At 29.3% G+C, this 60,948-nt stretch overlaps 4 protein-coding genes and 1 long non-coding RNA gene across 6 annotated transcripts; 3 read left to right on the top strand and 2 right to left on the bottom strand.

Annotated features, from left to right (window-relative positions):
• Positions 1-2,483: 2,483 nt before the first annotated feature.
• LOC137819762 (uncharacterized) lies at positions 2,484-3,733 on the bottom strand. The gene is made up of 3 exons (XR_011082388.1): positions 3,611-3,733; positions 3,428-3,499; positions 2,484-2,619 (listed from the first exon to the last, which is right to left on the bottom strand). It is a non-coding gene; the product is annotated as an uncharacterized lncRNA (long non-coding RNA).
• A 147-nt stretch (positions 3,734-3,880) lies between these two features.
• Positions 3,881-11,809, bottom strand: LOC137819761 (uncharacterized). 2 transcript variants are annotated; one of them, XM_068623741.1, is made up of 8 exons: positions 11,648-11,809; positions 9,100-10,646; positions 7,774-7,962; positions 7,361-7,456; positions 7,112-7,274; positions 6,872-7,001; positions 5,033-6,799; positions 3,881-4,920 (listed from the first exon to the last, which is right to left on the bottom strand). In XM_068623741.1, the coding sequence occupies exons 2-8, from the start codon at positions 10,526-10,528 to the stop codon at positions 4,495-4,497; spliced, it is 4,200 nt and encodes a 1,399-aa protein (XP_068479842.1). In that variant the 5' UTR covers positions 10,529-10,646; positions 11,648-11,809; the 3' UTR covers positions 3,881-4,494. The 2 variants fall into 2 exon arrangements, with proteins under 2 accessions (XP_068479842.1, XP_068479841.1); XM_068623740.1 differs by having other exon boundaries at positions 7,112-7,277; positions 11,648-11,807.
• Positions 11,810-27,655: 15,846 nt separating this feature from the next.
• Positions 27,656-37,501, top strand: LOC137818244 (transcription initiation factor TFIID subunit 12b). Its single transcript, XM_068621545.1, has 9 exons — positions 27,656-28,414; positions 30,291-30,509; positions 33,334-33,900; positions 33,975-34,049; positions 34,837-34,915; positions 35,681-35,745; positions 35,847-35,882; positions 35,983-36,227; positions 37,120-37,501. The coding sequence occupies exons 1-8, from the start codon at positions 27,884-27,886 to the stop codon at positions 36,172-36,174; spliced, it is 1,764 nt and encodes a 587-aa protein (XP_068477646.1). The 5' UTR covers positions 27,656-27,883; the 3' UTR covers positions 36,175-36,227; positions 37,120-37,501.
• Positions 37,502-40,416: 2,915 nt separating this feature from the next.
• LOC137818764 (transcription factor MYB1-like) lies at positions 40,417-43,617 on the top strand. The gene is made up of 3 exons (XM_068622366.1): positions 40,417-41,087; positions 41,362-41,491; positions 41,698-43,617. The coding sequence occupies exons 1-3, from the start codon at positions 40,958-40,960 to the stop codon at positions 42,221-42,223; spliced, it is 786 nt and encodes a 261-aa protein (XP_068478467.1). The 5' UTR covers positions 40,417-40,957; the 3' UTR covers positions 42,224-43,617.
• Positions 43,618-55,745: 12,128 nt separating this feature from the next.
• LOC137818759 (transcription factor MYB1-like) lies at positions 55,746-57,362 on the top strand. Its single transcript, XM_068622358.1, has 3 exons — positions 55,746-56,046; positions 56,206-56,335; positions 56,577-57,362. The coding sequence occupies exons 1-3, from the start codon at positions 55,914-55,916 to the stop codon at positions 57,190-57,192; spliced, it is 879 nt and encodes a 292-aa protein (XP_068478459.1). The 5' UTR covers positions 55,746-55,913; the 3' UTR covers positions 57,193-57,362.
• Positions 57,363-60,948: the final 3,586 nt, after the last annotated feature.

Raw genomic sequence — 60,948 nt, 5'->3', positions numbered from 1 at the left:
AAATATTTTTTAACTTCAATGTCATACCCGTGCAATGCACGGGAATTTTTTTAAAATATGATATTTGCATATATTATATATATATATATATATATATTACATTAAATTTTTTTTCTCACATGTAAGATATTAAATTAAATTATAATATTAGTTATACAGACATTTATATGTTAAAATTAAATGAATTAAGAATGATGGTAAAGCTTATCATAATTATAAATCAAAATTAAATCAATTATTACTAAATAATCTAAAAATAGATAAAATTGACCAAAAGCAAAAGTATTATTATAACCAAAATTATTGATCAATTCAAGATGATGGTAGGAGAATATCAGATTTTCACGAAGACCTGTAACGTTAGAAAATTAATTAATTAAATATATTAAATATGAAAATAATAAAATATTACTCTACATAACAAAATGAACTCTTTAGATGAAGTTAAATTGATCTTTATATATTAGAACAAATAGATGAGAAATAAGAATTTTTTTTCATTAAAGAATGTTCATACTGGATATATATGGCTTTACCAATATGTTACAAACATCTTCAAATATTTCTCTCTAAATCAATAGATGAATTACTTATATTTCCATTATCATCCAAAATCAAGATTTTCAACCATTTCTTTGATTTCACTCTAGAAATCGCAACATATAACTGTCTGTGTGTAAATACTAAACATGGTAGATGTCAATTAAGCGTTTGACCTTGGATTTTATTTATTGTCATATCAAAGCACAAAGATATTGGAAATTTTCTTATCTAAAACTTATAAGGTAGGCCTGATTCAGAAGGAATCAAATTCATTCTAGGAATAAATATTTTATCACCAATATTTTTTCTAGTAATAACTTTGGCACCAATAACATTCTTCCCTAAGTCAATTACTTGTAATCTTGTTCCATTGCAAAGTCCATTGACTTTATCAATATTTCTTAGAAGCATTACCGGAACTCCAACTTTTAATTTAAGACAGTGATAGGAATTCCCGAACATTTGATATCATTAAAAAATTCTACTGTAAACCACAACTCAGCTTGAGCATTTTCTTATTCTTCATATTCGCAAGATTTGTCTGAACTTAAATAAGTAACTTCTTCTCGAGAGATTAATAAAAAGATAAATTGATTCACTTGTTCCACACATTCTGTGGTAGGACACACTATTGCACCCTCATCAAAAAAATCTATCAGAGGTCGGATTTTGCATGTAGCCTGGACAAACAAATTCAACCAATTGCAATAAAGGTTGTTCAACATGTTCAATTAAAAAGTCTTTTGGTATTTGAATAGTTGCTTCTCCAACCTCATTTAAGTTCATATATTCATCTCCAATATGAAGGATCCAATCAGCAAACTCTTTTATTTCTATTATAGTTTGCATTGATTTTTCAATGCTTAATCTTATATTCTCTGTAAGTTTCAAGACTTTACAATGTTTCCATAACTTAAAGTAATTTATTATTGTCTTCACAATGTCATATCTTGATCCTTTTTAACAATAGGAAATATCTGCCTAAAATCTCTTCCCAATACAATGACTTTACCACCAAAAGGTTTATGAGAGTTTTCTTCACTTTTAACCCTCATGAGGTCCCTTAGAGTTCTATCCAGAGCTTCAAAACAAAACCTGTTGATCACTGGAACTTCATCCCATATAATTAATTTTGTTTCAATCAACAATTCGGCACAAAGACTTTTTTCAGGTATGTTGCAGGTTGATTGTTCGTTTATTAACAAAAAAATACAAAAGGTAGAATGAGTTGTTTTTCCTACAAGAAGTAACAAAGAAGTTATACTGCTAGAAGCTACATTTAACATAATCAACCATTTTGATATAATAGGGTAGACAAAGTTTTGAAATTTGATTTATGTATGACATAAAATAAGTTAGGATTTGTGTTTATTTAGTAGGACTTTGGATATTTTAGAAATTGTATTTATTTCAAATTTCCACTTAAGTAGGATATTAAATTATTTAGAATTATTATTTAGTAATATTTTGAATAATTTTAGAATTTAATGTAATTCAAAAAATTTAATTGAGTAAAATATTAAATCATTTAGATTTTGTATTTATTTAGAATTTTGAAAATTTTAGAAATATTTAGGCTTCGCTGGCGAAAGTGAACCTCGTCTGTTTAGAGCCACATTATTATTTTTTTAATTTTTTGTCTTTTCAAAGATATTTATTAACTTCAATGTGATATATGAAAAAGGCATTACACAGTTTTCAGTTTATCTATTTTGGTTGAATCAATATCATTGATGTTCTTTTATAGAAGTCAAATTCTCTATTTTAGGTTGTATAATATTTGTTCTCACTAAATTAGAATCACACATACCTTTACAGAACATTCAACATGTTGAATGTCCACATAAGGTTTGGGTTCAACACTGTCCATTTCAAAAGAAATCTCTCAACATATGTGAACAGAGGAATTTTATATACCAACCATAGAAATGGGATCATAAAATGGAAGTAGTCAACACCCGAATGAGGATTCTGATTCATTCAAGATCTTAGATCACTGCCATGAAATTTGGAAGTACCTCCATGCCATGATTTTCTCAGTTGCTGATCATTCTGTTTGATTTTTAAATTTAGATTCTGCACGTGAGGAATACGGAATAAAAAATATGTAATCAGGGGATCTTATAAATGACAAATCAACAAATTATTTTTTATGGGGAAAATTCACAACAATATCTCTAATTATATTTAACCTAAACTGTATAAGATTCTCAATCATGCTGCTAATTTACTGAGATCTCGATCTAATTCACGTGCAATACAATACAATGTATGCAATTCACTTCAGCATATTAAGAACTTGGTTGGTTTGAAAATGATTTTTTTATTTTAAAAATAAGTATGAAAAAAAAAGTAGATATTATTTGGATAAGAATGCAAACAACAGAACTTAGTCCACAATAGCAACCAAAAAGTAGTGTATTATTATGCAGCCAACCTAATGAGATGGATAGAGAAGCATTAATATTATATTTGACACCATAGCATGTTTCAAAATCTAACGTTAAAATTCAGAAGTAGGAAGATGAAAGAGCCTATAAAATTTATAGGTTTGTGACATTGGAGTTGAAGATGGTGCACGCGCCGTGCCATGTGCCGTCACCTCGTTAACAAATAATAAGGTAGCCGCCAGATAAGGTCACTCCAAACACGTGCCCTTGTCCATATTGTACCACCAATATTTCTGTATTTCATTTACATTTTCTATCTGCTACTCTACTTAATTTATTGTATACATATACTGTAGAAATGAGAGAAAAATACTAAATATTACTGCCATTGATACCTTCTTTTTTATATCCTGACTACAAAATATAATGTATGGGTAATGGGTAATAATAATAATATAAATGTTTATTAATGTTTGTATTCAGAAACAACTAACCAATGTGTATTTACCAAGCTTCTTTAATGCGAAATTCAGTCAAGTCAACCTGGATCTGCCCAATGTCATGTCCTGCAAATAGGGAACCCATGATATAGATGATTAATAATTTATGCCACTTCAACTAGGAATTTTCTTTCATTTACCTTTACCAACATTGACTAAATTGCATCAAATGTTTACCAGCCAAGTAATAAGCAACTGCTTCTGAGTTGTCCCAAATGCTACTGGCGCAGGTCTTGCTACTACCAATTTGCAATTTTTTCCTTTCATCGGTTCAGCCCCTTTCTTCCAAGGAAAATCCATATCATTAAGGACTCCTTTGATTCAGATATAGTTGTTTAGAAAAGTCAGACATTATCAGCATGCCAAGAGTACCCATCAGCATAAATACAGTATACAAACGCTGATGTTGGTATGATGTATCTCATGTAACTTTCTCAAACCAGAAGATTTCAACAAAATAAATTAATTAATAAATAAATTATAGAAGTTTTCATACAAGCAGATTTCAGTGTATAGGAAAGTAACATAAGAACATGGGTAACCCCTATATTTCCTTTCTTCTCCTTTGGAAGTGAAACACTTGAGTTTGTCATGAAATGATGAAACACAAACAATTTGCTAAAAAAATGTTGTGAACCCATCTATGTACAAAGTCAGTAGTTGACAGCAAACTGCCTCCTTAGATCCCTAAAATCATGTTTTTTCCTGTCGTTCTGATACAAAATTGAGTATTCCCCCGCTTTCCAGCGGGTTGTCTCCAATCCATTCACTCCATATAAATAAGGGCTGGCAAATCTCTGCAGTCTCCAACCCACAAATCCCATCCCAGCTATGTGCCCAAATTTGTCAGAACCAACACAAGCATCTGTCCAACACATCCATCCATTGCATGCACCTCCCTCTTCCAAGGCTGAGAATCTTGTGGCTCATACAGCTTTGCCGAAAGCCCCAATATCACGGCCGAGACAAGCTTTTGACTCTGGGAGATCACAGTTTGAGGAAATCAAACAATCCACAAATCTCCGCGTGATGCAGAAGAAGAATCTGCAGATAAGGAATGGTTATACGTCTCTCTTTCCCATGGGTCCAGATGAGTTCTGTTTCTTCTGTATACCATACTGCCAAGAATCTCTGGATTTGTCACCCCCGTGATCAAAATCATCGAAGGAATTCTCCATTGAAAACCGTGATTGGCGATGGTTCCCGTTTCTAGAGCCAATTGGAGCACCCATATTCTCGTCATCTTCAGATGGTGCTCCCGACCTGGACTCCATATGCATATCCATTGATCTATATCTTGGTCCAGCCGATCTCATGCCCCTCATATTTGAAGAAGGCTTGGGCAATGATGTGTAAACAGGTCCCTTGGACACCAGGAAGTCTTTAGGAAGAGAGTCCATGTCCATATAGCATTTTCGAGATTTTGCATCATTAATCAATGCAGCCCAATCTTCAGATTGCACCAGAGCATTCGCATTTCCCATGACCTGTCAATGGTAACAAACTATCAATAATATTATCAATTAAAAAATGTTTTTTCTAATTAATAAATACACAAATTTATCACTGAAGAAGAATGCATTAGAATGGTATCCATACCCAGAGGGCCCTTCTTGCACGTGTAAGGGCAACATTCATCCGCCGAATATCTGCAACAAAGCCAACACCATGACTAGATGCACGCACACAAGACATTATAATGACATCCCGTTCTTGACCTTGGAAGGCATCTACGGTATTGATATATAGATCTTTCCCTTCTTCTGAATTTAACACTTCTTCAAACTCACGCTGGAGGCATTTCAACTGCAGCTTATAAGGAGTAATTATGCCAACAGTAATTTTTCCTACACCCAAAGACTTGACCGTTTTCTGAACATGCTCATACAATCTGAGACAAAATTGTGCTTCATGTATGTTTTGATAAGAGACTGATCCACCTCTGTGAGATTCACGCCCATGTCTGATATCATAGAATATATAAGGTTTAAGTAAAGGGTCCTTGTAGTATGGCTCGTCAGGCAGTTTAACGACACTTTCACTATCAGTAAGGCGCCCCTGATAGAAGTACCTAGAAGGGAAATCCCGAATATGAGGGTGCATTCTGTACTGCACAGACAACAACATTGTCGGGCAACCTGCTTGTTGGAACCTTTCGAAAAGACTCCTACTGTACATCAATGTTCCAGCAGCCTTGCTTATAACTGTAGCGGGAAGCTGTTGAGGATCTCCAACAAGGACACAACGAGCTGCACCAAGAGAGAGGGGAGGCAGAATTGCCACCTCACTGGCTTGGGCTGCCTCATCAATGACCACCATATCAAAACCATGGGAAAGGCGAGAAAACAACTTACGGCCACTGCTAGAAACTGTAGTGAAAACAATCTCTGCTTCATTTGCAAAACTGGCCTCCAAACTAGCACGGGCTTCTTCCAAATTAAATCCACTACCAGGTCGAAACCTACTTTCAAGAAGGGCTAGGCGAGACATCTCAACCAGAACCTTGTCCCGATTTTCAACAACTGCAGCAAGGTTCTGCAGCAAAGCATCTCGATTCTGATCTCGGGCCATGAGAAGGTCAGGATCAACACCAACAGATCCTTGGGAACGAACAGCAGCAGCAGCTGCATTAAGTTCTCTATGAAGACAATGCAACTGCTGAGTCAACTGCGCCTCGCGATTCTTTAACTGGTGCATCCATCCCATAATTTCTTCTCGACTCTTGATTAAAAGCTGTTCAGTTCTGCGCTCGACAGAAACTGCTTGGGCAGCACGTGTCTGAGAATCAACCCCAACTCGAGCTACATCAGGTCGATAAACTTTCATCTCCCCATCAATAAATCCACGATCAAGAACACGGGCAAGAAGCTCATCAGTGGCAGCATTAGACGGAGCACAGACTAACATTCTAGGTTTTGGGACCAGTTTAGGTAAGGTTCGCAAGAGATTCTGGTCCATGTTTTGAAGAACTTCATCAATAGATCCAGTGGGGATATGATCAGAATTAATCTCATTGACTTGCTTGTAGCTCTCAGGGGCTACATGCTTTAGCAAAGAGGTGTAGTAGTGCTGATACTGAACAAGGTGAATGACATTCAACATTCCCCACACTGTATGTGTTTTTCCTGTTCCTGGAGGTCCTTGAACGAGGGTAAATGGCCAAGGTTCTTGCCTTTTTGTTGATCCACTACTTGTGCCAGCAGCTGTATGCGTAGCTGCCCATTGGATTGCTGCTAACTGGGGTTCATTGAAGGTCCTACGCAGATACTCAACAAAGTTCTGAGTGAAGCATTCAGGCATGGCTGGGGTCTGTTGCTCATATTTAGGGAAGTGTTCAGGACTAGGCTGAAGGATTGCAGTTTGCATCTGAAAAGTAAAAGTAGTTAGAATTGAAATCCCACAACACTACTTTACATCAGAATAATTTTCAACATATACCTGCAAATTTAATCGACGAAATGCATGTAGGGCAACATACTCCCTTTGTGTGGTAGCAAGAGAACCGAGAACAGTGAGGTACCAGATGCTTCCACTTAGAAGCTTTCTTATGATATGATCATCATCAACCCTACAGGAAAGACCAATTATATTTGCGATGAATATTGGAACCAAAAAAGTACATAGCAACACATTCATTATAAAGAAAACTCAATTGGGAAAATTCTAACAAACACTTGCCTGCTGGGATCATAAGAGTCTCCAACATAGTAATGAAGAATTGCACCAGGAGGATCACGGGTATCAATAGGTATGTGACGCCTAACTGTACCAACCACTCGTCCAGTGACTTCTGATTCCCCGTCATCCTGAGCTACAGATGAACTGTTCTGCTTGGATCTAACTGCTAGCATAATGAAACTATTAACCCAACTGAACACAAAAAAAAAAAAAAACTGACTATACTGTACTAGATATTTGACAACAAACCTGATCCAGGCCTGGGGGATGAAAGAATTGCAACATCACCCTCCTTAAATGACCATTTGAACTCATGTACTGGAAGAACTTTAACATCATACCATCCTAAACAGAGATTCAAATAAATTAAACCCACAGATTAAAAAAACAAAAGCAATAAGAAGCAGGAAAGTAAGGGACAACATATTTGTTTGTTGAAGTTACAGAGAAAAAGCATGAAACACGGTTTGTAAGGATACAAACATATTTACAAGCAGGAAAAGAGAAAATTAAATTCCATGAACTTAGGAGACAGTTTCCATTATACAGATGGAGTGTTTAAAATAATGCAGCAAGTATCAGTTTACAGCAGTGAAACTGCTGAGCAAAAGATGTAAAATATATATCTACACAAAACAAGCACTGAAAGTTACAAGATGTACCTCTTTCCCTTGACTCATTCGCCTTCACACGCACCATAATATGAGTATCCCTTGACACTGTTTCAGTTGATTCTTCCCAAGTACTATAAAGTTGAGCACGGCATTCCTCAAAAAGCAAAGGCTCAAATACTCTAACATACTCTTCCACTGATTCAAACCGTCCAGGAACACACTGAAGCTCAGTCTCCTCTGAATCACAGGATCTTAAATTAGTTACCAACAAATAAATAAACAATAATTTCAAAAGGAACCAAAGGATATATCTGTATTGATGATACAGAGACAAATGAAGAATGAAGATCAATTCATTTACTAGAAGCAAATGCGTTCAAGCTTAAATCAGCAAGCACATACTACAACATAAAGCCTTAACCTACAAATAATAGGAAACATCTATATGAAACAATGATTGATACATGTTTTTTCATTTGTTTGCTCATCTGATCACAATAATTCACGTATGAGAAAATTGTCTACAAGTTTTATTACATAAAGAATAACAGAAGGTGAAAATAAAATGTTAGATTATTTAAGCTACAGTCAAATTGTTCAGTGGTACTGCCATACTTCCATCCACAATAGCCAAAGATCCTAATATCGATGAAATGACATTCTAATAAACAACCTTGTATTTGAATGGAAAGATAACAATTTCTAATTAAGAACATGTGAGGAATCCTTCTCTACAGTATGTATATTTTGTAGGATAACCCTAACAATCTAACAGTTGACCAACTTTGCTTTGAAAATGGTCAAATAACTGTCATTATCCTTTTAAAGAATCTAAAACTATGGGTGACAAAATTGAGACAACATGAATATTTTGCATTTAGAAAAACCATTCATAAAATCCAAATCACAGAAAACAAAACAAAACAATCCAACATATTGGATAAAATCAGCAATTAGTGTAGAGAAAATAGAACAATAGTGCAGATAATAGTCAAAATACTGAATTGAAGTAAAGCTCCAAGTTTCCCTTCCACCGGTTATCTTTCAATCTCTCTCAAGAAACAAGACAACTTGAGAACCATAACACAAAAGAGGCATATGATGGCAACTGGATTACATAAAGAATTCATGTAAACCAGAGGAAGCTATCAAATCAATATCAAATTTCATTCCAAAAACAACTGTCATCACCTTTGCATGTCTCTCCAGTGTTATGAATCTCACAGTGTGATAACTGGAGGAAGGGAGCAACAAGATGAAGAATCAGAAACCACTTGAGTGCAAAGAATCAAGTGAATCAAATCCAAAGAAACCATAAAGCTTAGCAATAATAGTATATATCTGCACTATGGTAATAATACAATTACTTGATACCTGGGTGATGCCAAAACTTTTCACTGGTCACCTCCCGTATAAGGCGCTCAACAGATGTGTCCTGGGACTGGCTGCTGATAGGAGCCTGCTTCTTGATAGAAAGATGTTTCTTGTTTCCTAATTTAACATCATTAGAACTTTGACTACTCAGTCCCAACTTCCTATTAGAATGGAGTGCGTTCTTCTGCTGCCTTGAATCTGTCAATTGTTTCCATGAACCCTGTCTTGGAATTGGTGGCAAATTGGCCTCTGCAGAAGGTTCTGCCTCACTGTTTAACCTCCTGGATCTAACAAGTGGTCCAGAAGTATCGCCATTACAATCAGAAGATTTAGGTTCTTGTGCTTCAGCATGGTTGCCACCTTCACCAGAAGATGTATCAGTGAGCTTCTGATCCTTAGCTATTCCAACACGCTCAACTTGTGCGGGAATAGTGCGGACTTCCTTTATTGTTCGACTAACAACAGATGATGATGAGAAAGTTTGCCTTCTAGGGGTTGAGGTTTTAATAGGACCTGCTTGCTTAACATCTTCTAAGTTAAGAAACATTGTCTGTCTATTTCGTTTCTTTCCCAACATTTCCTCTTTACGTTGGTCAATCTTCCTCTTACCTGGATTATTTGCACACCTAAGTGCATGACTTGCTTCAATACCTTTCACTTCTTTTTGCTTGGGAACTAAAGTGGGTTCCTCCAGTGCATCACTAGAGGTTTCACTTTTTATATTGCTTTCTGAATTTGGAATACTATTGTTTTTCTGCTCACTCGAATTTGATTCTAGACCTATAGAAGCATGACTACCCCTTTCATCATTTATACTATCAGAACTCTTAATATTTCTAGGTTTACTGTCAGACGCAACCAGAAGACTCACATCCACCATTCCAGATGTTGCTAGCTCTTCTGAAGCTTGACCTCGTTGTGGCAAATTATTACCTACATTTGCATTAGCATTATTACCCCCATTTGCATTAGGATTATTACCTCCATTTGCTTTAGGATTATTACCTCCATTTGCATTAGCAAAAACGTCCTCATCAGACCATTCCCCTTCTTCCCTCTCAGTAGATTGGGCATTTGTTGAACTTAGTATCCGTGAATCCATAACTTTCACATCTTCATCTTTACTTGACTTGGAGGAAACCTTTGTGTCCTGATCTCCTACTCTCTTCAATTCAGCATCTGATTCAGGCACACCAGTGGATTTAGGCCGAACAAAAGGTTGAAATCCAGAGACAGATGAGGCATGTGAAAAAGCATGATTATTTATTATTCCTTGGGCAGCAGTTGATGTTGGAAATAAATCAGAAGCATGGGGATTTGTCGATGGGTGTGTCTTTTGGGGCTGGATGCAGACAATACCATCTCTACCGTCATTATCCTCTGTAGGCGGTTCATTGAGATCAAATAATGGCCTTCCTCGAGAGCCCATCTCATATGCATAAGGATACAAACTAGACTCAGAATAAATTGTTGAACAGAAAGGATGCTTTTATTTATTTTAAGAGACAATATCCATGACATGCCCACAATGAGGACAGACAGTGCACCTGCAAATCGAAAGGTACAAACTGTAAGACTCGAGGTATGAATTATACTACCTCAAAGTGTCAGGTAACAAGCAGCAACATGGGAGTTTACACAACAAGTAAAAGCACATACAACCTGGATGCAATATAACCGAAGATAATCACAATAATCTATGTCTGACAACTACCCCAAACCCAAACAGACAATTATACAAACAGACAGAAGGAAATCTACAATTTATCAATTTTTGTAGCTAGTGACGACTTGTGTACAAGTATAGGTTGATCACTGTGCATATAATTGATGATGAAAATTAAACAAACAAAAGATCCACATAGAACAACAGAGTCAGATATCCCCAAGAGCAAATCAAAACCTAACACCACAAACAACTTAAAAACAAAACTTAGCAGTAAGAACACCCCAAAAGCCAATCTTCAAGAAACCATCCAATGCCCACCAATCCACCTATCAACAGAACTCCTTTCGAGAATCAGATGACAAGGGTCAAATTAGACCCAGCCCAGCAAAATACAAGCAGAAGAAACAGTCCTGAACTCACACCACCCCAGATCAAATGACAACTAATTTGTCGTCCCAAAACCTAAATCAAAACACTTAACGTGGAACCACAAAACTCCATCCACCGAGTGACCTAATCATCATATCTAGGGTTTCAATAACCAAAACCAAGTGAGTACCTTAACCAACGCCCCCATCCACCAAGATTCCAAATTCCCAAACACCCCTTAACCAAGATCTTATCCTCACAGACACCCCACGTTCAGAGATCAAATCAGTTGTCCTCCATTCTCCCAATCACAAACCATCAAACCAAATAATGCACAAATCAAAATAAACAGTCAACCCTGATTTCCTCATTCACTATCATAATCTTTTACTGATTCTTTACCCTCCCAGATTTCACTACTGAAATTATCAACAACCCACACCACCCCAATTTTTTAAATATTAAAAAATAGAAAATTAAATTAATTAGTCCTGGAGAGAGAGAATTTACCTCTTCTCACTCCGCACAGAAGGGGGCGATTTATAGAGAGAGAAAGAGAAAGAGAGGAACCGATGTAGAGAGAGAAAGATAGAAGAGGGTCGCTCTATAGGTGCAATTTAGAGAGAGAGAGTATAGAAAGAGAAAGACAAAGAGAATGCAATTTGATGAGGGAAAGAGAGGGTCTGGTGACGGGCTTTTATAGGAAAACATGGATCGCATCTCGCCGCCGGAGTTTCCACCGGCCACCGTTAAGTAATTTCCGTCTAAGGATATTTTCGTCATTTAAGTTTTTTTTAAAAGGTGGCAAAAACGTAAACTTGTTTCCTACTAGGGGTAACTTCGTATTTTCCTCTTTAATAGCGAGTATAAAGCATAGATATACCTAAGCGTGACCAAACGAAACGGATTCAAATTCACAACCACGGCTCTGACGGCGGCGAGTGGAACCCACGCGAAACGGAACGCGTGGGAAATTATGGTCCGTTAGTTTTTCCAATTAATTTATTAAGAGCAATTAAAATCCTAATTTCTCTCCGTACTTTTCCGGTGACACCTTCGTATGTCTCTTCGCGTAATACTGATCCCTTCGTATCTTTTTTGTCATACTTTTTTTAAAGAAAAATATAAAAAGGGAAATTCATTAAAACATTTTCATTTCTATAATTTGATGTTCTCACTTTAAATGGTCCATCATATATAAAAAAAAATGTTTTTTAGAAAAACTAAATAAATGTTTTATTAATTTATACTTTTAATATATTTCCTTTTTCTACAGTATAATAGGATAAGATTCAGAAAGCTTCTGTATAGGCACAAGTTATTTTGAGAATTTTTTTTTTTTGTTTTTGCTTTTACAGAATATTGATATATTCATTAATGATCCTTATTACACTAAGTAATCCACTTATTTCAAATGCATAACATGAAAAAATTGTATTCTTTTCTCAAAAACAACCATTTATGTTTTAATTTAATTCTCATCCGCGAATTGTATTAAAAATGTGATTAAAAATATAATTACTAGAAAATTTAATAAATTTAATATTTTCAAGATTTCTTATGATTAAATTTTATATTTAAATTTATTTTAATTAGTTAATAATGTAAAAGTCTTTGAAGTAATAAAAAATATTAAATATGGTTTGTCAAAATTCTTTATAAAGATTAATAATAAACAAAGTTGGCATGCATTGCATAATTACAGAAAACACTATAAAAGTTTTTGCACCTGTGCTTGGAAATTAAATTTCTATTAATTTATACTATTGTATAAACATGTTCAGAGAATTTAATTACAACGAAAAAATATGAATATGTCGATGTTTACTATTAATTACAACGAAAAAATAAGAATTTAATTAACTTTTGATTCTATCCATGGCTAATAACTAGTATTTTAGTATACGTATTTTATAAAATAAATATTCAAAAGTTTTTTTAACCTTTGAAAATATGATTTCGTCTATTCTTGACTATTCAATAATATTTATTGTTTTAAACTCTGACATTTTCTAACTATACTTTTTTTTAGTTCTTATTATTAATTATAATTAGTTCAATATTAAAAATGGAAAATATAATTGAGATATCATTAAAGTAAAATAATTATATGTTTACATAATTCAATTAATAATATATTCATTATTTAATACAAAAAGATAATTTTGTCATTTTTTCATTCAATAATTTACTATTAACATTATGTTTTTATTAAAAAATATTAATTTACTTAGACACGCATACAAATAATTTACTTTTATCTATATTAATTCTATTACAATTAAAATTCAAAATAAAAAGTTTATTTTTATATGAAGTTTAGACAACATCCTTATATTTATCATATATAAAACTATAAGATGATTAAATAAATATTTACATAAATATACGTATTTGTTATTTAGTATTTCAAAATATATAATTTCTCATAGCGATTTTAATATATACACATATCAAACAAAAATACTCAATAAAACCAAATATTTTTTTAGTTCACTACGGAGCACTCTCACATGTAGCATCAGATGCTCCCATGTAAATATACATCTCTCGTAGCATAACCTGCTCCTATGTAAATACACGATCATCACAGATAAACAAAACGAACAACAAAGTAAGTTAGTTATTTTTTAAATTTTAAATATAAATATAATGTAAATTAACAAGCATAATTGCATCAATCCTCATATGTTTTCACAAAAAAAAATCAAGTGTCTATAAAATTCATAATTCATCTTTCTCATGTTAAACTTCTACTAACCCACAACACATAAATACTTCTCTACTTTTGGAAGACCAGTGTATTAAAATTAACACTCAGAGACATGCAACTCATTCAACTCTCACCACCTGGTATTTTTCCTCTATATGATTCTAAGATACTAGTATAGTCAGAATCGTCTTTTTTCTTAATACATCGCTAATCAACACACTATCTTAAAAATCTTAACACGATATTTTTTTTCTTGAAAATATTATGTCTCGGTCATATTTTTACATCATTGCATACTCCATTTAACACATCAATACACCATTAAATCGCGTTAAAGTTTAAACTTCCAAAAAAATCAATATATATCACAAATTCCACATAAATGCATAAATACTTACTTTTAATCACATAATTAAATAAAAATTCTACTCAATAACAATAAAAAAATATAATAAACTAGACTTCTATAGGGAAAAAATTAAGTTTTTTTTTTAAATTTTCTTTTTTAGCTTGAGCGAAAATCAACCCGAGAACACCCCAAAATTCATTCAATTTTTGCTTGAGCGAGATTCCCTCTCGATTGAGCGAAAATAAGTATGGAACTCATTATCTCAAGTTAGCTTGAGCAATAATAATTTGCCTAAACTTAATTACCTCGTTTGAGCGAGATATGCAGATTAAAACTACATAAAGTTGTTACAATTCAAGTTCTTCAACAATTTTTTTCATAATCAAACATATTGCACCATAAATAATTAAATTTTCATGTTCATAATTGGAAAGTAATTCTAATAAAGTTAATTTATCTATGTGTAATATCATATATATATATATATATATAACATCTCTAAATCAAAATCAATAACCAATACTCACAATTTTTAAAATTTAATTATATCATAAAATAATTCAACTCATTTATATTATCATTCAAACACTTTCAATCTCAATCAAAACACATCCAATAACTATATTCACATCACAATCAACATAAATACAAATAACACTACAAGAAAAATTGAGACTCATGACCACGTCACCCCACATCCAGATCTTCTAACCTGGGGTTCTACTTGAAAATTAAACTAGATTCACTTACCTGAGTTTGAGTAGGTGCTCACTAAGAGCTCCAATCCTCAAAAGTTCAAGGGTAACTTAACCTACATCACAAAATCTTGATAAAAAAATCTAACTCTGTGACTAGGACTCTGAGCTAAAGAGACTAATATTGAAGCTAAAAGTGTCACATGCAAAGTCTAATCTAACAAACCTAACAAGTTCAACATTTGACTCAAAGAAAAATAGCAAAAATGAACTTACTCTATGAGAGATTTTGTTCGGGCAATCTTGTAGTTTTTGTTGTCAAGAGCCGAATGACAAACTCTTATTTTGATGAACGAGGAAGTCATAATTTTAGATAGAATGTAAAGGAAAATAAAAGTTTTAGAGAAAATATGATTCTTTTAAAATGAAACTTGAAAAAAATAATTTTCTATTTATATACTTTTTCACTTAAATAATAAAATATTTAATTATCATTTGAAATGTACCATTTCTATTTTAAATTATTTTCTAGATCCTTACCCACGAATTGTACACACATTATTCAAACAATTTTTTCAAAAGTAGTGATATTTATCTTTATCAAATAAATAGTTTTTCTTGGTAATAAATAAATATTTTGAATGTATAAATTATATTTTATATTTGTGAAAAATATATCCGTCGTGATGCATTGTTATTTTTAATTAATAATAATTAAAAATATTTTAACAAAACTTACTAAATTAGTTTTTTCTTCCTAATTTAAGTTGTTGCTACATTTAAGTGAGTTGAGATGTAGGTTAGGTAATTAAAGTGAAATTATGAACAATATATATCTTAAGTATTTACAAATTTATAATATCTTAGTTAACTTGTTTAATATGTTTTTTTAGTTTAATAGATATATTTATTTTAAAAATGAAATAAGAGTTAAAACTATATTTTTATGCTGAATATAAATTATAATTTTAACTATTTAGTTATTCATTTAAAAAAAATATCATTTTTTAATTTTTTAAAAAAATTGTCTTTGACTTCTTTCTAATATTTTGGATCTGGTTCTCGCCTTTTTTCGATCAAACAATATGAATAGATGACAAAGTAAGTATTACTTCTAACCGATTAAATTTGTTTACAAATTTATTTATACTTCATAACTTATTTTTTTTAGACTTTTCTAATTGTAGGTTGAAGTTTTAGATTCTCAGAAGTTGTGTGATATGATTTTTCATCAAAATCATCTGATTATGATGTTTTATTGTTTTTTGTGTTTCCTATGTGTTTGGAATTATAGAAGTAGATTTATTATCCAAGTCAAGATTTGGTAGTCAAGCATTCCTCGGATAAGTAAAGTCAATAACTATCAAAGATGTATGGTTGAGATGTGATGTAAGCATTAAGCTAAATAATTAATTGAGATATCAATGTTCTAAGCATTAAGTTAAAGAATTGATTGAGATAGCAATGTTCTAATGATACATTGTGTTAAATAAATGAAGGTATAATATGGTGAAGAGTCAATATAGGTTTTATACATTAAGTTAATGGTGAAAGTTACCAATATTCAACTACAAGTTAGAAATCACTATGTCATTTGAGGTTGTTAAATTATTTATGCCAGATAAGGATTAAATTAATGGACTCCTAGAGTGCTGGATAAGTGTTAGTCTTTATGTTCTAACTTATTGTTAGTATTTATGTCCTAACATAATGTTGGTCTTTTGGAAGCACTCCATCGTTATTTAATTGGTGAAAGTGCTTTATGTGAAGGTTTTGTGTTATTTAAGACTTTTAACTATTATGATTATTCAAAAAAAAAACTTGTATAATGTTTGATAAAATATTAACTCACATTTTTGTTTACATTATTGTTATGATTATGCTAAGATCGTGTTTTTATATTATGATTTCCTAATTTAAGTTTTTATTGTTAAGATATAGTGATTAGACCTTCACATCCACCTTTAACCAATTATATGCCTAGATAGCTAAATTCATTAAGATGATGGTTGCAACTTTACAACAATGTGTCACTATATCTCAACTACCCTAATTCATTATGCATTAGTTGAAAAATGCTTTAGTAGTAGTAAAAGGATCTTGTGTAGTTTCTTTTCCGACATCTCTAAGCCTAAATGAATTCATGAGATACAAACCTCCTAAGTTCATTGACAAAGTAAGAAGGAAAATTAGGTTAGGTTTTAAATTTGAATTTGAAAAATGTGAAGTAGAGAAGTAATAATTCAGTGTAAGTTTCATAAGTTGTTTGAGTTATCAAACATGCAACAACATCCTATGGCATAAATAAGCAGGTGGAAAGATAATATAAGGTTGTGACAATTGATTTGGAATATACCTCTAAGACTAAGAGGTTGAGTTATCTTAGAACTTAATAAAAATATCCAAGAAGCGAGGTTGAATAAACGATAATTAAATCTATGAATGATCAAAGGGAAGGAATGTGATATACATATTGAAGAAAACTCGTATAGGGTACATAACCTTTTTTTAGACATTCAATCATTAATGCTTAAGAGTTATATTAACACTAAAGATATGAACATTAAGTGCTCACACCAAATCATCAAACCATCTTTTGTAGGTCTGACAAGGGTAATACTATCTAGTAGGTTTCTTGCAACAAAAAGATTTTAAATTGAATAAAACATAAAGGACTATATAATTATAATGTTGTGGTCCATATAGTTTTATAAAAAATGTAAAAACAAATAATTTCTAAAATAGTTATAAGTACAATAAAGTTAAAAATTTGGAATTGGGTCAAAAATGATTTTAATAATATATTTTCTTTTTTTAGGGTTTAAGGTTTAAAGTTTATGGTTTACAAAATTTTCTAACCCTTTTCCAGGGGAATTTTCTTAGCAAAGTACCGAAGGAAAAGTAAAGGAAGAGGCTCTTTTGGTTTTGACGATTAAAGATTTAGTTATTCATACTTCAAAGGGACACAAATCACAACAATGTTGTCTTGTGGAGGCAAGAAAAGTTTTACTTTACCCACGATAGACATCAATGTTATGGTTCAGAGTTTAAATGAACTCGTTCAAGTTGAATTCTCTTCTTATAATAAGATATGTATTTGATAAACATGAGTTAGTTGTCTATTCTCATATCATATGAATCTTAATTAATATTATATAGTCTTTCAAGTTTGTATTCTCAAGTATCAATAATTAATTGATCATATAATAAAGTTATTACTACAAGAAAATCATGAAATAAAAACCAATTTTTAGAGACCAAAATAATTAGTTGCAATAGTAACTAAAATAAAGACCATTTTGGAAACTAAAACAAAAATTGGTTTCTAAATTAGTTTCTATAATTTTCTATTATTGTTAAATAGTTTCTAAATTAGTATCTAATTAGCAACCAAGGTTTTAGAGACTAAATTTAGAAACTAAATAATTGGTAGTTAAAATTTTGGTTGCTAATTAGATACCAATTTATAAACTATTTAACAATAATAGAAAATAATAGAAACTAATTTAGAAACCAATTTTTGTTTTAGTTTTTAAAAGGGTCTCTAATTTAGTTACTATTGCAACTAATTATTTTGATTTCTATTTGATGATTTTCTTGTAGTGTATATGTAATTTGATAAGAAAATAATATATTTAAAAAGATTAAATAAGTTGAAGAACATACTTCATATTTTATCGTTTGTTACTTCCCACAACTACAAAATTTTAACATTTGTAGACATTTTAATAATATACTTCTTACCTATTGAAAAAACTATATTAGAATTATTATAACTCGTTCTAATTTACTAATTACAGATAAATTCCAATTCATCAAATATAATGTTCTGCATTGTTTTAAAAATTAATTATTTAAAATAACTATACATCTGTTTTACAACTCCTTAATATCTATATAATTTAATATCATATTATATTTAAAATAATACTATTTGTCTTAATAAAGATTTTATTAGAGTTATATATATATATATATAATTCTAAAATTTATTTCCATACAATGTTAAGATTAATATATTTTAAATTAAATGTAATAGTATTAAAATTAATATGTTGTGATGTAAACACAAAATCTCTTATATTTTTTTATCAAGTATACAAAATTAACCTCATCAAATGTTCAATCAAATAAAACAAAAGTACAAAAACTGACAAAAACTCATAATTATGAAGTCAAAAGCTACAGAGGAATTATAGCTAGAAGTTGGTTTTAAAAAGTTGCATCCATAATTAAAAGATAGATATAGTCTTATTGAAAGTGTATTTTTGTGCAAATGTTTTTAAGTTTTTCATTAAGATTTTATAAACAAAGTTATGTGTTGGGAGTTTTGCTATTTTTGTGTTTGTTTTGTGTACACTTTTTATTCATCTCGTTTTTTCAAGATGGTGATTTGTGTGAAATTTACATAAAAAAACAATAATTTAAACCACTTTTAGTTACTTAATTAATGGTGATGATTCTCAAGAGCTTCATGGGAATCCATTATATCAGCTTTCATTTGTGACTTTTTATGAAGTTGGAAGGTTCATTGTGTCCTTTTATGAAGTTGGATGGTACAATGTTTGCAATTAAACAACAATAGTTTAAGAGCATTGGTGCTTTTGTGGTATAATAGAAAATCTCGTAAGTATTTTATCAAAATAAAACAATTATTATAATTTTTTATCTCTCTAAAACAATATATACTTAAAAAAATATGAAGGAAATATATTATAGATAGTCTCGATAAAATATAACAGGGTAAATAAATCTGAAATACAAGTTTTATGCCTAAATGAAATTATGATAAAACTTCTTCGCAAAATTAGAATAACTATTTTTTATGTCGATTAAACATATTGAATGAAAGGTTTAAAGGAATTATTCTTTTATAGGAGTTTTTCTTTTTAAATGTTTTAGGATATTTTACTTCACCAATATTGTTTTAAGGGAAAATGTTCATAATATTTTATATCTTTGGATATTATTTTTCATTTTTTAATTTAATTTTAATTTTTAAAAATTATCAAATAAAAAAATTGTGTCACAATATGTAACAGCCGTAAAAAAAATACAAGCCCCTCAATTTTTCATTTCTTATTTTCTCCATCTCTCTCTCAACTTCTCTTCTCTTTCTTCTCTCTTCATTTTCTCTCCAATATCTCATATTTGAATAATTTTTTATAGTTTTCTAAATTTTGGAGTGGTTCCCTCTTTGAGATAGAATTTCCATCAAACTAAAAAATTTCAGGTAAGGGATCAATAGTACCCTTAGCTAGAAGATATGAATGTGGAGGGAACATGGTCATAAGTTTCAATTTCTCTTGCAAGAATGTTATTTGATAAAATTGTTTGATTTTATGTTGTGTGAACATGTATAAATGTTATATTTTGATAGTTTGAAGTTAAATATTATTTTTGATGTTGGAAAAGTTATTGAATGTCATGTGTTTAAATGATATGTATTATATATGAATGATGAAAATTATATGAAATTGATATCACACACACATTTGAGATAATGTATGAGTTATTGTTTGATGGTACATTAAGTATGAAAAGTTTGTTTAATAGATAACCTTTAGTTTCACTGATAATCTAAGTATATAGACTAAGATATAAGGTGGTAAGAAGCTAATGAGAGAGTTCATATACACTGGTTCCCATTGTAGACACTTACCCTGATCATTGATGTATGAATTAGATGTTAGTATCTGGTAGGAGCATACTTAATGAGTCTTCCAGATGGATTCATGTGTAGTTAGTGTGATTGGAATGAAATCAAAGTACTATGGATTGAAATGAAATCCAATGATTGTGATTGAGAAATTGATCCATGTAATTTAGTTTGCTCTTTTGATTGAATAGTTTATATCAGAAAATTTTATTTTCATTAGCTCATCCTTGTTTTTCTTGTTGTGTTTGAATTGCGATGAGTGTACTGTGTACACGAACAAATGATCATACATGTAAAGGTGTAGGAGAGAAGATTTCATAGTTTTGTTTTGAGCTATGAATTGTACATATTTATATTTTTATAAGATTTAATCATGTATTAGAAATATTTTGAAAAATTCTAAGCTTGTATAGAAGCATACAAAACTTATATTGTAAAGTTATATGTAATTTTAGGGTGTTACATAGTATACATTACTTATTGAAAATCCTAAAATGTAATTTGTTTACGAATTGTAATTATAAGATTATTTATAAATTTAAAAATAATTCATTATGTCAACCTAAAATAGAATCAATCCACATAACTTAAAATTTCCTAATTTATAAATAAAATTAAACTAATATAAAATTCAATCTAAATTCACTCTTAAAATCTATTAATAAAATATTACTTGTAAAACCTAAAATAAGATTTAAACCCTAAACCAAAAAAAAAACTATTAAATTTATGATTTGTCTCACTTTTATAAAAAAATATTATCTCATCCATCATTATTTTACTTTCGAAATAGTTTTTTTATAAACCATTTTACCACTATACACATTAGCATTTTAGTGTATATTATGTAGTGAACTTTAAACTTAACTCAACTTCATAAAACTAGTTTATGAGGTGAGGTTTGCACCTACTTATATACTATAAAATGTTATAATCTCTAGTCGATGTGGGATTTCCAACACACCTCTCACGTCGAAAGTGACAGCTCGTACGTGGGACAACATATTATGGGTGGTCCGATAACAACCCGTTAACGGGTAACCTGATAAACTCAACAAACTCTCGTTAGGATGGACTCAAAATGACTTCGATACCATATTATGAAGTGAACTTTAAGCTAAACCAATCTCATAAAGCCAGTTTTATGAAACTGAGTTAGATTTAAAGTTCACTTCTTAATAGTGTATACATAGTATAATTTGTGATTTTATATTATAAATTTTGTTTTAATTAAAGCTTGTAATAGATAACTTGAATTGTTCTATAAATTTATTTTAATTTTGAAATGTCGATAAAGATTTTAAATTTGAAGTGTATGAAGAATGGAGAAAACAAAGTAGACAAATGAAGATAAAATAGAATAATTTAAGATGATTATTTTTTTAAACTAATAGTGTATAAATGATGTGAAATACAAATCATACAAGTATATTTTTTTTATTTAAAACAATATCTAACCAAAATAATCATCTCCTCTTTTTCTTTTTATCCTCTCTGGTTCATTTAAAACTCTTATATCTTTAAGCCAAACAAATCCTTAGTGAATAATGAAAACAAAAAAGTTTTTGCACTACAATTTTCTCACTTAAAATTTAATTAGTAAGTAATTTAAATTAAACATGTGCTTGGTAGTAGAATAATCCTTACCAAATGTTGCCTAGAATTAAGCATTTTGTTATATATTGAGTAAACATTGCATGTAAGAATATAAGTGATTTTATATGATTAGAAGGAAATGAAAAAGTTGGTAAGAGAAGAAGGTGGTAGTGGGAAGGTGCTAGAACTTTATAGTAATGTAATGTAATGCAGTAATAATTGTGTAAGTTGAAATCATGCATGTTCATTACTTAATGACTAAACATAGCATGTGAATTCTTCTGCTACTGCTATGTAGTCACATTACCCATTCTAAACCACCATTCACACCAATCAATGCAAAAGCACCATTAGAGACAACTATTTTACTTTTAATTTTTCAAAATTAAATAAAAAAAAAGAGATGCCAAATGATTTCTACAAATATATTATTATCATTATATAAAGAATATTAATTATTTCGTAACATTTTTATGTTATTTTTAATTCAACAATTTTACTTTTTAATAAATATTTTTTTTTTACTTTTAAAATAAATAAATATTTTTTCTCTAAAACTAATGATTATATAATTTTTTAATACTATTTTTATAAAATTACACACATATATATATATATTAAATTATATAATTTTGTAGTTAATTATTTATAGAACAGTAAAATTATAAAAACTTTAACATTATATATATTTTAGTGTAATAAAAATATGAATACTATGCGCGAAATTAGAATTGTTTTCAGTAGTAATAAAAGGTGAGAGAAGGTTCAGAGTTATAATTACTAATTTTGCAGTCTTTACTTGAAAATAATTTAGGATAAAATTATTAAAAAATATACTCAGAATTGGTGTCTTTATCATGATAATAATTATATTAGGTAGTAATTTTATAAAAAAAAAAGTGGTGAAAAGATAGAAAAAAAGATAAAAACATTGAAAAGAGTAGGGTAGTGGAAAGTTAGGCCTAACAAAAGGCATATAACTTTTGTAAGCCTAACGTTTATATTTCACTTTATTTATGCCTTTGTCAATGAACAATAGATACCAAATCTCTTTTTATATTTATTAATTTTTTAATTATTTCACTTTATATATATATATATATTGACAATTATTAAGTGTTTAATTGATAATTACGTCTTATAATCAACATAACTTCCTTTTGTTTTTCTATTTTTCTTTTTTTTACTACATTTCTCAATCTAAATGTTATATTTATCTTTTATATGAGTTTTACTAGTTGATTGAATACGATTTTGTCTTTCATAATACTTTATAATATGTGGAGCATTTGTCTTAACTACGGTGAAAAATCAGGTTTAAGATTGTTCACATTTTTTATTAAAAGAATGCATGTATTGATAAATTTGTTAATTTAGGCTTTATTCATAGTGAGTATTTTTATTGATATAATAAATTTTCATTTAGTTTTTTTCTTAAAAAACTAAATTACCTATATATCGTTTTTATTAATATATATATTTTGATTTAGTTTTCCATATTTTTTTTGTATTTTCTTTATTTATTTTTTTAATAATATTTTTTTTTATGTGGTGATAGATAATGTTGTTGCTTAAGTGGAATGTGAAACATGATAATCTTTATATAAATATATAAAAGAAAACATTTTATCCTCGACATACTACTTATGGAGGTTTATATACTTTAAATTAAATAATAGTTTGAAAACTGAACAATGTAATATGTAATGATTATACTGAAACTTTTAAACCTGCAATTGTTCGTATCATCTTCACGCTTGCTTTAGTCCAGCAAGTAGTAATTTTATTTGAAAATTCAAAATAAAATTCTCCAATAACATGTGAAGTCATATTTAACACTTAAATTAAGTGTATGTGTCTATCATTATTAAAACAAGTTAGGTAATTTGATAAAATAATATATTTCTTATTTAATGCAGATAACATAACTATATATATATATAATTATTTTAATCTGCTTCATACACTAACTTATTTTTTATTTTTATTAAAATATTACTTAGGCGGTAATATTTTTCTATTATTTATTGATTTCAAACGTAAATTTTTTTTATCTCTAAAGACAAAATTAATAAAATATATTTATTGTTATATAATGGGTTGTTGTAATATCATTACGAGAAAATCTTTGAATATAAATAAAAAAATAATTAATTGTTATATTAACTAAATTATATACTATTATAAATTAAAAAATTATTAATATTTTAATTAGTTTTATTATGAATAAATAATTTTTAATTAATATCTAATTAGTTATTAATGTTTTAGCTTTAAAATATTATATAATTTATAATTAATTATATTTTTTAAATTATATTTTTTAAATTATATTTTTTAAAAATAAAAACTTTCATGACATCACTATGAAATTAGTTTATTTGTAGTATATAAAAATAATTACTATTTTTTTTAATTTTACATAAATTAAAACTATTAGAAAATAATTTTGAAATAATATTTAGTAATATTTTTAATATAAAAAATCATCTTTCATAATACATACAAAAAATCACAAGATTATCTTTTTTACATTATCTAGGTTTACTATAAGAACTACAAAAAAAAAATAGTTACAAAAATCAAGAATTTAAAAGTAATAAGTATTTATGTAAAGACTAAGAATAAATGAGGTATATTTACGTAGACTAAAAATATGCTTAAACTTTATTTTTAATAAAAACACAAGGTTGAAAATAATTTATTGAATTAAAAGCAAAAAATAATTACTTTATTCATATTAAGTAATAAATATAACACTTTATTAAATTATATATCTACAAAATTTAATTATTTGATTTAAATTATTTAATTTAATTATTTATGGTTTCGTCAACCGCTTCTTCGGAGATAACTTTAAGGACTCAACTTACTTCACTTCTACAACCCCATTTTCTCAATTTCATTTTTCATGTTTCAAAGTTCAAACCATTCAATAATCAAAATGAGAAACATTTGGTAAAGTTTGTACCTCGAAGATGTGATCTGAGAAAACCTTGACACATTACTTAATCACTATCCAACACTGCACCTTCACCTTCAGAACAATGTGTGTTTGTTAAAGAAGAAGGAGATGTCATGGCCCAGGTGGATTTTTCTTTCTGCACCCCACTAATAATACAAAAAGACTAAAATACCCCACTTCCTCACTACACCAAACCATGGTTGTCGCTGTTGCAGAATAAGAAATTGAGAACACTGCAAAGGAAGAAGGAGAGAGTGAGAACGCTGCAGAGGAAGAAAAGAGAGAGAAAGAACCCATTGTGAAAAAAAAGAAGATTAGTTTTTAAAAACTTGTTATAGAAAATTAATTTTAAAAGATATTATATGCGTTTTAGAAAGCTGGTTCCATAAATTTTGAAAATTTTGTTATGAAAATATCCTTATGAAAATTCTAGAAAATTCCAAAAAAAGAGTTTTTTCAGCAATCAATCCACACACATTTGACAAAATTAAGGTTGCATAATACTCTATGTACTATTACTAAGAGTTATTGTAATAAGCATGATCAATGCTACGTTCTTTCCCACAATTTTGTTTAAAAAGTAAATTTTGGTGAATGTCCCAATTTTATTAAGATATTTATGTACCTTTTGCATTCTTGTTTTGGTTCAGATTTTTAATATTTGTGTCAAAAGATTGGTGCAGAATAAGAATGTCCTCCGACAAGAACTGAATTTCATTGAAAAAGAGAGGATAGAATTTAGAGAGACATTTTTATTTTACATCAGTGTTTTACTATTTTTATTCTACATCAGTCCGTATGGGTTAGTAATGGGGCGGAACAAACTTTGACTCGCAAAAAAAGATAAAGTTGTGTTTTGTATGTTGTAATGACTGTCACAAAAATAATATTTTGATTGAATTTCTTTATATTCAAAATATTTAATAACAAACACTTTTATTGAATTTATAAAAAAAGATAGGTCACTATACAAAATAAATTGTATCGTACAAAATAAAATATGATCATACTCTCACAATAAACCCAAAAAAAAGAAAAAAGAAATGATGGTTCATTTAGTTCCGTTCCATTTGAAAAAATATTATTTTTGTTGCTTTTACGGATCATAAAGGTTGATAAGAGATACTGTTACAAATTATATTGCTATTAATCCATAGAACACCATCTTCGGTATATTTTTACTTTTGAACTATTACTGTTTTTTCTTTCTATAATTTTCCTACAAAGATGCTAATAGGTAGGAAATACAATGATCCTTTTAAAAAAAAGATAAAATGTTGTGGTCCTTTAATTTCAGAAGAAGAACCTTCTGAATTTTGTGAATAAAGTACGTAACTAAGAACTTTTTGGACACCAGGCACTAAGATGTACACGAATTCTGCTTAACATAAACAAAGATGTTCTCAACCTCTTCACTACCATACTACCATATTAGTGCCTAGAATGTGAAAGTGGGTAAATTAAAATTAATGGTTCAACCAATATGGTCACAGTACAAAATAAATTGTCATCGTACAAAATAAAATACGTGAACCGTACAAAATAAGATATAAACAAAAGGAGAAAGAAATGGTGTTTCAAGTAGTTAAGTTTCAAAAAAAATATTTGACATAAGTATTGCATAATTAATTTATTCTCAATCATTCAATATGTATTACCAAGTCATTTTTTAAGTGGTTTAAATGTGAATGAGTCAGCCATATGATTATTTTATAAAATAAATAGATATCGTACAAAATAAATTGTCATCGTACAAAATAAAATATAATCGGGTAAAAAATTGTGGTTCAACTAGTTTAGTCCAATTTGAAAAAAAACATGTTTCTTTTTGTAAACATAAAAATGTCTGAAATGATTGCAATGGAAAAATATGATCTTACTCTCGCAATTATGAAGAGAAAGAAATGATGGTGCATCTACTTTAGTCTAATCTAAAAGACTTGTTCTTCTTTCTATATTTTGAATGTACTACAAAAAAGGACTTATTCTAATAAGATTTGAGAGAAATTTTCCAAATAATCTAGAAGTTATTTTAAAGAAAGATAAACTAAGAATTTATGGACTAAGATGTAACACAAATGAAATGTGAAATAACAAGGAGCATATAACATCTAGTCTATTAAGTAAAGGTTGAAAATTGGATTAGAGGTAGTAAATGTTAAGAAAACTAAATTAGAGAGGAGTAGTATTTCTTTAAGTTGTTAAAGGTGTTTTTGATATTATTTTGTTATATAAAATAATACTAGAATATTATTTAATTATTTTAGTCAAAATTGTAAGTCATTTTGTACCATTAATATTCTAAAGGAAATAGTGGAAAAGAATGTATTTAAGAAGCTGTGTTATTTTAGAATTACTCTAGATAATTGGTACTATTTTTTTTGAAGTGAAAAATTGATATTGATAAAAAATTTGAGTCGACCAATTAATTTAAATTATATTTTAATAGAATATTCATGCAAAAATGGGTTGAGAGAATTTGAAATATTGTAAGTTATTTAGTTAAATATTAATTATAGTATATGATATGAGAAATTTGTTAAAAGAATGTTAATAAAGATTTATAACAGGTAGCATGAAGTCTGTTATGTAGATTAAGGATGAGAAAGAAAAGTAAGAAATATGATGGGAAAAATTGGTTATTGGATAAAGGGGTTTTTGAATTTTGGAGAAAAGAAGAGATTGTGTGTGTTTGTGTCTTGACCCAGATCGATTCTTCTGCTCCCATGGCCGCAACATAGCAACGATCAATCGATCACATCAAAATCAATGGCGGAAAGCGCATCACTGTCGTCCAAACCCTCACCAATGGACCCTCAAAACCCCGCGGCATCTTCCAACCCTACAATCCCTTCCCCTTCCCACAACATGCCTTCACCCTCGCTCCCTCCGCTCCCCCAAGACCACCAACATCAACAGCAGCAGCAGAATCTTCATCAACAATTGAGTCCCCCTCAACAACAACAGCCTCTCGTGTCGTCGCAAGCCATGAACACCATCAACGGCATCAACCCTATCTCCAATTTCCAACTCCAGCAGACGCTGCAGCGATCGCCTTCCATGTCGCGCCTCAATCAAATCCAGCCTCAGCAGCAGTCGCAGCAGCAGCAGCAGTTCGGCGTCATGCGCCAGCAGGCCGGATTATACGGCGGACAGATGACCTTCGCCACCGCGGGCGGCGGAGCGGGCCAGCAGCAGCAGTTGGGCGGTTCCAATTTGTCGCGGTCCGCGTTGATAGGGCAGAGCGGGCACTTCCCCATGTTGTCTAGTGCTGCCACGCAGTTTAACTTGCTCTCCTCGGTATAATTCAACTCCGTTTTTCTCTGCTAATTGTTTTTGCATTTTGTCTTTCGTGATTGATACCGAATGGAGTATAATTGGTAAATCGCACTGTAGCGATTTGGATATAGAAAGCTCCTGCTAAGCCTGATTAATGGAAAAAAAAATTGAAAATTTTCCGTAACCTAACTTGTGCACCTGACCTTTATATAACATCTCTCGTCTTATTTCTCCATGGCTTAGGTTCATACATTGATTTTAAATTATGATAGCTACTCAGTTCATTCTCCCTTAGTTTTCCTCCCTCTTGTTGTTTATGGAAAAGTTAATCCAATAGTCCTTGATAGAATTAATTCACTTCGTTTTGTATGCTAATTGTTTTTGCATTTGATGTTTGATAATTTATAGTGATTGGAATGAAAATGCTTGATTGCCCGTTTGTGATTTAGACACACTTGTATGCTTGCTTGTTGGAAGAAAAAAGGGAACAAAAATTAAGGTACCTATGAATTAAAATTAACATGTGCACATAATTTTTTATAGGATATTTCTCATCTTACTTCTCTGTAGCTTAGGTGCATACTTTGATTTTAAGTTATGGGGATATTTATTTTATTTTACTGTAGTTTTTTTTCCCTGTGAATGTTTATGGGGATGTTGATCCAAAGAGGGTCATAGTCACGACACTGGTATAATTGCGCAAATTTTACACGATGAGAGTTTTTACTTTATAGAAGTTGTATCGGTCTATTAACCGAAGAGGATTGGAACCCATCAGAGCATCTGAGTTGCCTTACGGGTTTACCTTTTCAACCATGCTTGCTTCTGTCTAGTTCCATGGTTTGTTATTAGGTATTTGTGATAGGTTTTGTAGAAAATCTTTCCCAAGCTATAGTGTGGCTGTTTTGGAATATTACCAAGTTTTCTGTCTGGTAATACTGGGCAGTGTTATTGCTGGATGACATCACAAGTGCTGGTTATAAATGTGATTTGCGGTTTGTGTTTTTGTATGTGGATAGTTCTTACAATCTTGTGATTTGCTATACAATTAGGCGAGCCAGGAATTTGTATGTCTTCTTCTGATAATAAACTTGGAATCTTGTGGTACATGGATGGATGAGACAATCAGTACAATTTGATATACACATACCAATCATACAATCGATGGCTCTTTATTTTTACTTTTCTTTTACCATTTTCCATTGGAAGCACTGGAGAGTAGGGTAGATTGGGTGAATTTTTGGCCTTGTGAAAAGGGGCAAAGGGAAACCAAGGGTAACACTAGAGGAAATTGTTAAAAGAGATTTCAGGTGAACAGTATCCTTGATAATTTGGTCTTTATCTGAGCCTAATTACATTAAACAATTCATGTAGCCAACTTCATCTAGTGTGATACGATTTTTGTTGTTGTTGTATTTTTCTTTTACCATTTTTCATCGAAGAAAATGAAAAGTCCAATAAGACAACCTTCAAAATAAAAAGGTTTTTAAATGTGCATTACTAAACTTACCCAACTTATTTGTTCCAATGCTCGGTTTTCATTCCTCTGAAATGATAGCTGTTTCAAAACATCTCATAGTCTCTCTATTGTATTCAGTTCTTCTATTTAGTTGTTCTGTTATTCTTTTATGAGACTCTTAATAATTTGTTTGATACTGTTACTGATGATTTTGTTGTGTGAAACTCAATAATTTTTTATTTTATAATTGTTATGTTGAGAACTGTTTTATTTGGAACTATGAATCTTCTGCTTTATGATTAAAAAATTAGCTTGACAATTTGTGATGTGAATTTGTTTGACAACCTTTAATTTTGCTACTGCATTAATTATTGAAGTATCATGCCTTCTGTGTAAAGAATGCTATTTTTTTCTAAAATAATTTTCAATTTGGTATAGCCAAGGCAAAAAGGTGGGCTAGTTCAGCAGTCTCAATTCTCAGGTAATTCTGCTGGACAATCACTGCAAGGAATGCAAGCAATGGGCATGATTGGATCACAAAATCTCACCTCACAACTGCGAGCTAATGGAGCTGTGGCTTATGCACAGCAGCTGCGAATGAGTCAGGGTCAAATCAGGCAGCAAATGTCACAGCAGAGTTCACTTAACACTGGACAGGTATATTCTGTTCTTTATATATTCTGTTCTTTATATATTTACCCATGTTCTGTATCATTGTATAACCAGTTTGTCAATATTGTTCTCTTACATGGTTTAGATTTTAAATGTACGCGCAGTCAAGGTTGCTGTGTTTTTCATATTTTAAGATGTTCATATTTTAAAGTTCATGCTTCTGGACTTCCAAATATCTTCTCACTTTTAACACCATTTATATACCCCAATTTGATTTTTTAGTTGTGAATTGTTCTTGCATGCATTGTGGATTTGTGTAGACCATTTTTTTAAGAGGTGGTATCTGAGTAGAATGTTTATCCTACTTTGACTACCTCGGTTCTTCATTTTGCCTCATAATTCGGGGTTGGCAGGAGCCCCTGAGGGTAGATATTCTTATTAGTTGTTCCGTAGAATGTTAAATTTGATCTCTATGGCAGGATTTGTCTGCAAATCGTTTTCATTGTCACAGGAACACATGCCATAAAAGTTTCTGATACCTTCTATTTTATCAAAATGTTCCATAAAACTGAAACTGTATTCCACCAATTGTTTTGCCACCTTCCTTTTTATCTCGTTCTTGTCCTGTTGTTTGCAGCTTTTTTTATGAATAACCAATTTTATTTAAAGAAAAAATACTAAATTCTTTTTAGAATTTTGTTTAAGCCTTTTATAAGAAAAAAAACCAAAAAATATTTTTTTATTGTTTTTAGAATCTATTTTTGAATAGTTTCTGGGAAAAGCTGTCGTTATACATAACTTTCAAAATAAGTACTTTTTATAATCATAACTGAACAAAAAGTATCTTCTTTTTATAAAATTTCTAAAAAAATAAATTTATTTTTTATATTTCCTTAAAATCACTTTTTTTTTTCAAGTTTAAACAAACAGGTTATTGGCTTTACTCATCCATGCTATCTTTCATTAATTGAATGTCCTTTTCAATTCTTACCATACTCGCTTACAATATCTTCAAAATGTCTTGTGCCCGCTCTCTGGTTCATTTCAAATAGTTATCCTGTCTTGTTCATTGAATCACTTCAAATTAGCCCTAAACAAATTGGCTGTCTCATTTGTCCCACATATTAGCGCCCATTGTTTATACTCAATGGGTGGATTATTACCATACACCCCAAACAAGGGGTTGGGCCATGGATTAGGGGGGGTCAGCTACCTGTAGATGCAATGCGACACTCTGTTTATTCAATTTTTAAAGCTGATGCTGACACTGTTATTGACTGCAGCAGGAAACCCTGCTCCTTCACTCTTGATTTCTACCATTCTTTCTATTTTAATGACATTTTTCATTATTCAGCAATCAACACATTTTATCATAATAATACTAGTTTGGTTTTATCATAATATCATATCCAGTTTTTCTATTTGGTACCCTAGGCAATGAAGTTTATGCTGACATTGTTTGATAAAGATAATTGTCCTATCACGGTGTTGTACATGAATGGTGCCATGTCCTCCACTTTAGGAAACCAGAATCAATTGACGGTATGGTTATAATATAAAACATTTAAACTAAAATATGAAATGATGAAGGATAGAATAAGTGTGGACTGAAGTGAGAATAATACCCAGAAGAGAATGCATTCTACAATCCCCTTGCTTTCATAAGATTTAATATATATATATATATATATATTGTTTTTTTCTTTGTCACTAGGTAATTAGGGATACTCACACCTTTGCTACTTTTATGTTAGTTATTTTTTGGATTTTATGGAAAAAATTTAGCTTAAATAATTGAAGAGTATTGAGAATAAAATGAGAAATTAAAAAGATTAAAATGACATATAAGGAAAAATATATTAACTAAAAAATATATGAACTAAAAGTACAAGTGAGATAAATTCAATAAAATTTTAAAATACTTGTTGAAATATTATTGATTGGGAATGACAAAGTTGATTTGGAATTTTGAAATAGTTCACTAATACTTAGCGGGTTGCTCATGGAACGAGCTAGGCCCCGTGGTTGTTAAATTGCTACTTAACTCATAAGTTGCACAATTCTACAATTAGATAAAGAGCTCCGTTGCTGACTTGAATTGAAGATTGGATCAATTAAAGTAGAATCACAATCTTGTAAAAGCATATGATTGTTGTTTAAAAGCATATTTGTGATAAAGAGCTCCGTTGCTGACTTGAAGATTGGATCAATTAAATTAGAATCACAATCTTGTAAAAGCATATGATTGTTGTTTAAAAGCATATTTGTGGGGTAAAACAAACCCTAAACCTTTTCTTCCCCAATTTGAAAAACACTAATATTCTGCTGTGCAAACCTATCTCCTCACCCATTTGTGAGTCCTTTGCTGTTTGCAACCGCCAAACTCTACATCACACTGCCACCCCCAATCTGTGCCACCCTGGACCATAGGGTTTGCTTGCAACTTGTTTCAAACTCAGTTTTGTACCCTAAATCATTGCAAACTGTGATTGTGCCACCACCACCACCACCCAGGTTTCTCTGATGTTTTTGCTTATAAGGTTTATCTGATGTATTTTTGCCTGTCTGATTTATTTCTCCTCTGATTTGTGAATGAAACTTTTTTTGTTCATATAAGTTGTTTTTGGAATGGGCCAAGTGTATTTTTTGTTAAAAGTGGGCTTTATGTATAACATATAATTCGAAATTTTCAGAGAATGGCTTTTTAGATGATTATAATATAGAATTATTTTCTGTTGAAATGGACATCTGTATTTATCTTCATGCTCGAGATGTCAAGAATAACTTCAATTTACCTGTGTAAATTTGTATAGAACTTTTCAAAATGAAATGAGACGAATTAGAGCATTGATAATGCTGTTGACTACAGGTTCAAGGTTTACCAAGGTCATCATCCCTTGCTTTTATGAATTCTCAGTTGTCTGGGTTGTCTCAGAATGGGCAACCAGCGATGGTTCATAACTCCTTAACACAGCAACAGTGGCTTAAGCAAATGCCGGCAATGTCTAGCCCTGCCTCACCATTGCGTCTTCAACAGAGGCAGCAGCTGGCTTCTTCTACTCAATTGCAACAAAACTCTATAAGCCTTAACCAACAACAATTGTCCCAGCTGATTCAGCAACAGAAATCGATAGGGCAGCCTCAGCTGCATCAGCAGCAACAACAGCAGCAGCCTCAGCAGCTGCAACAGCAACTGCAACAACAGCTCATACATCAGCAGCCACAACAGCAGTCTCAGCCACAGGCTTCTGTTCATCAACAGCAACAGTCTCCAAGGATGCCTGGACCTGCAGGCCAAAAGTCATTCAGTCTAACAGGATCACAGCCAGATGCTACTGCATCTGGTGCAACTACACCAGGTGGTAGTTCTAGCCAAGGAACTGAAGCAACAAACCAAGTTCTGGGGAAGAGAAAGATACAGGATTTAGTTGCACAGGTTTTCTTTGAACTTTTGTCTTTTTTATAAAAAAATTTATTGGTTATATTTGATTCATAACTTCTATTTTACAGGTGGATCCACAAGGTACACTGGACCCCGAAGTTATAGATCTTCTTTTAGAGCTTGCTGATGACTTCATTGATTCTGTAAGGATTCTAACATGTTCTATCTTTTTTTCCACTTCATGATAAATGTGTATATAGGGCATGCCAAACAGGTGATCCTTACCCAACGGCAGGCCTTGATTTTAAATATCAGGGCGGACACCATGTGAAATAAGCTTGCCTAACATCCAGGAAATTTATTATTGGTGAAGTTGACGAGTGGATTGCTTTAATTGTTAGAACTTAGAACACACTAACAAGAATAGATAAGAATAGGGAAAGGGAACAAGGGATATTGATACTGAATCTGAAATTTTACATTTCACACACATTTATCACAATTCATCATTACTATTTATGCAACTATGATAAACAGTTAGTTAACAGCCCACTGACTAGCTAACTTATACAACACTAATTGAATTTTCTAAGACATCTATTATAATTAGACTCATATAGCATGCATGTTGATTCAAATTTGAAAGATTAATAATTTCTTAACTCTGGATTCTTGATATTATTAATGTTATGTGATCTGTCAAATCTATTCATGCCTCACTTTACAGCATTGAATTTTAGGTTGAGTGACTTTTTGACAAGATAATCTAATTGACAATTTTCCAGCTTTATTGTTAATTTGCTAAAATTTTACTGCTGCTCCTAGTGCATTACTTAGCAGTTCTTGTGCTTGTCATGGTCATGCAGGATTGTCCCCCTGAGGCAATAAATATTTTTTAAATGTTTTGTATTCTATTTCTTTGTTTTCATGTGAAAATCTACTGTTGATAATTTTGTCTTCAGAAATGTACTTATGATTTCGTATACGCAGACAACTACACACGGTTGCATTTTGGCAAAACATAGAAAATCGCCAACTTTGGAGTCCAAGGATTTATTGCTACACCTAGGTATGTTGTTTGTGTAGCTTATTTTCAGCTCCTGTTCAAAAGAAGAAGAAACTGTTGGATTTCAAAGTGATTTAGTTGAAAAAGTTGTTACTTGAACAAATTTGACCACTGGAATATTATTGGCTACTTTAATTGATTATATTTATGTTTTTGCTTTCAAGTGATAAAGAGTTGAGCTTCATGGGGCTTTCTAGGTGATTAAATATGCTCTCTTTGTATGAATATTGTTTACTCATGCAGAGAGATGTGGGGGGAGTTATTTGCTGTATGTTGAAAAACCACCGTAATTGCATTCACCCCCAACCTGCTCTAGTTGCAGCCTCTTTAAGGGCTACTTTAATAATTGCAGCCTCAAAGGATAGTAACTTACTCTCATATTGACTATTAAATAGAACTTGTAAAGCGTGTGCAAGGGTTGACTTAGGCCTTGAGTCAAAATTTTACTACTGTCTCTTTCTTGTGGATTTTTGTCTAATATATGTATTTGAACTTTGAATAGTGTTCTTTGGGTTACTGACATACTAGATAAGTTGTACGTTATGTTGGCTTTTACCAAGCCCCGCCTTAGAATTTTACTTTCAATGTAGTCCAGTCGACCTATTTGAAGCTTCTATGATCTATAAAAGATCGTGGATGTCCTTGATATCTTGAATGTGGTTTACATGTTTACATTTAATCTTGGATTGATAGTGCACTATGATTATGGTTAAAAAAGATTGACATCAAAGCTTTGCTGATTTATCTGTTTGCGGTGTTATTATGCAGAGAAAAATTGGGATTTAACAGTTCCGGGGTATTCGAGTGAAGAGAAGAAGTATCAAAGCAAACCTGTATGCAATAAAATGTTTCTCTCTCTTCCCCCGTTTTTCCAAAAATAAGAAATCAATCTCATTATAATTGGATTCTTACATGCTATTTTTCAAACTTGCAGCAATTAAATGACCTCCACAAGAGGCGCTTAGATATGGTAAGTTTGGAGGATTCGTGCATATGGTTGATCTGTATTTCTTCCATTGGACAATAATTAATTGATTTTTCCTTTAACTTTCTTTTTTTTCAATGATCAGATTCGCACATTGATGGAATCTTCGGCCTCTGAGTCAAATATTAACAGTTCTAAAGAGTTGAGTAGACAGGGCATTTCTAATCCTACCCCTGTGGCTGTGGGAGCTCACCATCTAGTAAGACCCTTGAGTTCAGAGCAGTTGGTTTCTCATGCAGCTGGTTCTCAAATGCTACAGCAGATGACAAGGTTTTAATGAACTTATAATTTTGGACTTCATGCTGCTAGGTTTGACTGCCCGTATACCTGGTAAGATGCCTTCTTTTGGTTCATATTTTTTTTGTTTGCTTGACACATTCCCTTTCTCTCTTTTGAAGTCGTTATCTGTTTATTTTGCTTACCACCCGAATAAGTCAATCTATTCCCGAAATATATAATCATTATGATCACAGTTAATCTTTTCCTGTCTTCTCATGATCACTTAGGACATCTTTATTTCAGAAGTCATAAGTTGAAGACCTGGGTCTTTTAAGACTTTTCCATTGGAGCATGCTGACATGATATAAAATTTAAGATTCTGAATTTTAAATGAGACTCTTGGTCATAAGAATAAAAAGAATACTTTTATTTATTTATTTTGGAAACATCTTTCTGTCAACAATCAAATAAAATATTAATTAGAGTGTGGATCTTGTAAGACCCTTATATTGGAGTAAAAGTTGCAAAAAGATTTTTCAAATTTGATGTGGCATAGTGGAACCCTCAAAAAGCAGATTAAGATCTTGTAGAATGACTCTTCCATGAAGAATGACCTTATAGTTAGACCTTACTTAAATACCCCTATAACTGGCCTTTTCATCAGCTCTATTAGGACCGGGTCTCATAAATGCCAACCCAATACAGCGTCTACTTTTGAGCCGAAAAGGACAGCAAGCAATACCTTTTTTGGGCTTAATCGGGTAATGCCTGATTTTACTAAAAGAAATTACTATGAAAACTTCTCGATGGAAACTGTAACAAGTATATGGATTTCTGTCAAACTCCAAGTTTTCTTTTTTATTCTTTAACTCTGTTTATCTGCTGATATTCTAAATGCCCTTATTTTTCTTTAATTTGTCTCTTTGCTGTTTTAAACTACCACTATTTGAGCGGATGGTAATTTTTCTAACCCAGTCTGTCTTATGGTTTTTTTTGGTATCAGGTCTGGGAAGAGATTGTTTGCTGAAAATGATTAGTATACAAGGGAACTGTAATTACTTAGTATTTAGACATGAAAAATAGTTGTTAAAAAGATCCCAGTAGTAACTCTTGTTATTGCCCCAACCCTCGATAGTCCTTTTGTTTTACTGTTTGATCATAATTATGGATTTTTAATGTCCATTGGTGCCTGTTTCCGAGTTTATTTGTAGTTTAAATACTAGGATACATGCTGTTTATGATTAACTAGACAAAACTGTTGTAAAGCTTTTCAATTTTGGATCGAGTGTAAAGCAACCATCAAATCGGGGCTTTGAATTTTAATGTAGTCAATTATAAAACGGAAACGGAACAGTAGTATATGCGCTAATTATAGCATTTGCTTTGGTTGTGGAGTCATGCAATTTCAGTGTTTTAGGCTCTGACTTTCTGATTTCGTTCTGTTAAAACATAGTTTTCATCACTATTCATTTTTATTTTTTTTGCTACTGTTCATTAATTTTTTCATTACACTTACCATTAACAATATTATGTGTCATGTCACCAAAATTATTAAATTGGCAAATCATGATGTCAAAAGTGGCTTACTTGTATAAACTAGAAATAAATAATACATTTGCAAAAATCAAAGCAAAAACGACATATTTATAGAGAATACAAATAAGAGAGAACATTTCTAGGAACTAAAAATAAAAAGGGAAAATAATTTTAAGTTGGTTTCAGGTAAAGTATTTACTTTGACTTTATTGAAAGGCTTTTTTTAAACTCATTTTAAGTATTAATTTTAGCTTATATTTCTGTAATAAAGTAATTTTAATTTGACTTCAACGAAGTATTTCTAACTCAATTTTAAGTAGTAATTTTGTGATTTGACTAAAGAATCTATCGGTCTGCATGACATTTTTTAATTGGTCTTGATTAAAACATCTTTTTTATTGGTTTTAAATGAAACATATTTTACTTTGTTCATTATCAAAGTTTCTTTTAACTATGGTCAGCTTAACCATTTTTTTTAATTTTTAGTCAATCTAGATTAAGTATATTTTTTGGTTAGTTTAGATTTAGGCATATCTTTCTTCGTCTTAGTTATATTGGTTTTGGTCTTATTTAAAACGTCATTAACAATCTTATTAAGGATATTTTCGTTTGACTAAGGATCTTTAGCTCAGACTTTTAGTAGAACTTCATTACAACTTTGGTTTTATTTGAAATATTTTTAGATTAATTTTGACATATTTTAGTTAAGTTTGACTAAAACTTTTTCTCAGTTGACCTCAGTCTAATTGTTTTAGCTAGCCTCAATTAACACATTTTTTTTTATAACATGAGAGTGTCCATATTTTGAAAATATTTTTAACTCGAGTTCAGTTAAAGTATCTTACACTTAGTATTGACTATAATATCTTAAAGACAGTCTTAATTTTCAAAATGACTTTGAACAAAGTATTACAAAAGTAGGTCAAACTATTAAAATTTAAGAACCATAGATATTTCTCAACCCGTAAGGGCTTTGTTGGCGGCCCCTTGCATTCTGCAACCCCATGATTTGAAGTTGCACCCCCATATGGATTGAAATTCTAATTTTACCCATCTGAAATTTGTATTCTAGTACATTTCAGAATATATTTTTTATTTCGGAATAAGTTTTTTTATTTATTTCAGTTTATATATTTCAGAATATGTATTTTTATTATTTAAAGGCACTTAATAATAAATTAATTTTTTAATGCAATTTTTTTTAACAATAACTAAAGTAAACACATAACACACTTTCATACACTATCAAAATATTTCATACATTAATGTATAAAAGTTATTGTACAATGTATTTTTTAATTTAAAAATATAAAACCTAATTATAAAACATAACTATCTAAGAGCTATCTTTTGTTGCCTCCGCTTAGAACATATGGACGTTTGGTGTAAACAATCTCTCATCTATGATGTCATGGGCTAGCTTCAGTGCACTTTGAGTCTAGCTTATGTTAGAGTACCTTTTAATACATGTCTAGAGTCAATCATGCATTGCAGGATACCTACAATCCTCCTATATATATATCATGCATTCATTGAAATGACATTAGACACTATTCGATCGATGATGTGACAATACAAATGATTGATTGTTTAGGAAGTATGTATGTGTATGACACTCATCTGAATTAGTGCATATATATTCAACTGCACATGTTGATGGATGTGAAGTCAATGTCACACCGATAAAAAGGTAGTTGACTAAGTGCAACCAACAATCATCAATAGCAACCACTACACCTCCTTAAATGGTAAGGGAGGTCGATGAATCATCTACTCATATCCAAACTATCGCAGAACACACTTTTGCAAATGCCAAGCATGTCCCGAGCCGGATGTATCCCAAGAACATGGATATTGTCTCAAATAGTCTACTAGGACAATGACATCATAAGGGGTCCAAATTACCCCAATATGGGTAACACCATTCAATTTGACGCGCACAACACCAACTATATGGCATTCGATCATAAATCTTGACGCCCAAAGAACCTCCTAATATTTGGGATTCACGTCCCCCTTCCCATTCATGAGAATTGCTTATATATTCATGTCTATTCTTTCAATAATAAAATATTATTCATAAATTCAATTGATAATAAATGTAAATTGTTCAAATTATGTATATACAAGCTTGACATAACCACCAAACTACTTTGTTTAGGCAAAACAACATTTCTAAGTTGGTCATACATGTGAGCGAGTGCGGAAATTCCCATGCATGTCCACCACACATCCTGATATTACTTAACAACACTAAATAAAACATGTCACTTTTATATGTAAATATTGTGCACCAAATAATATTCACGAAATAACCTTGAGCTACAAACTACCATTTTATTGGACGATGCATTCCTTGTACAACTCACGTAATTAATGTAATTAATTGAGTTTAACTTGTGCACCACAACACTACTAAAGGAGATACATGAATCTAATTCTTCAAAATTTATGGTGGAAAGAATAATTTGATTGTTTGTTCATGATCGAGAGATTCAAAATTAATTTTACTTATTTCACACATATCTTAAAACAGGGAGGGTTGGGTCCTTAGTTTAAAATAGTCTTTAATGAGTTTTCTACATGAGGGAGGGTTGATTTTGTCACAGGTCACAACCTCCAAAGGGTTTCTCCAATTTGCATATATGCATGGAGGGACATCTTCAGTGTAGGTTGGTAATGGTCCATCAGTTGTTGGATGGTCCCCTTTGGACACTTCCAATACCATCCAGAACAACACCACCCAATGCTCTCACCCAAAATCATATATCATTCATTCCTTCCCATTTTTCTTTTCCTGCTAACTGCATTCACATTCATCTATCACCCTTCTCTATTTAGGGCTAAATAATAATTTATTATTATGCCAACTCTCCTCACACAGTATCTTATTTAACCAAAATATTCTTAACAGTATTATTCAAGAACTGACTAATACTTTCATAATGCTTCAAAATAATAAATAGTTTAAGACAGAAACATATTTCAAAAGTAACAAATGTAGTCATGATAAATTATCTGTTAAACAAAAATATTGGAAAAAAACAATTAATAGTTAGTACTATTAGCTAGTACTTTAAATCTATAGAATTATATGAATATAGATAGTTTTGAAAAGAAAAGAGACAAGACTCATATTTGAATAGCTACGGAATATTGAAAGTACAGCATAGTTCCTAAGATAATAACCTAATCATATTTGTAATAATAATAAGACTGGTATTTTATGCGTGCCAGGTGTTAATTTGAGTGCAATATGATAGTATAGGTAGTGTGTGTAGTGAGAAGAAGCAGTGGTAAAGAAGATGGGAAGAAGACCCTGCTGTCCCAAAGAGATCAACAAAGGTGCTTGGTCTCGAGAAGAAGATGAAACTCTCTCCAAATATGTTGCCATCCATGGAGAAGGAAAATGGCAGAAGGTTGCCCAAAATGCAGGTATATATATCATTTTCTCTGTTGTACTTGATTACGTACATAAATGTGCCACGCTGGTTCATACACATTCATTGTAAATATCTGTAAGCACTTGATTTGGTGGAGTTTTATTGGTGAATGAAGTTTGAAGTTGGAAGCTGATTTTGTCTATTTTGCATGTGGTGCCTCACAAAACAATCGTGTGTTCATTGACCTTAAATCCAATTATTAATACTTTTGTTTATTATAGACATTGGCATTTTGTTGTATACACACATTACAATGATGTCTGCAGGTTTAAAGCGATGTGGAAAAAGCTGCAGACAAAGGTGGCTGAACTATCTCAAGCCTGGTATTAAAAGAGGTGACATCTCAGTGGATGAAGAAGATATGATTATCAGACTTCATCGTCTTCTTGGTAACAGGTGATTTTTATTTATCAATTGAGTATTAATTAGCACCATTTTCACTCAATTTGAATATAAAATTTGAAGTAAAGAAAGAGGTGGTGTTATTTCTGCACAACAAATGTAAAAACATGGATCAGAAATTTGTAGTGAAGGCAACATTAGTACATTACTTACTGGTATGTGTATAAACCATAGTGGTTTTTTTTATCATCTTTATGCAGATGGGCATTGATAGCAAAGAGGCTACCTGGACGAACAGACAATGAAATCAAGAACTACTGGAACACCAATCTGTCAAAGAAGTTACAGAAACACCCTACATCATCATCCTCTGTCTCTTCACTTCAACACAAACGTGGAGAAGAAGAGAAGATGAAGCAAGTGCATGTAGCACCAGAAGCTCCACGCCCTAGGAGAGTTAGTGCAGTTGAATACAGTAAAATGTGTAGTACCACTCCCAGTCCTTCAAATAAAGTGGAGGGTAGTAGTGATGAAGCTTGTTTTAGTGATTTCCTCATCGATATTGATCAAAACCAGTTGTTGATTGGTGATGATTCCAGCTCCAAGGTCCCACAAACAGATGAAGAGCAGAACAACAAACAGGTAGTCTTAACCAACAGTCCTAGCTCATCATCACCTTCTCATCATTGTCACAATCTCTTGGCAGAGAAATTCGACCCTCTGGAGACCCTCTTGGATGTGGAACTCAAGAGGATGGCTTCCTTTCTTGGACTTGAAAATGATTGATCAAGGGATTTTATTTATTTCACTGAGATGAAAAAGGTGAAGTACTTAGGGATCAAGTGTCATAGATAAATATGCTATCTATATATGGAACACCTAACTAAGCATCTAGCTCTAGCTAGATGTACACACAAATCCAAGGTCTCTTCTCTTTTTCCTTTTCCTTTTCCTTTCCCCCCTCTACTTACTTGGATTGTGAACCCTTGTGTTCCTCCAAAATCAATAACATTATTCCAACTAGACAGTACAATCTATTTTTTAGAATATGTTGGATTCTTTGCTACAATTTCCTTACTTTTGCTCAACTTTGATGTGTCACTCTCACGCACTACGCCAAAAGTTGCTTTAGATAAGAAGAAAAATATTTATATGCCCATGTGAGGTATCTAGCTTTCACAGCTTTTAGAAACAATGACTGAGAGGGTTTCACATTATTCAACTCATGCATCCACAACTAAGTACATATCTAAGTAAGTTCTATTCTCAACGTGAATATGGCGGCAAAAATAGGCTAAAGTTTATTAGTTCACTAACTAGTTAAGCATAACCTGTTAGCAACAATTGTTAGTTTGTCATTCTTTCATTTGAGATTTGGTTTGAAAATCTGTTGAGACGGTATGATCAGTGCTGAATAGGTTGGTTTTGGCCATTTTATTTATAAGAGTTAGGACATCTCTAAAGTGTTTGTAGAAAGGTTTGAACACTTTGAACTCTGAAGTGTCTCATTTTTATTTTATTTATTCTTTACTTATTAGAATAACAATTGTTAGTTTGCACATGAGGATCTTCTCTTCTATCCATGGCCTACAAGGTAAAAATCTGCTACATATATATGAAAAGTGTTTGTTTTTTTTTAATAGATATCAGATCAATATATAAGAGTTTAAACAAATTACTTTCAATTAAAGAGTAGAATTAGTCACACATGATGACGGTTACAAACAGAGAGAGCATGAAAAGAAGATCTAAAATGTTTTTCTTTAACTATAGTCTCTTCTAATGTTTCTCACACCTCCTATTCTCACAATTGAGTTACAAATCTAGAGTAATTTTCTCATTCATTTACCACTTTGCTACACTTTCTCCCAACATTCTTATAGAATTTGACAGCTTGTTGGTGAAGTACCTAGTTTGAAGCTAGACATTTCTTGGTACCAGGTTCTATGATCTTATAAATTGTGGCATAGGATGTGTAGAAAATGCAGAAATATGAGCTATGAGGTCACAGTTTTACCCTCCATTTTACCACGACGTCGCTACCAAAGTAATTTTGTGAAGTGATGATTGGTGTGATGGGTGAGGTGAGTAACAATCTATGTGAAAGGAAATTTATCCAAAAGAGAAGATAGTTTTAATAGTGTATGGTGTTCATTAATAAAAAATGTCCCTACCACTGCCTATGCAATTAAGTAGTTCTTTTGTTCTGTAATGCCATACCAGTTCACTTTCCAATTGATCTACTCTACGTGCCTTTCCAATTCAGTTCCATTTGCATATAAATCTCTTACAATAAGGAAACATTTCTTTCTCTCCTAATTACTCTTTCACCAACCAATTTAACTATTTCAATGGAGAATTCATCCTTAAATAAATTCAATGACACCTTTAGATTGGAGTATTTAATACTCATTTTTAAAACCCCTCTGTTTAAGTGTGCTTTTGAAAAACAATTAATAGAGAATTTAAGCTCTTTTACATCAACCGATCCAGTTTTCCTATTACATGACATCAGTTCATATTATTTTAATTAAAAAGGAACAAAAAAAGGTTCTAAATATTTATGAAAAAAAAACTCTAATGTTTTGTTTGGATTAAAGAGTGAATTTGGGATGGTTTGAAGAGAAAATGTGAAGAAAGTGATATTCTTGAATTAAGGTAAATAGAGTGAGAAGTGAGAAGTGAGAGAAAAGTTTATGAAAGTTTGTAAGTGATGTGATTAAAATTATATTTTTTTAAAATTGATTAAAATGTAAATTTACAAATTTATCCTTGTATTTTAAAATTATTAAAAAATTAATTTGATTGATTTTTTTAAGACTATAATTATTTTTAATTAAAATATTATTTCCAGTGATTGAATATAATATACAATCTATTATATTTATAATATGATTAATTGTATTTTTTTTAATAATAATTATTTCTATACTTTTGTTTATATTTTTTGTGTTTAGATTGTAATTTTAGATTACATAAAAATTTACAATAATTTGAGTTTAAAATGAAAAAAAGGTAATAGAGTTAATTATAAATAATTATATATATATATAAATAAAAGTTTCCTTGCAAATCTCTTTTAAGATGAGAAGAAAATTTGAAAGTAAAACTTGTTCTCATTTTCCGTGATTTTGACATTTTATTCTCTTGATTTTATGTTTTCTTCATAAATACTCTCCTTTCTTCATGCATAGTAAATATTGTGTTGTTTGCATTAATGTAAATAGAGTGAAGAAAAATTTGTGAGTATTATAATAAGTGTGATTGAAACTTTTTTAATTGATAAGAAAAATAAGTAATTTTTTTAATTAAAATAAAATTATTATTATTTAATTTATTTATTTATTTAATTATAATTAGCTTTTTTTAATTTATATTTATTATTATTATTTAAAAAAATATTTTAATTAATATTATTAGTCATAATTGTATTACTATTTTAAAAATTAATTTTATATATTATTCTTATTTTATAATTTTAATATTTATATTATTAATATTAATATTAATATTATATTATATAAATATATTATTATTATTATTATTATAATTAATTATATATATATATTATATAAATAATTATAATTTAAAACTTATATATGTTATAAATTATAGAATTATATACACAATCGATTAATCGATTATATGTTATAGATAATCCATTACGTGAATAAATTTTATAAAATGATTAATTATTTTATTTTTCTTTTTATTAATATATGTAATATTTTTATTTTTATTATAGATACATATAATATTTTATTTTTATTATAAATATATTTAATATTTTTATTTTATAATGTAATTAATTATTTTATATGTGTATAAAGAAAAAACTGAGGATAAATTTAACTTTTTAATATGTATTACATGGTTTTTGTTTTTTTTATTGGCTTTGTATCATGCATAGAGTCGTTTTTGTTTCTCTCCCACAAATCAGCATTTTTCAAATCTTCGCACATTAACAAAAACAAACACATTTGGCACTTTCTTTTTTGACACATTAAATTATATTCATTCATGTAAAGAAAGAATAAATAAATTAGTAAACAAAATAAATGAAAAGATATATTGATATTTATATTTATATTTTATTTCTTATCCATTTCTATTTTTTATTTTTTTTATTTCCTTTCTCTCCATTAACGGGTATTAATAATTTTTAAGTAGATCAATATATTATAAATAAACACTATTATGATAATTAACTTTTTAGGTAACAGCACTGATTCTCAGGTACGAAATGGGCCTTTAGTGGATTCAAATTTTGAAATAGTTGTACTTGGTTTGGACTTTACGAACTAGGCTAAATAAGGTTATTTCTTTCTTCACCCTACAAATTTATTTAAGTAACGTCTCTATTTTTTGGAATCAACTCCGATTTTTTATTTTATTTTTATATTCCACTTTTATTAATTTCGAACAAAAAGAGGATTATGTCTTTTCCCACCAATTAATTTTATGTTAAAAGAACTAATTTAAACAAGAGGCCTTATTAATCTTATAACTTGATTTAAGAAATTAATCTGAACGGAATTTTGTTAATTGTTAAGGCTATTTAATTAATTAACTCTGTTCCAAATATAATTGCGTTTTTTTCTTCATTCCTGTCATATTTTCAATAGAGACAAATATTAAAAGCATTTTAAACATTTTATATAAATTCATATTCTTCTATCTCATTTTGCTATATCAACTACTGAAGAAAAAAAAAGAACAAAAGTTGGTGTTATTAGTGAGGAATAAACTTATATGTCATTTATAGGGCCACTAGAGAAACAAAGAACATACTATATATAAACTTAAAAGGAGAATTTGTTGACCATAAAAAAAATAAAGAAATATTTGAAGATCCAAAAATGGAGGACAGAGACTCATGTGTGAGAAAAGGTAACAATATCACAAGGACAATTGATTCACCAGAATGAATGTGTCTATTTGTAACATAACATATTAGCATCTCTTATTTGTCTAAATAAATTTAAAAAATATACTATTTTAATATAAAAATAGGCTAAGAAAACTTCTACCTACTACTTTCCGTAACTTTGTTCTTTCCACTCAGATCAACAATTTCACTTCACACTTTCACTTTAGTCGAACTTTCCTTTTTTTAGCCTATAAAAGGTGTTCTGACGATCAAACAAATATTCAATATTTGAGACTTTGTATAATTAATGTCCGATGATGATGTATCTTTTTCTCAAAACTTGTAACTATTTATATGATTATCATGAATCCATTATTATTGAATCAAATTAACATTTAGATCTTGATGAAAAATATATTATCTAATATTTGTTTAATATTTAAATTCGTTATTATCCTTCTAATATGTAATACGTTTAAAAAATGTTGGTTGACATTCGAACACCGAAATTTCTAGAATTCGTCCCATTCCTACCAAATACAAATACTAAAAAATATTAGCATTATTTATTTAAAATTGATTTATTTAAAATAGCAACATTGTTTTACTTCAAAATATATTAAAACGAGGTTCTGATGTGACTGAAATGAAATAGAAGAATAAAGAAAAATAAATAAACTCTGGACAAATTTATCAATTTTTCTCTTTCTTAAAGAGTCTATAAATAAACTAACTTCAATTCTATAAACTACGTGATCAGATTAAAAGTTTCCAATCTTTATTCATCTTAAAATCGCGAAGAAGATACCTACTCATTGCAACGGTTCTTCAAAACAAAAAAAAAAGTAAAAAAAAAAGTTAAGCATTTATTTGGAATAAAAAGAAAATGAGCGGAAAAAAACAACAAATTAATAAAAAATAGAATAAAAAATAATAAATTAAATGAAAAAAGTACATTGTATAAATGACAAATATTTCATTTAAATTTACATATATATATATATATATAATGGATTGTGCCAAAAATATGTTATATACCTTTTTCTTCTCAAATTAGTTTGTTAGAAAATAATTTTTTTGATAAAATATTTGTATCATTTTTGGTATTTTTTATTTTACTTTTTAACTTTTCACTTTAAATGGTACATTTCCGGTTTTCCATCACATGTCCAAATAAGGAGTAAATAACTTTTGCACATGTTTTGATGAATTATATAGTAGGTCCAAAAAACAAGTAAATTGATTTGATTAAAAAAAATTAACTTAACAATTTATTTATATATTCAAGATCATAAGTTATTTTGAATAAATCCATATTTTTTCATAAATTTTATTGACACTCTTTTTAGAGTTCTAATTAAAATGTATTTTTTTTATTAAGAATGTATTTCGAAATTAAAAAAATGAATATATCAAATGATTTTGACAAGCATAGGAATAACCGAATTTCAGGTGACCATGTTCTCTGGTTACTGACATATCTATCTGCTGTCTCTAATTTTCTGTAACTTTTCACTTTTTTCTTTCTTCCCAATTGCAACTCTCCACATATGTCCCACACATATTATGTACTTATTAGAGAAAATTTATTCGGTACAAGTAATATAAAACTTTATTTTAGTATATCAATTTTAAATTTAATTTAATTTTAGGTTGATCTTTTAATCAGGTTAATAAATCTTTGATATTATTCTGATCCTACACTAAAATAAAATTAATTTTAAAAATAAAAATAATTAATTGTTATATTAATCAAATTAAAGATTATTTTATAAGTTAAAAAAATTATTGATATCTAAAATAGTAAATAAAAAGTTATAAAGAAGTTTTAAAATTAAGATCTAATCATTAATTATTAAGATTTTAACTACTAGTTACTTATATTTTAAATTAATTTTTATTAAAATTTTAAAGACTAATTTAGAATGTAAAATAATATTAATAACTAAATTTTTGATAACTAATTTAAATACCAATTTTAAAATTATTTTATAAATTTTTATTAATAATAGAAATTACTCTAAATATTAATAATTGGTTAATTTTTAAGATAATATCTAATTTAATTAATATAATTTTTTTATTTTAGAATTGATTGTTATTTAATGATATTTTCTAATGCTATCCATAAATGAATTTTAAATATAATTTAATCTTATAAAATTCAAAATATATTTATAATATAAGATTTGTACCAAGATATATATTATGATATCCAGTATTTTATTTTATAATTCATTTATAATATATTTTATATTTATTATTAAATCATTTATATAAATATTTAATCTTATACTTTAATATCAGTATTGAATATGCTTAAAAATTACATATTGATTAAAGATAATGTTGATTAAAAATATAAACAAAGATAAATTTTAGCTAACAAATTAATTTGGTTAGAATATACTGTTAAAAAAAAGTTAAATACTTTAAATAATTATTTAAAATACTAAATATAATCCAGTGTCAATAGCTGATTAGATAAATTTCTTTCTGAATTAAATTTTATTATTAACTAGTTTTGGAACAAAAAGATCTAACATTTAAAAAATTGGTTCTATGATTTGGGGTTCTTTATCTGAAGAAGGGTATTGAAGGTTAAGTTCTTTGTTATGATGCAGTGAGTCCTTCAGAATAATGCAGAACGTACACCCAAGAATGTCGGAAATGCAATGATTCATTTGATGGCATAACAATTTCAGTGCCTATGTCCATATTTGGTACATTGAGGTGAAAAAAAGGTGACACATGTGATAAATACGACGTGATATAATAAAATAGAGAAAAAAAAAAGTGAGATAAAGGAAAAAATACATTAATGATTAATGTTTTTCTAACATATTCATGCAGGGTCAAATATGGATAAAAGAATGCATATAAAAAGAGGTGCATGAATACATTTTTTTTTTAAATCTACTAGGATGCAACTTAATTAACCAACGGTTAAGAGGATAGCCTAGTGAAAGAGATATAAGGTAAAAATCAGTAATAAAATATAAGATAAAAAACAATCTCTTTCGTATCCTATATTTCTTTCTAAATTTTGATCTTTATACCTATTTATTTCAAACTCTAATAATTTATATTTAAATAATTTTTTTTTAAATTATTTATTTTAAAGATCTCTTATTTTTTATTTTTTCTTATGATTTTGTTATCTTAACAATGTTATTTGAGAAAAATGTTTCTCTCAACTTATTAAAACTCATACTAAAATTTGATTATGTTTGAATAACTTGTTCTAAGTCCTTAAATTTTACTTGAAGTGAAGTTTTCTTGAAACAAGAAATTAAGAAATTACAGGTAAGGTAAACTATCTATATTTTTTACAAAACCATAGGATAATTGGTTTAGATAATAAGTTAATCTAGTAAGTGCATTTGCATGTCAAGGTATAAAGTTAGTTAAACTGAATTTGATTATGGGTTGATGAGTATAAGAGTTTGAATAGTTGATATTACATTGAAATGATTGAAAAATCATTTTGATTGAATTTTATTTTGGATTTATCTTTTTTGAATTGTTTAGAAGTTGTATGGTTAGATTGTACTTGAAATGATCTTAAAAATAAATAATAATTAAATTTTCTTTTTGGGGTTTTGACCATTATGGAACTTTTTTTTTCGTTTTTAAAAAATGGGGTCATTTTCAAAAAAATTACAAATATGGGTAAGTCGTGCCAACTTAGCACGACTTCATATGTAGAAGTCGTGCCAAATTGACACAACTTTGTCACGTCAGTCTGAAGTCGTGCCAAGTTGGCACGACTTCTGCCACGTCAACCCTTAAAGTCGTGCCAACTTGACACGACTTTGTCCATGTCATATATATATATATTAATTTTCTTATTTATATATTGAATAGTAAGTTATGTAATGTTTAAAATTAATTTGATACATAATTTTCTAACGGTGTTAGTTTTAAGCAATAAAAAAATGAATAATTGTGTATGGATCATGTTTGACGGTAATGTAATATATTAATTTGGTTATTAGATTAATAAAAAATATGAAAAAATTGTTATTGCATTTGGAAATAAATAGAAATGAGAATTAATTATTTGGAAAATAAATAGAGAATTGTGGGAAATTTCAAGCTATACGTCTCCCTTGTCCACATGTAATTGTTGTTTGCTCATTTTGTAATTTACAACTAATGACATTTATCGCCTGAGTGTACAGTCTCCACAATATTTCCAAGCTTATGAGGTCTAATTTAATCCATGACGTGACAGAAGTCGTGCCAAGTTGGCATGTCTTGCCCCAGATTTGTAATTTTTTTGACAGCGACCCCTTTTTGGTAAAAACAAAAAAAAAGGTCCCATGATGGTCAAAAACTTTCTTTTTCTTGTATCTTCAATGAATTTGATTATATATGAATTTTCTTATAAATATAAAATGAATATTAGTTGATATATTCAATTGAATTGTGAAATTTATAAATGATATGGATTGGTGTTAATGATGGAATGTGTGTGTGCACGTGTATGTGTGGTGTGTATGTGATTGATTTGATAAACCTTAAATGATGTATGGTCAATTGAATAGTGTAATTTTTAAATGATACGGACCATGTGAATGATGGAAGGTTATGAAATTAAGATATATGTCTAATTGATTTGAGAAATCTTAAATTATGTATGAGTGATTGATATCCATTGTATTTGAATGATGAAAACTTGTATGAACTTGATGTCATATATTTGGGATAATATATGAGATGTTTGGTACATTAAGTATGAAAAACCTATGTTTTAACAGAGATAATCTAGTTTCACTGATAATTTAAGTCACATAGACTAAGATATCAAGTGTATGAGAAATTCATAACTACATACACCATTTGTAGTTATGAGGTATTAGATGTTTGAACTTATCCTATTCATTTCTTTTAATTTTATAAATAAATCAAATATTAGTATCTAGTAAGGACATACTTACTAGTAATTTTTTTGGCTATCAAACTTTTAACATGCTACTATACAACATCTATGAATGAAAGTGGTATTTGCACTATAAACATGTTACTATTCAAATTTAATCTAGAGTTAATTTCCCGACTATATATACGAAGATTTTAGGTAATAGTCTACAAAATATAATATATTTATTTTACGAACTTCATATTTTAATAATAATTAAAATAATATTTCAATAATATTTCAATAATATATAATAAATTCTTTATCAAATATTAATATAAAATTACTGAAACAAAACTTTAATTAGCTCTAGTAAAAGAACTTAAAATAAAATCATCCAAGTTTTATACTTTTTTTTTCTACTTTAAATACTGTAAAACTGGTTTCTTTCAAAAGTAAATAACTAAAATAGATTTTGTTTCTTCTATAAAAGAATCATACTCTTGACAACACATTTAAAAAGATATTAATTATCAATCAAACTATATACTGAAATACTTAATATTTTTTATACACTATCAAACTATAAATGAAATGAGTATGGATATGTTGAGAATCTTGTACTAAATTACAATTTAATTAAAAAACAATTTCTATTGAAATAAAAATTGATAAAATCACAATTTATAAACTTTTCTCTATTAATATACTATTGTTAAAGTAATATATATTTTTTACTTATGAAATAGAAAGTCACAGAATGAATTTTTTTAATATATAAAGAACATGTGTAAATTTTACTTCAATCATTAAAGTCTTTTTACATATTGAAACATGAAGTGAATCAGCTACAACTTTAACTTGATTGGAATAATGAAACTAAACTGAGACATGAGGTTGGAACTAAAAATGTAGTAACTGTGATCTTAGAAACACTTTGTTTTACCGTTAGATGTGTGATTTTGGAAAATGATTTTCACTTTGCTGTTCACTTTTCAGATTTCTGGCTTTTGAGAAGTGGCTAATCCGTGGATCATTCATTCTATTTTGTCTGGTGCAGCGTATCTTTTTGACCGTCCAATCGTGAAGTTCATTGTTGGCGACAACGACATTTTTGTAAGCACATGTCTGAAATGTCTGCAAAATGTGACAGAAAAACATGTGAACTCAGTTCTGTTGTACACTTTCCTTTGATCGCAGCATTAGTATTTCACTTTCTGATTGTTGTTTTGTCCTTTTTCCATATTGCTTCTATTATTCTCTTCTTTTATCATATTATAACTTCGTTCGCTCACGCGGGAAACACCAAAACTTTAAACATTTTCATTTTAATTAAAAACTTGGAACATTGCATGCTTCTTGGGACTGGACCGGTCTAATCAAGAACCGGTTCGCTTTAATTAACAACATTTATGCTTTGTACTACTAACTTCTTCTTTTGTTTGTATATGAAACAAATTTGTTAATCTCATTTATCTTATTTTAAATAAAATATATATATATATATATTATTGTTAATTTTATTATATAGTCACAATTTATTTAAAACTTTATTGTGATCCACTCATGTTTCATTTACGTTAAGGCATTAATTGTTCACTAACATCATAACTTTCACTTATTGATTATAAAACTTGTTTCTTAAATTAGAATGATGTTATTAAATATAATATTAATTTCAGTTTATGTAACATTTAAATTTATAATATTATTATCTAAATCAACTAATTCATTTTTATATTAAATATTTATTTTGTTGTATACAAGATCAAACATATAGTTTATGCATTTACAGTGTAAAACTTTTTTACCATTGTGACTTAATTACAAAATATGTATGGTAAACGGTGAATAAGTGAATGATAGGAAAGTTATAAAGAGAGAATACATTGCAAAAATGACTTTTGGCTTTAAATTAGGTAACATTAGGTAACATTAGGTACTCAATTTGTTTTGGATTTTTTGGTAGGAATATTTTGGAATTAATTCCTTGGGAATCCAAATCTGTTTGATGATGTTTCATAGAGGTGCTAAGATTAATTTGATCTCAATAGCTTGTAAAACGACTTAGATTTAATTATTAAAAACTGTGACTTAAAAGGAATTTAATCATATTTAACTTCATGTTTGCCATTCAAATCGACTTAAATGAAGTGTTTTTTGTTTTTAAAAATAATAATTAACTTTAAAAAACTTACGTTTAAAGTATGTGTTATAATTTATATTAAAATTATTATATTTAAAAATTAAATCTGATTTTATTGATGTGACTTAAATTTTAAATATATATATATATATTGTAATTTTTTAGAATTAAAATAATTATTTTAAATAGAATTAAAATTGTCCAATGGTTCGACATATGAACTCAATTAGTCTAACAATTTTTCTATTCAGAACATTAAGTTGATGTGGACAATTTAATTGTAATAAATGAATTTTACTTATATTTTAAAAACTGAACTTAACATAAAAATAATATATATATATATATATATATACACACACACATAATATAATATACTGTGTAATTTGCTTTGGATTGGTTTTCGAACATGAACCAAATCGGACAGTTTGGAGGAAAAAATTCAAACAGAATCAGATTAAATTCAAGTTTTTGCACTTTACAATTTGTTCAGTTGGATTTTCGTCTGTTTGATTTTGAACACACTAAATGCAGGATCCAAAAACTAAAATAAATATAAAATAACTCAATGTATTTTTTTTTAATTTAAACTAACCCAATTACATGACAAATTATTTAAATCTTAGTAAATGTTAGTATAAATGAACTTTAGATCGATAATTATAATATATTTATTTCTTATTTTGAATATCCAATCCTAAATTAATAATTAGTTGATTATGTCACTGAATTGTTATTTTCATAAATAATTTTTGTATATAAGTAAAAAACTCTCTTATATATAATGAGGAGTTATGTATAGATTCCGTTTATGTTCTTCCCAGATTTTAGAAATCAACATTACAGTAATTTCTACGAAAATAAAATTACAAATAATCACACATTTATAAAAGTTGAAGGACTAAATAAGTTTGTTAGGTAAAAAGAAATACTGGGAATGATTCATTATAATAATTTTCCTACTAAAAAATATTTAAAAGGTTTAAAATTTGGACTAAATTTTTTTTCCCTTTTCTTTACTCTCCAAAATTGAGATATCTCTCAAAAAAATCAAAATTTGAAAACTTAATTGTATATAAGCAAATGAAACAAAGATATAGATTTTACAAAGATAAAGACAATGAAACATAGATGATAAAGAGATTATTCTATTATTTCTAGAAATTTATTAAAAAAATGGAAAAAACTAAAAGTTCAAACAGTTGAGTGGTACGTTAAAAAGACAGGATTAAATAATAAGGTTGTCACAATTTATATAACATTTATTTAATAAAAAACTGGTATTCATAATGAGGAATAAAAATGTATTATTTTTTATTTGTAAAATTAAAGAAAATAAAATATGGATAATATTAAGCCTTCAAATTATCGTACCACTCAATTTTAACAAGCTGAAATATCTGCTCAGAAAGGACATAGTTAAAAAAGTTGTTGCAATTTGATTAATATATTAACTTAGACAAATTTCGAAAACGTTACAAAAGATTAATTAATAGACTATTTAAACTGTGATAATAATAATAAGTAAATAACTAAAAATAAACAAGTAAAAATATTAAATGAAAATAAAATAATAAAGTAAAACTTACCATATACAAATATAACAAATTACTACAATCTAGTATTACACCGCTTACAAAAAGATGCCAGTAAAATAACTCAAACTTGTTAAACTTAAATCTTAATTAGTGCCACCCAAAGTTTTTCTATTTCTCTAAAGAAAAAAAAACTAATAAGCTTTTATAAACAAAATGTTTTGTTGAAAATTAGCTACTGGCCTAATATTACAAGTCAGCCACAGTAATATATATATATATATATATATAATTTAAAGCTTTTGCTCATTAAAAAATCTTTTTATTCTAAGCTATATATCATGTGTAAATTTTAATTTTAAGAGACAACAAGAAGAATAAAAAGAGAGACTTTAAAACAGCAAACGATAAATTTCCAATGTGAGAGTTAATTAGCAAAATACATTCCATGTTTAGTAAGAGTATAGCATGGGGGTAGGGTTTGACATAATCGAACACCAATGAACCGAAACTCAGGTTATTCCTTTCTTTCAACTTTTTTGTTCTGCTTAGATGAAATTACTTTCGATAATTCTCTTAAAACCCAGAGAAAATTAAGGGTTTTACAAAATCTATCTGAGTTTTATTTTCAAATTTTGAGACATTTGAAATCCAACAAACTTTCAGGAGCGTGGGAAAGTTAGATAGAAAGTAGCTAGAAGTGATGTGTATGAATGGCAGATGGGTGTATTCACGTATGGTGTGTTTCTTTTCTTTTGTAATTAATTAATCTCCACTCTCTGAAACATTCTCAAAACTACATGGCCCATATGAGGGAAGCTGATTTGAAACCCTAACCTTATTTATATTGAATGAAATTACTTTAACTAGCAAATATTGGTGGTGGAGAAGCATAAAGGGTTCCTTTTGGGTCTTCCCTAATAAGAATAATGTATTTATGCACATTATATATAGCGCATACATGATTATGCACCCATCAGCTGCCAACACATATACTATCTCTCTCATTCTCTTGATCACACTTACATTTGTGACTACTTACTTCCACGTGCTCAAAAGAGATGGGAAGAAGTCCTTGTTGTTCTAAAGAAGGTTTGAACAAAGGAGCATGGACAGCTCTGGAAGATAAAATTCTGACAGAATACATTAACATCCATGGCGAAGGAAAATGGAGACACCTGCCCAAAAGAGCAGGTGATGATGATGAATGCATGCATGTATATATATATGGATCCACTTACACAGTTTCATATGCATCATTGCTTGATTCGGTTGGAATAACTTGGAAAGTTGAATTGGTTAATTTCAACTTACATCTATATATAGCAGCTTTCTAATGTGGAAATCATGCAGGTCTTAAGAGATGCGGAAAAAGTTGCAGACTGAGATGGTTGAATTATCTCAGGCCTGGCATCAAGAGAGGTAACATCACTAATGATGAAGAGGAGCTCATTATACGGCTTCACAATCTTCTTGGAAACAGGTATATATCAAACTTCTATAAGGCACAAGAACTAAACATATTTGTTCGACATCCAACATCCATCAGAGATTATCCACTTCTTAATATGAATACTAGTTCACTCATAATATGTTGTTGTCTCACGTACGAATTCAACACTCAGAGATTATTTACTTTGAAAACCACGAGTATAGGAAAATTTGTTATTTACATGTATTGATTTGAAAAAGGTTATATAACAGAAGTGTTGCATTGATTTTAGGTGGTCTTTGATTGCTGGAAGGCTTCCGGGACGAACAGACAATGAAATCAAGAATTATTGGAACACCAACATAGGAAGGAAACTTCAAAATGGCACCCCAGGATGCTCCATTACAAATGGTGGTGCAGGAAGCACTTTAAACACAGTTCAGCATGATGAAAACGTTAAGAACCAAGAATGGCACTACGATAAGGGTTCGTGTCTTGTTCAGACTAAAGCAACAAGGTGGACTAAGGTCACAGTCACTAACGAAATTAGTCAACACAATGAAAACAGTAAGACCAATAATGTTGGTGATCATAGCAAAATGAAGGCTTTTCTAGTGTCTCCGTCTTCAGAGAGTAACAATGACCCAGTGTTGAATTTCATGGAAAATCTTGAGATGGATGGCAATTTCTTCTCGGAGCTAATGAATATGGATTTGCCTGAATCATCTTGTCAAGGAAATAATATACTTGAAGATAATGATAACCATTGTTCGGTGGATAAAGGGTATTTATCTCCAAAGTCATCCAGTGATACCACTCACTTTCCTTGGGGTGATTCACTATATGACCCAAATTTTGATTTTCTACCAGTGACAACTTTTATGGAGTCCGGATTTGATTGGCTATGAACCAATAAAAGAAAGTAAGAAAGCTATAGACTGAGTTCAGCGTGTTTGGAATATTACTTCATTATTTTTAAGACAGTGTTTTTGGCTGAAATAGGCTTCTTCTGATTGTAACATAGACAATATTTGCATGCAGATGTAAATGTTTCTTATCATTGACATTAATTCGATCACGTTACACCTCTTTGAATAAAACTTGATCTAGTTTCAATGCTTTCTTTTACATCAAGTTTCAAATCCTCTTTGTGACAAATAAATGAGAATAGTAAAAGAAACATATCTATAGAGGAAGAAAAATAAGTGTAAGAATAAGTGCATTACAATGTGATGATAGAAAAAAAGATAATGGTTAGTGTTGATGATGAGATATTTGAAAAGATGAAGTACTTATATATGGTATATCATGAAATAAATAGTTTCTGCTTAGTGTAGTTAAAAACACAATTTTTGTCCATTCCTTTTGTTCTCCATGCATTGGAATTCGCTAACTTGCACAGAATGATACATGGAGAACAAAAGAACATTAAAAGGTGATATATTAATAAATTGGGTAATAGTTATTATCGTCATGAAAATAACTGGGGTTTTTAATTAGAATAAAAATGAATATGATGAAGGAATGTCATTGGCCAGTATCTGTTTGGAAAAGATATTTCTTTCGTGCAAGGGATTACAGAAAAGCTTTTTATGAAACCATCGACAAGCAAAAGGTAATTACGGATTTGGAGTCTTGTTTTTTCTAATTATTAGCTACAAACTCAGATGTTCATGGAAAGGAACACGAAAGTACTGAAAATCTCTATAATTTGCAAAGGAATGAGATGAACAACTACAGCAGAGAGTTAGGCAGCATGAGAACAAATTCACTGGAAGTTGAACGTGCATATAGGTCGTGGCATATGTACAAACACTTACTGTTCATTCATGAAATAATTCACCTGCTTTCCCATTCAAGAGACATTCCATTCCACAAATGAATGATTCCACTGTAAGAATCTTGAGTAACGTTACGGTGCCAAACCAATACTTTAGCAGTAATTGATGATGTTTCGATCAACAAGTGAATTCATCTAACTCATTCAGTACCATATATACAAAATTAGATTGAATCATATTCATCTATTTAATTCTATAATCAATAATAATTCATCTATTTTTTTAAAATCTAATATCAATATATAATTCAGATCAAAATTAATTCAATCATTTTTTCACCTTTAAACCATTCTTAAATTTACTTTTTTTTTCACAATTGTTTTTTCACTTTTTTGAAAATATTGTTTTTATGGATGAATGGGATATTCATCCGCGATAATTTTTTAATAGATGATTGAACTATAATTTTATTAAATAAATCATATTTAATCATATTATTTACTTAAATTTTTAATAAATCAAAATGAATTAATGAATTTTCTTTTACCAATAAAATTTATCTTGTCAACTTCAAATAACATTAATAGTTAACTAATTAATTTTATTATTTTTGTCCAACCATTCATAACAACTATCATCAGTCACCACAAACAATCACCATCACTTAAAAATGAAAAAGAAGTCATCGCACTCTGCACCATATTTAAGGATATTGTTGAAATTAAAAAAAAAATACACAAAGGATCAAGAAGAATATATGAAAGTGCATGAAGAATTTCCAACTTTTTAAATCCGTCAATCCCTATTGTCCTACGGACGGCACAAGGTAGAATGTTTATTTTTTAAACTTTTAAAAAAGAATTTTATGTTTTTGGAATTAAAATTATTGGTGATCAATATTTTATATAGAACTTTATTTACATTAATTTTTTTATATATTATTTCATTTATTGAAATATTTTTGATATTTATTTTGTTTTGTTAGACATTAAACATTCTTTTACTGGAATATTAAAGTTTGATTTAATTTTATTGATTATACTTACATTTTTATTGTCCAAAAAATAGATCTAAACACAACAAAATAAATTACAAAAAAAATTAAAAAAGTTAAAAGGTGGTAGATCAACCCGTCAACCTACCTTGTAATGAAACATATTACTAATTTCGGTTTGTATAACCTTAACAAACCAGTCTCTTTTGACTCAATCCGCTTTTGACAGGTTAGTGACAGATCGAGCAAAACACACACTAAACTGACATTTTTGTCATAGTGATATGATAATATTTTATTAAATATGTATATCTTAAGTTTATTTTTTAGTATTTTTTTTTACATATTAATGAAAAACGTTTATAAGAGTGATAATACTTTAATTGTTTATTATAAAATTTTTTATTTCATAATTTTTGGAGTAGTTCTTCAAATACAGAAAATATAATAAATTGATGATTATTTTAAGAAAATGGTGAAGTGAATACTTTAGAGTCGATTTTAAGTATTTTAAACGCGGCAATATACTAAATGTTGAAAGCAAAATATTGATTACATTTTTATTTTTATATGTAATAAATATACTTTCTCAATAAAACTTACCCTTTGATACTTCAGATAAACTTATGGTTTGATGTTAACAAAAGTGTATTTTTTAAGAAAAAAAATGATTTCATTAACACTTTATACATTTTTAGAGTAGGATATAAATTTGAAATAAAATTATAAACAAAATTTAATAATTTGACTATTTAATAACTATTAAATATATATTTATAACAAAGTTTTACACATGGATTTTTTTTTTTCAGAAAAAGTGGTAAAGCGAATCTATACACAGAATAACCGTTTCATCATTCAACAGAAGAATATTTTAAATAATTTAATTTGTACTTTTTTAATTAACAACAAATGTGATTCCTTTATATATTCTCAATAACATTTAGCGTCTTGTCTAAATTACATTTATTTAACTTATTTTAATTATAAATGATGGATAATAAATAACCCTTGACTACTTGATTTTAACTCGAACTATAGTGATTTTATCCATCTCCATTCTCATTCATTCGATATCCAAATTATTTTATTAATAAAGTTTACGTCAATGTAGGATTATTTTTAAATTCAAATTTTAAACTTTATTATGTACATTTATTTACTGCATCAGCAAGTTGCTACTTTTTTCTAAATAACTCCTTTGATTATATCTTCTAGCTTGCTATCTGTTAGATGCTTAAAAAAACAGAAGGTCCGACTAATAATATAATCGTAAATGTAGTTATGGATAAAAATGAAAATTAATAAATATTAGTAATTATATTGGTATAGACAAAAAAAAAATGGTTTAGATAGTATTGGGAAAACGGACCAGATAGTAATAATTGTCTTTAAATCTCCCGGTCCTTTTTTTTAATGGTTGTTCCCTCTTAAATCTTTCATTCCTTTAGATTTCAATTATTCAATTCTTAGTTCCTTATTATTTGATCATCGAAAGTAAATATGTAAAAGGTTCTTCAATTATCAAGTAAGTATTCTATATTGAAAATATATAGTGTAAAACTGATGAAAACTCATAACTTACTCATTTGTACAAAACTTTATTTATAGTGTTTAGTAGTGAGTTATTTAATTCATAGATCTTATTTGACACATATCTTTAATGAATCAGTGTTAACTGATTTATCAAGATATCCGAAATTTGACGAGATGCGATCCATATTTATAAAGAGATTATCCTGATTTATTGGATATTTTCTTATTTGTCATTTATTATCAATTTATCATTTATTGTGGTTGATTACTCGGTTAATTGGTCAATGAAACTAAATAATATATTCTATTTTGTCTATATTTTGTGTCGATCGATATGATAATAATTATCAAGC

Source organism: Phaseolus vulgaris, chromosome 10 (genome assembly GCF_000499845.2).
Source record: "Phaseolus vulgaris cultivar G19833 chromosome 10, P. vulgaris v2.0, whole genome shotgun sequence".
Taxonomy (NCBI): Eukaryota; Viridiplantae; Streptophyta; class Magnoliopsida; order Fabales; family Fabaceae; genus Phaseolus; species Phaseolus vulgaris.
The sequence above is the reverse complement of the archived record's forward strand: the minus strand, read 5'-3'. Positions and strand labels throughout refer to the sequence as shown.

What these genes read in the sequence shown, in the direction of transcription:
- LOC137819761 (XM_068623740.1), bottom strand. Translation starts at nt 10,528, where the DNA reads ATGGGCTCTCGAGGAAGGCCATTATTTGATCTCAATGAACCGCCTACA. An exon ending in ATCCCCCAGGCCTGGATCAG is followed by an intron (nt 7,278 to 7,360) that starts GTTTGTTGTCAA and finishes TCATTATGCTAG; the next exon opens with CAGTTAGATCCAAGCAGAAC. An exon ending in GTGCAAGAAGGGCCCTCTGG is followed by an intron (nt 4,921 to 5,032) that starts GTATGGATACCA and finishes TACCATTGACAG; the next exon opens with GTCATGGGAAATGCGAATGC.
- LOC137818244 (XM_068621545.1), top strand. Translation starts at nt 27,884, where the DNA reads ATGGCGGAAAGCGCATCACTGTCGTCCAAACCCTCACCAATGGACCCT. An exon ending in GTTCACTTAACACTGGACAG is followed by an intron (nt 30,510 to 33,333) that starts GTATATTCTGTT and finishes TGTTGACTACAG; the next exon opens with GTTCAAGGTTTACCAAGGTC. An exon ending in AGAAGTATCAAAGCAAACCT is followed by an intron (nt 35,746 to 35,846) that starts GTATGCAATAAA and finishes TCAAACTTGCAG; the next exon opens with CAATTAAATGACCTCCACAA.
- LOC137818764 (XM_068622366.1), top strand. Translation starts at nt 40,958, where the DNA reads ATGGGAAGAAGACCCTGCTGTCCCAAAGAGATCAACAAAGGTGCTTGG. An exon ending in GAAGGTTGCCCAAAATGCAG is followed by an intron (nt 41,088 to 41,361) that starts GTATATATATCA and finishes TGATGTCTGCAG; the next exon opens with GTTTAAAGCGATGTGGAAAA. An exon ending in CATCGTCTTCTTGGTAACAG is followed by an intron (nt 41,492 to 41,697) that starts GTGATTTTTATT and finishes ATCTTTATGCAG; the next exon opens with ATGGGCATTGATAGCAAAGA.
- LOC137818759 (XM_068622358.1), top strand. Translation starts at nt 55,914, where the DNA reads ATGGGAAGAAGTCCTTGTTGTTCTAAAGAAGGTTTGAACAAAGGAGCA. An exon ending in ACACCTGCCCAAAAGAGCAG is followed by an intron (nt 56,047 to 56,205) that starts GTGATGATGATG and finishes GAAATCATGCAG; the next exon opens with GTCTTAAGAGATGCGGAAAA. An exon ending in CACAATCTTCTTGGAAACAG is followed by an intron (nt 56,336 to 56,576) that starts GTATATATCAAA and finishes CATTGATTTTAG; the next exon opens with GTGGTCTTTGATTGCTGGAA.